At 37.3% G+C, this 72,089-nt stretch overlaps 1 protein-coding gene across 2 annotated transcripts; it reads left to right on the top strand.

The window, feature by feature from the left end:
- The first annotated feature begins 24,386 nt into the window (after positions 1-24,386).
- On the top strand, positions 24,387-64,303 carry PCDH10 (protocadherin 10). Of its 2 annotated transcripts, XM_045831892.1 has the most exons (5): positions 24,387-27,839; positions 29,442-29,500; positions 30,084-30,190; positions 37,937-38,242; positions 63,138-64,303. In XM_045831892.1, exons 1-5 carry the CDS (start codon positions 25,215-25,217, stop codon positions 63,155-63,157), a joined length of 3,117 nt encoding a protein of 1,038 aa, XP_045687848.1. In that variant the 5' UTR covers positions 24,387-25,214; the 3' UTR covers positions 63,158-64,303. The 2 variants fall into 2 exon arrangements, with proteins under 2 accessions (XP_045687848.1, XP_045687846.1); XM_045831890.1 differs by lacking the exon at positions 63,138-64,303 and having other exon boundaries at positions 37,937-38,319.
- Positions 64,304-72,089: the final 7,786 nt, after the last annotated feature.

Raw genomic sequence — 72,089 nt, 5'->3', positions numbered from 1 at the left:
CGAAATGAGAAGAAAACTGTGAAGCAACCATCGGTAAGAGCATGTGCAGAAGATAGCTTACTGCACAGTGGTTAACCCTAGTCCGATAGGTTTAGTCTCATTTTGAATAACTCCATTTTTCATTAAAAGTCAGTATTCTCTGGATCAAATAATGCTTCCTAAGAATTCATTAAACAATAAACTGTTCATAGCCTTATGCTAGAAGGTGAATGGGGATTAGGAAATCTCACTGTTGTGAACCTATGTATCAGATGGTACTATATTAATCTAGACATGGAAATCTTAAGTGTTTTTCTCAAAATTTATCAGTTAATTATTACATGTTTATTCTTTGTGTAAATAGGATCTAAAGATCAACATTGCCACCTTTTTCCCCCTTCCCTTGCCCATCCCCCGACCTCAGAGATGGAGCCTTCATCATTGCTTTGGATTTGGTAGAAGAGTTTGGAATGACTGTGTCTGTTTCTAAAGAATAATTCCTGAGATATAAAGTTGGAAGTTATTCCATTACAAACATATAAATCTGATTTTCAAGGTTTTAAGGCAATAAAATGTAATGTATTCTAAGACTGTATTAGCTGAACTGAAAATAAATATCTTCTTAGGAATGAACTTTCAAAAAGGCAGCCATGGCCTAACCTACTGCAGGCAAATGGCTAGTGAACTTCCTGAACTGGACCTTTTCCTCGCCTCTCTCTTGTTTTACTATTTCACTTACCTAACACACCGGGTTACAAGTTAACAAGGGGGACAGTCCACTTGTCTGAGACAGTTGTCCTCCAAGGATCTCCATGCCCCCCCCCCCGCCAAATTCCTCAAAGGGAAAGAAAATACTTTACACTCAACCAACATGTAAAACAATAGGGATAATATATGTAAATAATTTTATTTGAATATGGATAAGGCAAGAATACTCCTAGGAAGGAACTTGGAAGTAGTTTAAATTGGAGCAGGGTTATTTTACTTATATTTAAATTGGCAATAGTATTTCAAGTAAGTGAATTTGTAACTTTAAAATTTGAAATCGCATTTAAGGAAAGACATCCACAGATTGTGAAAAATTGTGCTTGAGTACATATTTTAACTCTTAACTTCCTAGCTTGTCCTTGCATATGTTATTTAATGTCTTTGAATCTTATAAGCTTTATCATAAAATGATCATAGTTATCTGTATTTAGAGCTTTCATGATGTAATTACAATGTCACATGTAAAATATTTGGTAAAGAGTAAATTTTCCATGTAGCCAGGTATCCAACTAATAGGAAGTATGACCAGCATCAAATAATTGAGGAGATTCTTCATCCAAAGCACTATGGGTAAAACTAATTTCAAAGCTAACCCTCTTTTGTTCATATTTATTGGATACCTAAGGCCCACCATAAATAAATCTTCCAGGAAGATAAAATGAGCAAATTAAGATTGGCCTGCAAGTTAACCTGAAAAATTAGGTATATTTAGGTGAACACTACCATGCAATTTGCCTGCACCTATATGAAATTATCAGATAAATAACTAAAATTTCACCTAACACCATGTGCTATTAAATACGTGAAAGCAGTGTGAACTCATAAACTTCCGATGAGAGGTGCATCACTACAACCGCTCTGAAAAACTGTCGTCATCTAGCAAGCATATATCTCTCATAAAACTGCAGAGTTATACTCGCATAAATACACAAAAATGCTCATAACAACCATGTCTGTAATAGCCAATAAAAAAAAGAACATAACGAACAACATGCCATAAAAGTAAAATTTACAACTAAGTTCTAAAGAAAACAAATGAACTTCAGCCACCCTCCATGAAATATAAGAATCTTGTAAACATAATACTAATTAAAAGAAGCATAACAAAATAAAATATACAATAATGCTTAATTTACATGAAATTCAAAAACGTGTACCAGTTGTATTATTTTGCTATTTGAGTAGCAAAAACTTAAAGAAAAGTAATTTCTGTAAAGTCAGGATGAGTCAGTGAGCAGGGCAAGGGCAGCCTCCTTAAAGATAACCCTGCGTCTTCAGGGTGCCGGGTGGTTCTCTGCCCTGAATGTGGGTGGTGGTTACTCAGATGATCACCTTATAATTATTCACAATATTGCACACTACGTATTATGTCTTCTCTGTACTTTTGTAATATTTCACAATTTAACATGTTTTTAAAAACGTGGCCATGCCTATTGTAGTGGGGTGAGTCCTCCAAAATGATACGTTCACCCAGAATCTCAAACTGGGATCTCATTTGGAATAAGGGCTTTGCCAATGTAATTCAGATGAGGATCTCCAGAACCCATCCTGGGTTAAGGAGGGTCTTAATTCCAATGACAGGTTTCCTAGGAGTGGAAGGAGGTGGTCGTTGGAGTGAGGTTAGCACATGTCAAGGAAAAGCATGGTAGGGAAGGAAGGACTCTTTCCTTGGAGCCTTTGGACAGGCATCTGATTTTGAGCGCCTGGCCTCCACAACTGTGAGAGAACAGGTTTATGTTGTTTAAAACCACCCAGTTGGTGGTAATTTGTTACAATGGCACTAAGAGTCTACTACATGCATTATTTGGATCTAAAGAATGAAATCACTAAAAACGTGGTCACCAACTACACAGAGGTCCATGATATCTTTTCCATATAGACAATATTAACTCTAATTTAAAAATTATCATAGTTCTTATAATTTTACTTTACTTAAGGTTTTAAATGATGAGAGACCAAACAAAACAGAAAAGAATGAAATGTTAAGACCTAGACATTGATTTCCTCTTTTTCAACAATATTTATATTCAGGGAAGATTGCCAATATTAATTTTACTTAACCTATGATAATCAGCTTCTTCCTTGGAAACATAATTAGAATATCTACCTTTGGTCTCTGATTTAGTTTTCTGGTAAATTACCTTGAAATTTTTCATTATTAATTTTTTCCCTTTGAAAGCTTACTCATGCATTGTCCATTCTAACTAAAACCTGTTCATTTCCAATGTGCTCCTTAGCTTCCTAACAAAAACAAAACAGGACAAATTGTTAGTAAGTTGGATTAAGAGTTGAGAACCTTCTTATTTAAGAAGACCAACATATATATGAAAAGATGCTTAACTTCACTAGCTGTTAGAAAAATGCAAATCAAAACCACAAGTACAATGAGATACCATCTCACACCTGTTAGAATGACTAGCAAGCTGAGCAATAAGGAGTGTCAGGGAGGCTGTGGAGAAAAAAGAGGCCTCATTCACTGCTGGTGGGAATGAAACTGGTACAGCCACTGTGGCAAACAGAATGGAGGCTCCTCAAAAAATAAGAATGGAGTTATCAAATGACCCAGCAACCCCTCTTGTGGGTATCTACCCCAAAAGTTTGAAACCATTTCTTCACGGAGATATATGCACCCCTATATTCATTGTAGCATTATTTATGTGGCCAAGACATGGAAATAACTGACCTGTCTTTTAATAGATGATCGGATACAGAAGGTGTGAACCACTCTTCAGCCATAAGAAAATATTAAAAACTGCATCAGCACATCATGGGTTGACCTTGAGGATATCATGCTAAGCAACATAAGTCAAATAGAAAATGTCAAGAACCCTTCGATTTCACTCATGTGGGATACGAAAGAGAGAGCGACAAATGAACAACCAAGAAAAGCAAACAAACAAAAACTCATAGACGCAGACAACAGTATGGTGGTTACCAGAGGGAAGGGGAGTCAGGGAAAGTAGTACAGGGAAAAGGGGGTCACATTCATGGTGATGGAAGAACATTCGACTTTGGTGATGGACACAGAATGCAATATTCAGATGATGCATCATAGAATTGTACTTTTGCAATCTATGTAATATTTTAACAAATGTAACTACAATAAATGTATTTAAAAATATATAGTAAGGTGGAATGCTACTGGGTTAACATAGGGGCTTAGGGTAAAAGTCTCAGCTGCAGCATTTAGAAACTCTGCGTCTCAGTTCAAGGTATTTAATCTTTCAGGACTAAGTCCATTCACTTCTGTAACAAAGATAATACTATCTAGATCAAACGGCTAATGCATACAAAAACATTCAGTACAGTATCAATAGATAGCATCACAATAAATATGAATTGGTCTTCAGCCTTATCATGTCGTCCATTTTGACTCAACTTTTTCTGAAAAATTTTGCTTTACTTTCCCACAAACACTACACTTTCGGACTACTGCCCAACCTCTCTCATCTTTCATCCAAGCTTCTTGAAGGATTTGTCTCCCTTTCTCCTTAATTCCTCATCAGCCATTCATTCTCCGATCCACAAACATCTGAGTTCAATACAAGGAATGTACTACCCATGCTATGATTCAGACACATCTACATTTCACAATGCAATCTGTGTGCCCGTGGCTTAATCTGAACTGTGAGATGCACACTGCGTTGGCCACATTACCACACAGAATAAGGACCACACGCTTCCTGGGAGCTCCGTGAGATAAGACTAAATCTTAGTGAAAGGGATGCGAGCAGAATGGGCTGGACTGTGATGGAATATTTGCACCCACCAGGAATTCTGAAGTTTTATAAACCAGAGAGGAGTGCTGTTCCCTCGAATGGCCGAGTGGAGATCTGGAAGAAGCCTGACCGAGGTTGTCATGCTTTCTTCAGGACGGGTTGCATGCCACCATATGCTTCTCTCACAAGGGTGAAACCAACGTCCTGTTTATGCGCCTGTGAGATGGGAGTACTTCTGTCTTGTGCAGCTAAGCAGACCAGTCATTTCCCTGCATTTGAGCCAGACGGGCATGATGCGCTCCAGTCTTAGAGTAGAGGTTGGTTGCTATTTACGGTCTCAAAAGAGCCTCAAGGTGAATGCACCTGACACCAAACTCATCATCCCCAAACTTCTTCCCTACACTTTATATTTCAATTCACCGTGCCAGCATCTGTCCGCTTGTTCAAAACAGACCTTGTCCTAGACGCTTCCTCTCCTGGTTGTAACATGCAATATGCAACACTACTACCACTGCACAACCCCTGGATTCATATCTATCTCCTCCTTGAGTTTCAATAGTGTATTCCTTTCATCTCTGTTTCAATTACAGAGATATAGTATTACATACCAGTCTGATTACTTTGTTCTGGAACATTAATAGATACACAAAGTTTAAAACTGAGTGATCAAGACATAGAAATATCAATGAACTGTGTAGATGTATAGGTATAAATACTAAAAGAAAAAGCTTACAAAGTTCAAAGCCTATACTTGGCCTCGGTGATTAAGTATTTTTGATGGGGAAGCAAGAACAGATCTCTATATTTTGCACATTGTACTATTTGGTGAAAATGTATGCTAATTTTATTACATTGAAAAAAATAAAAATATTTATTGAAAAAACTGTAATCTAAAACAAACAAATATTTCTTACAAATATACATGTATAAACATAAATGAGTTAAAATTGTCATATCAAAGCCATTGAAAAATGATGCTTTGAACATTTTCAACTGTCTTAAAAACCTTGGAAACTGATTGGCCTCTAAGTCTGTACACTTCTCCAATCAATTTTTCAATATTTAAATGTTTAGCATACTCTTTTTCACTATATCAAAAAAGTTTAATATGGGACTCAAATGTTCAGAAATTCTAAATTAATCAACTGTGAATTAATGTATGATGGACATTACCATACATTTTACTAGACAGCAAAATCCAAAATGCAAGCATGAACTCTGCCTTGAATCAATCTCCACTGATAAGCAGCAAATCTGAAAATAATCTCTATGAAAGCCCGATATTTTACAACATAAAAAATATCACTATTAAAAAAGATAAAAATTTAGTCTTTGATATCTATCTGAGGTTGAGGCAGCAAATACATAAACAAAATGTTTCCCCATTCCACTACTTGAGCATTATCAGGAGGACTCAGATCTTACTTGATACCCCCCATCACGTGTTAATTTTAAGAAAAGGTACTCTGATTTTTTACTAAAGTGAGAGAAAAATGAAAACATTGTGGAGAGTGGCCTGGTATAATGCATGTGTAATGGTGAAAACTTGAAGTGAAATCCAACGGTGCCCAGGAAATCAAATGAGCTTAAGGATTTAACTATAACCAAGGAATAAAAGGTTATTCAATTTTGCAAAATCACAACAGTCTTCTCAGGAATCTAATTAAGGAATAAAATTCTTGTTTCTTTTACAATAGACCTTCAGACTCTTTCTACTCAGCAGTCTCAAAATGATTTCACTAGGAGGTACCGGAGTTATCGAGCCGAAATGGCAGCTGCTGTTTTTCTTACTGCCCTTTATTCCATAAAAGGATGGGTAACGTACATTTGGGTTTAGAGCACTTCTCCACCGGCACCGCCCTTCCGCTTTGTTTCTCCCCAAAAGTTTCATCTAATCTAGAGTATTCAAAGGGGAAACAATCAGGTTCTTTTAAAAAAGTAATTAAAAGCATGATGCCTTTTATTCACCCACTTCTAAATGAGGACTGCCCTTTTGAAGAAATATTAAGCTGAGACAGATAAAGTTCATCTCAGTAAATACTACAATTATCTGGGAAAGGAAGGATCTATACGTAAGTCAAGCTCTCCACTCTCGTGCTTTAACAATGTCCACAGGAAAGGAAGATTAAGCAGCTCTCAAACTGCATTCAGGACTCTTCAATCGATGTCAACATAATAAATCCCTTACTCTTAAAAATCAATGGGATTATTTTCAGATTTGAATACTTTTTTTATCATAAAAATATAGACAGTGCCTTTCTGGTAACAAAATAAGATTGATAGTGACCTTAGATTTGACCGTAGATTTACAGGTTTCAACAAAATATTACCTGGACAAAATTATATTGTCTGGAATTTTTTAGTGAGTCACTTTAGAGTGAACAAAACTAAAGCAAATAAGTGAGTGGCAAGCAAGATAAAAAGGTGAAAAATCTTATTCGATTAACTACGAACAAGCATATCAGATTTTTTACAACGGAAGATTCTCCTGAGGACACAAGTAGGCTAATTAAATAGGACTTTTGTACTTCTTAATTACTCTCATTTCTCCCAGAAAGATATTATATGAAATTAACAATTGGTCTATAGGAGCTAAGGTATAAAACTAAAAAAAAAACAAAAAACAAAAAACTAAACATAGTTCCAACTTTGTATGATGAAATTAAGTTAGAAACAAGACGCTCACAGGTAAGTATGTATAAGATATTTCTATATACATTGTCCTAAAGTAGAGCTCACTGTACATAGGTGGGAGAATGGATTAAATATGATTCTTTAAACATTTGGAAGGATTATAAGTATGTTTATTAATTGCATTGCAAATCTATAAAGTATGGGAAATTCTTTATTAAAAAACAGACTTGCAGCAAATCAGTAAGCTATATACGGAGCAAGTAAAAACACTGTGTCTGATCTGTAATGATGTCATGTATCTATCAAAATCTAAAAATAAAATAAGCCATATAAAATCATTTTTATAAAAGAATTTTTAAAATAACTACTCAAGAGCTTTATAAAATTCTTACATTTATAAATGCAAAGAATTATTATCACTAATGTAATTTATTATTAACTTTATATAAATGTGGACTACTGTGTTGAAATAATTCTGAAATGTATTAGAAATGTCTACCTTATTAGGAAAAATGCAGGCAGTGACGTTTAACATGTTCTCTTTGTCATCCTCATGAATGTCACGTACATAGCACTTAACCTTCCAGATTTCTGTTTCTCTACTTCCAAACCTAGTGATCCCTCTACCTACGTCTTCACTATCATTCTTCTCTCCTTTTCTAATCAATATGCTGCCATAACAAGAAGAACTAGATCGTATCTCTCAAATTGGTTACTGAGACTAACCACATCACCTTACTACCTTTCATATGAAAACTATGTATCTTCCCCGACTGGTGTGGCTCAGTGGATTGAGCGCCGGTCTGTGAACAAAGGGTTGCTGGTTTGATTCCCAGTCAGGGCACATGCTTGGGTTGCGAGCCAGGTCCCCAGGTGGGGGTGTGCGCGAGGCAACCACACATTGACATTTCTCCCTCTCTCTTTCTCCCTCCCTTCCCCTCTCTCTAAAAGTACATAAATAAAATCTTTAAAAAATACTGTCTATCCAGAAAAAGTTTCTGTGTCTCACACAATGTCCCAAAGACATAGGAGTTCATTTCATATATTTATTAACTGAACAAATAACTGTGTGAAGTTAGTAAACACATAAATAAATAAGCTTGACAGAGGGGCATGTTGATAAAACAAAACAATAAAATTTTGGCCAAAGAAAATCTTCCAGAGCACGAGAGTGGGCATTTTGTAATTACAGATTTTACAAGCACAGAGGACATGACTTGTAAGACCACTGCTTGTCTAATTATACAACTAAATGAGCTGAGGAGAAACATATAAAGTCTGTGCAGGCTACACGCCCATACTAGTGGCGAATAGCACATCCAGAAGGCCCACCATATTGGCATTTAGCACGTGTAAGCATCATTGTTCCAACTTGAATGCAAATTAGGTTTTTGCAAAGGCCAATGGAAACAGGCTTTCAGGGCAGTCACATTTGACAACGTTCTTTGTCATCACTTTCCATGTGAAAATTACATTTTCCAACAACAATAGCTACATTTTTGTTGGCTTTTAATTTCTTTATTTTGATTATTATTTAGCTATTATCCATGAAAGTAAGGGTTTTGTTAGGCAACTGAGGGATTCTTCTGAAGTCTGCTCAGGCCTCAGTGTCCTAAACCAAAGTTTCGCCTCCATCGACAGATTCTTAAATACTACCAGGTGTCTTTGCCAAAAAAAAAAAAAAAAGGAAAGAAAGAAAAAGGCAACTGTCAAAAAATGGAAAGCTACTGTATATCCAGACATCTCTTTATTTTTTAAAAAAAACTTGCCTTAGAATGACAGAGTTATTTTAGTGGTTCTCCCACTAATTTAGTGTTTGGGGCAGCTTGCCTAGTGGGAAAACATCCAATTTAGTGGCTAATGAGAAAATCTACTTGAAAGCAATTCCTGAAGGAAAAGTTTAAAAAGAACAGCTAAAGTCGCGTTTGTTTCCTCTTCCCATGGCAAAAACAAGTACAGTCACTGCCAACCTACTCCACTTCCTGTCTGAGCTCCATAACCCTCACCAATTTCAGAAGGGAAAATGTACTTCATTTTCTATTAAACAATCCTCTTAACCCATTCTTCCTTTCCCACTCTCCATAGCCCTTGCAACTTCCCACACGCTGGCTCATTTATTTATCCAAGACATTCACTCATTGCTTTCTGTACCCACACACAATGGAGCTCAAATGAAGGTGAGAATGTTTGTTTCTTTTTTGCATCAGTACATCCCAAGTCCCTTAGCACATACTAGGCATTCGATCTGTATTCATTGAATTAATCAACCAAAATTTTTTTTTGCCACTCTTTATTTCTATTAAAGGTATATAGGGCATTAACAAGATATTAGCTTCTTGAGGCCCTATATTTAAGCATTGTAAGTTCATAAAAGTGAAAGGCCAGAAATCTAAACTGCCACACTCATCCAGACAAGCACAACCTAGATAAATGATTTTTCCCAGGCCCTCGCCAAAAACACAAAATAAGAGAGCTGTTCTTACAGTGCAATATGCACACCTTGAAGGTGTTTATTTATTTATTTTTATTAAACCTAAGCATCAATAGTGGGAAGAAATAAGCTTTCAACCAATGCTTTTTAAAAATTTATTTTAGAGAGACATATCTCGCAGGATTACGGAAGCTCTAAGCATAATAACTGTTTCAGGTAAAAGGACACTCATTTTAACTTGCCATTTGACTTAGAAGCTACCCAGGGAAGTAAATTATTCAAAACCAGGCAGGATGGTCCATTGCATTAGTTCAGCCTGGACAGATTTTGTGTTACTGTCTTATTTTTTTACAAACTTTTCATGGCTTCATTTTCTTTTCCTTTTTTTTTAAAGGAACTTAGTTCAATCCACTTAGCCAATGTCTTCTTGGGTTTCTACAAGTATATGCCTCTTTTAAATTCCTAGTGCTTAAGTGTTCAGACCTCTGTTTGCTGGAGAACTACATTATATCAAACAAAAAAAAACAATCAAAAGATTGGAAAATACTTAAGAAACATTCAAGTTTAGAGAACTCATTGACCTTGAAAAAGAGCAGAAAAAATTATCCAAAGAAGTAGTTTCTATTTGAATTTAAGTCTGCTTATTTCCTATTATAATTAATAATGCTTATCTATCAGCTTGCATGAAATCAAATGATCCTAAAACAATTGTTCAGCATTAATGTGAGCATTTGCAAGCAATCATATCTATTTGAAAATTATAAGTGACATATGGGCCCAAGATTTGCAAAGTAACTAAGTGCATTAAAATGAATAAACAAATTATGCTGGCAACAGGACAAGCAAAGCAAAGAAACAAATAAAAAAATCTGCACCAAAGGAAACACATACAAACTTGCCTATCATTTACCTATCAGTGGTAGCATTCTGTAACATCAGCCCCAGCCAGACAGTCATTAGCTTGACCCTAGAAGAGTGTTGGAGTCTACTCAGGCTTTAATGTCTGCTCTGTACAAGAGGAATTTGGGTTAGATGCAAGCATTTTAGTTTGAAAGTTCAACGTATAAAGCAAAGCAATAGGAATACCTTGCAGGCGATCAGAATTGGACCTGCCCACCTCTTTGCTCTTACCTCCGCTCTCCTTGCCCCCCTGACCCCCTGCTCCCCCACACGTCCCTGCGTAATTGTCAGGAGACCTTCGGATGCGCGTTGGGAAAGTCTCCGGCCTGAATGGTGTCACTGGCCAACCCCGATGCCTAAGGAACATTCGTATGCTCCCAGAGGTGTCATACCACGGCTATCGATCACCGCCTTAAGGCTTATTCAGTTCTCTACATCGTTTATAATTTTATTATCATGCTTTCACAGGACATATCAGGCATAAAAAATAGCAATTTGGTACTTAACTTTCTTTAAGATAGATATCACACCTCGGGAGAATAAATCAAGAAAGTATTGCATTTTTACCACCTGGCAAACAAAGCACATTTGCTTGTAACTTTTAAAACAGAAAATCTAAAGAGACAATAAAACATTCTCTGACACTGGCTTGAGATGTAGTTCTAAGAATTTGTCAGCTTTAAAATTCTGATTTTAATATTAAATCAGCTGTTTAGTCAATATCATACTATTTGTAATGCATCTTGATTTAATAACATTAAAAAACTCTTCAGAATAAACCTGAGATTCAAAATACTTCCTGAGAGCGCTCTCTTACCTGAGGGAATTTATTTGATGTTTTTATATTAAAAACAAAAAGGAGAGGGTCGTTTAGGATGGAGGCTATAATGACATAAAGCTTAAATATAAAACTGTTAACCAATTGAACTACCTCCTTTATACTTAAAATAAAACATGAAAATTCAGCTGTGTATACTGCCACCTATAATTCACTGAAATATAACATTCTTCTCAGATAGGAGGGAAAAATGCACACATATTCCCAAACATAATAAAAATGCAGCAGAAACTGTGTAACCATCAGCAATTTAAGACAACAGCACCGTATTCAAAAAAGATGTCCTTAAACACCCACAGCCTTAGTTTTTTCTTTATCCATTTTATTCACAATTACTAAAGTTAAAATTCTAACATCAGTCACTTTTATTCCAGCAATATCTAACGTTCTTCTTCAGGAGTAGGTAAAATGTAAGAGCATAGGAATAGAGGAGTTCTCGTGAGTGTCTCTGGGCTATGAATCATATCTCACATTCCCATGCGTGTCTTTATTTTAAACGTTAAAATGTTACACACATTTTGAGAAGACTAGATAAGCCCAAACTCTAACTTTAAGGGGGGAGGAAAAGGAGCATTTTTAAGGGGGTGTTCATTTTTAAATTGTAAGCCAATTTTTGCATCTCAGCATAGCTGAGTTCTGATGGACTCTTAAAAAGAATCCTAACAAAGATCAATACATTTTTAAATAAATAAATGGTGTGCCCTAGGTTGATCTAATCATGGCCTTTCAGAGGTAAACATAATCTTTCATAGTTTAATTCTAGGAAAAATGTAGTTAATTAGATAAGAACTGTATAGAAAAACATAAATAAATAAAGAAACAAAAAACTTTAAAAAATTCTATAGTGAATTTTAGGAAGAAATAAATAACTACAAAACAGCCAGTAAACTGGGTTTTCCAGTCAGAAGAGACTGTGACAATTACGTATGTGTGTTAGAAATAAATCTCACTGTTCTGAAACAACTCTCCAATGGGAATCTGGAAAACAGGTTACTGTTTACGGAGTCTTGAGCTAACACACGCCACTTCCTCGAGTTCTGGGATCTCAACACTAGAAACTGGGTTTTAAAAGTCCTGTTAATGAGAAATATATGTTGAAAGGCTAACAATCTTAACTGCAAACCCGTGTCTAAAGGGACTCGCATTCCAGCCTGGATTTTCCTTTCCAGACTCTTCACCTGTTGCCCCTCCAGAGGTTTCCGTGGACAGGGGCGACCCAAGGAGGAGTCCCAGGAGTGGGTACCTGAGTCCTGAGAAACGCTTCCCTTGTCTGCTGTCCCTCAAATATTTGTTTGGGAGTTGTTATTGGTTTTCTTCTCCTGCTCTGGGAGTTGTGGTTGTCATCGTTGTTTTTTCCTGCCTTTGGGAGGCAACCTGAACGGCATGATGTTAAGCTTGGTTTAGCCCTGGCTGGTGCAGCTCAGTGGATTGAGCATGGGCCTGAGAACCAAAAGGTCACTGGTTTGATTCCCAGTCAGGTCACATACCTGGGTTGTGGGCCAGGTCCCCAGTAGGGGACATGTGAGAGTCAGCCACCCATTGATGTTTTTCTCCCTCTCTTTCTCCTTCCCTTCCCCTCTCTCTAAAGATAAATAAGTAAAATCTAAAACAATAAAAAGCAGTGTACCTGGAGTGACAAAATAAACACTCCATACAGGAAAGGATCTCCATATAAAATGGAACTGGAGGACAGGAAATGGAGGATGTTACATGTTGTCCCCCAGAAAACAACAGACAAGCAGATTTCCCTCAAATGCCTGATTTAGGAAAAAAAGGAAGTTTTCTCTTGACCAAGGCAAGTCGGCCAAGAATCTCTCCCCATCCTCAAGATAATGGATTTACTGCGAGGACTCTGGCCAGAGGCCCCCTCTCTGCACTCCCATGCACGCAGCCCGCCCCGAGCCCTCAGACTCGCCCGTAGCTTGCTACCCTTTGCATTTCTGAATTCCAGCTCCTGTGCTTTTGCCGAATAAACTTGATTTGTGGTCTTTTGAGCTTGCTTCGTTTTAGCTCTTTATTTGGGTTGACAGATACTAGTATATATCTAATTATCCCATAGTTTATTTTTTAAGCAATGCTCAAATCCATGTGGAATTCGTTTTTGTATATTGAATAAAACGAAAAAATAACCCTTTCCTTCCATAACAGACAGACATGGAACTTCTCCACTGTAAACCAAGCAGATGGCTGCATATAGTGTCATCTGATTGTGTGGTCTATCCTGTGTCACTGATACACACACACACACACACACACACACACACACATGCACACACACATATATGTATACACACATTTTCTTATGTCACAGTTTTAACTACCATGCCTTTTTTCTCACATGTATGTGCATGTATGTAGTTTCCATTTACACTTAAACCCTTTTATTTTGGCTAATTTATCCCAATTTCACTAGCCTGTGTAAGTCTCACGGGATTACTCTTAACACTGCCTGTATAAAATAATTACTATCCTAATTACAGAAACTCCAAACTCCTTAATATCTGAAGCACAAATAATATGGGCCTGTCCGTTGTGGAATCAGAAGGCTGGAGAATGTGAACAGGAAAAAGGAAACATGCTCTGGTGACCAATAACCCTTTTTTGAACAGACATACCTCCACGCCAGGAGATTGAAGAACAGAGAACAAGAAGCCAGACAGTGTCCCCTGTGGCTTGGAATTTAGGGCATTGCTTTGAATCAACCAAATCAACCTTTCTTTTTAACTTAACCCTCAAACATGTTTCTAAATCATATTTCCTGAATTCTACCTGAGGCAGCAAACAGCCTACCATCCGAGCCATATTTGCTCATACCTAATTTTCTAATCACAGAGGACTCCTTTTTCCCTTGTCACCCTGACCTTATAAATGGAATAACACAATTCAGAATACTGGTCAGGGTACAGTTCACCTTTAACATACGGGTCTGAATTGTGAAGGTCCAGCTATATTTTTAAATTAATACACAGTCTCCTTTTTGCATCCCTGGGTCTGCACCCACAGATTAAACCAACCTGGGATTTGGAAATCCTTGAATGTGAAGGGACTGCTTCTTTGCATTGCTCTACAATCTTTCATATAAGGGACTTGAGTATCTGTGAACTTTGTCATCTGCAGGGGTCCTGGAATAGGTTTGCCATGGGTACTGAGGGATGACTGTACTTACTTCATTTATTTTTAGCCAATTAACAGTGTATATGACATAAAGTAAACATTAGAAAACAAAAAAAAACATGAGATGATGGATCACTTTTGAGCACTTGGAGAGAGCAGGAGTGCATTTCATCGGCTGTAAGAGATAAAGTGCTTGTAACATACTTGTACAGTGGAATTGCCATTTAGGTAAGGTTTCTTTGAAACAACCAACTTCAAAAGACCTCTCTCAGATGCGGATTACTAAAAACAAAGCTGGTGAAATTCAGTACAATAGAAATATATTTTAAGATTAATAGAAACTTGAAAAGGTGAAGGGTTCATTCGTTTAGTCAATGTATCTTTATTAAGTACTGGTTACACAGCAGCCAACCAATCCATCAAAAATGTACCCATTCAGTACAATGTTGGTTATAGTCCTTGGGCCTAAGCAATCCTTCTCTCTCCCATCCTGTCCAGCAGAATAAAGATATGTTCTTGCTAAATGAGGTACTTGTTTAGGTGTCTGACTAAACCAAGTTAAGAAAAATGTTTTGAGAAAATCAGCAATCTGAATTTCAGCGTTAAATTAGCAGCAGCAGCCAAGGCTGTCAAATAGGCACGCTAATGAACAAGCAATAATATTAGGTTTGATCATAGTTTGAAGGCTGAACATTAGCTATTAGCCCAAGCCACAGCAAAAGCATCGCTCAGGTGTGAATGCTGAGTGAGGATCTCACTCATCTCTGCTGAGCTTGGATTTGGTCAAGTTCATATAGGTGGGCATGGGGACATGGAAATCCAATGAAACAAAATTGGGTCCACCTGGCATCATAGATTTAAGAAAATGGGTCCAAAGTCAGGATATTGACCCATAATTGAAAAGATTAACTTGCTGTTTTTATGATCCCTACAAAGGAGTCTTGCTATCATTGCCTTAAGTCCTTCACTGAGCAAATCCCTCTCACCTGCTTCACTTATTTCCTTCTACTAACCTAGGTCAATAGTGCCTTTAAAATGATAACAAAGTTAGAAAAAAAATAAGGTTATACCTATAGAAAAAAATAAGATTGTGTCTCTAACTCACTCTATACACAAAAATCAACTCTAAATGAGTCAATAATAAGACTTTAAATCATTAGAAATACAGGTGAATATCTTACAGATCTTGGAGTAGAAAAATATTTTATTTTTTTTCTTTTTAATTATATTTGATTGTTTATGATATTACGGAAAATGTTCCCAGATTTGCCCCCTCTGTCCCTCTCTACCCAGCCCCCACCCACCGCTCAGAGCATCCCCACACTGTCCTTTCCCTGCCAAATTGACATGAGCCCAAGTTCCATGCATGTGTGGGCCTGCTTTTGTTTTGCTGTTCTATTCCACTGGTCACTTTTTGTTTTTTATCGATTCTACACTTTCTGAATTCTTTAGCAAATCTTAACTGCTGGGAGGGCAAATATACACTACTTTTTTTCTTTTGCAGAGCGGAAATTCTTGACCTTTTTCTCTTCCAGAAACATCTTAAGAGTCGGCTAATCTGATACTTGTTTGCATTTGCACTGGATCCACGGATCAATTAGAGGAGAATTGACATTTTTATGATGTGCAGTTTTTGTAAGTATGAATATAGCATATCTCTGCATATTTAAGTCCTCTTCAATATCTCTTAATAAAGCTTTACAGTTTTTCTAAAACATCATAACAAAAACTGAACTTCTCTAGAAATCTTGGCTTAATTAATTAATTTTATTCTAGGCTCTCCTCCCCTGCACTCAGCATTCATAGTTACTATCTGTTTTATCATTTTCTCCCACTGCTTAATGAAGTTATTTAAACCTTTCTATGCATATTCTTTATCAATGTGACTAGGAATCCTTGAGAAACATAACTATGACTTACATTTATTTTCCATTCTCTCAGTATATCTATGGAACTGCCCCATCACACCAGCACCAATGCCTGTTTTTGCCTCTAAAATTGTAAGTTACTGAAGAGACTAGTAATAACAATAATACTAGGCAGAAAAAAAACGACAAGGAGAAAAATGCTGGAGAGAAAAGTCAAATAGAGTTGAGATCTGTAGCTCAGACGTGGTCATTCTAACAAATGCATTCTATTTTAAGTGACTGATGTCCACCAATTTGTTTTTAATTTTGAAAATGTTAGTACTCATTACCATGAATAGAGTAGTAGGTATTAAGGCTTCACATCAAGAAATTGAAACAAAATAAATGAGATAAGTGAATCTATAAAATAAAAATCATTTAATCCTAAAACTTTGAGATGGATAGAGAAAAAAAAGTATTTTACAATGAAAGAGGCACATTCTTATCAAAACAATTTTTAAAAAATCTATCTACATCAGTGTTTCCATATAAATTTAATCTTATAGAAAATTTAAACTTATCTGAATAAAAGCAAATAAAACTGTAAAAATAAAACAACATGAAAGCTTAATTTAAACTTAATTAGTTTAGTTGTCTTCATTTATTATTTGCATCTTTTCTTCAAAATTATCATTTCCCCCAAAATAGGGACAATTTAAAATTGTTCCTGCACCTCAAAGTAAATATCTGAGTCTGTGTTTCATAAAGAGAATACAGAAACAGGTAAATCAATGTCAATGAGTCTCAATAAATGCCTAATTAAAAACTACCTCCCTCAAAACATCTTGCTATGATAATAGTCAACATTTACTAAGAGTCTTCCATGGGCTGAGAATTTCACATGCAACATTTCAGTTGAAGTTCCTTCCGCAGTGACTCCACAAGGTCAATGTATTGTTACACTTATCAGATGTTTGGAATGTTTGACTCATTTTGACAGAGTTTCAAAGGAGTTGCATGCATGATTTGGCCAAGTTCAAACATTTGGAGAAGCAGGGCTTTGAGTCTAATTTGGTATTCTTTATAATTTACTGTATCACTCCCTGAGACAGTTGGTTGCCTTTGGAAATGAATGAGAAATAGAACCTCCCCTACAGGGCCCTCGTTACACATACTCTGAATGGAGGGGTCGACTGTTCTGCTAAAAGAGCTGTGATGTTTTCCTTCTGCCAGTACTTATTACCAAAATAATAATGCATATGATACTTACAAAGGTAAATAAGATTTCATAACCGTCTTCTTTTTATGATTTCCTTGGATATTGAAACTTATTTCTGAGTTGTTTCCATTTTCTCTTGATATGAGATTGTCAAATACACTTAATCTAATTTCCACAGAAATTACAAATCAAAGCAATTTTTCCAGGGCGACATGGAAGAAATTAGTAAAAATCGATAGTTGAAATTTTGTCTAACAAAACACTGCTTCCTTGTTAAATTAAAGACCAGTTCAGAAATACATACAAAATAAACACTATTATTTGCCCCGTATACAAAGGGTACACTTCTTGTTTTTTTCCAAGCTTCTTACATCCGACAACCTAAGTGAACAAGGCAATGCTTCCGGACCGCTGATCAACAGGGTGTTTTTTGTGAATGGACAAAACCCAGCTGCCTTCCTCGAGGACAAGTTTATTTTATCAATTTCCATTTCCGGTCGTTTAAGTCGAGATCACCACGTCAGGCACTTCTGCTGGAGAAGGAGACGGCTGCTGATGGTCTCTGATTCCCTTGTACGGAAACGTGTTCAAACTTTGGTCTCCTGACGAAACCTCAAAAATCATAAATGCAAATGGAGAAAATACAATAAAGATGAAACATAATCATTAAAAAAAACCCCTCACATATATTCATGACTTCCTCCGTGGTTCCACGCAGTGGTGTTTCAGCCAGGGTGGCCATTCGAACTAGAATAAAATCAGAGCTCTTGTCACTTACACAAGAACCATATCTCTAAATTCATTCTCTTTCTTTTATCTCCTAAGTAAATCCAATTCAGATAGACTAGATAAACAGAGTGGAATAAATGAGCCTTGACGTGAACCTAAAAAGGCCTGGATTTGAGTTCTGTATTAATTTGGTGACTCACTTAAATTCTGAACAACCTTAGTACCCTTCTCTATGATGCTGGAATGCTAATACCTGTAGACACAAGAGAAGACATGATTATTGATGTAAAAATGCTCGGTGCACGCTGGACCATGAGTCACTCTCACCTGCAAAAGTAAACCAGACATTTCAATAAAACAAAGCATTTTACAGTATAACACTGTCAAGCTCATTTAAGTAAGGCATCCTGAAAACTGTTTCTTAAACAGAGTTATGCTAACCAGGCAGTCAAACTGAGAGGAAAAAAAACTTTTTGTAGATGTGTCTATGTAACTATTCTGTTTACTATTGCAAGTCTAATACAATCTCAAGTAATGTTTGATATTACCTCCATGGTCTGGTAACATTTCCAAACTCTTCAGAAAATAACACTGTGATGTGTAGCCCTGATGGCAATTTGGGTAATCTCGTTCTGCATTCATAAAGTCAAAGTCTTCTCCTTAAGAATACAGTTAATCCTTGCCAACCACGAGTAGAATACTGACTGTATCCCTAGCAAAGAAAAACCCCTGTGGGAAGCTCTAGACACCTTTACTCTTACTCATACAAACTCAATCGGGGCTTACAATTAGTTTTTGAAATTGTTCTGCATCAACTTTAATGTTTAAAAGTTCATTTCCACCTCATCAGTAAATCCCACACATAATCCCTGCCAGTAATACAACTGGCTTTTTAAGTGTGATGTCTTGTGGTGGTTACCTGTGAGCCCAAATACATCATTGATTTCAACAGTCTTTCAGCATGAGAGATTATTAATGCTGTCAAAAGCAGACTCTAAGATCCAATATTTTATCTTTCTCTTTTTCTTTACAAACCTGGATAATTAAGGTTGAGTCTAATAATGTGACCATAGAGGCCTCTGGGCAATCAGGAGTTTTCTGTAGTTGAGTGTTAATACAGCAAAGACATCATCATCACTTAAAATTCTATATACGCTCCAAAATACTTACTTATGCAAGCCACAAATGGTTAAAAAAAATGCTAGGAGCATTCACTCATCATAACACAGAGGTAAATACATATTTTTTAAAAAATTTCAGACCCCAGAAACAGCCATATAAAATTTTATGTAATGAATTTTTCTTCTGTAATTTAATAGCCATAAGATACATCTTGTCTACTAAGGCCAAAATAAATAAATAAATAAATAAATAAATAAATAAATAAATAAATAAAACTTAGGCAATGACCGTTTTACTAATTCAGGTGTGTCTTTAACACAGTAAGGTATTGAACAATGTTATTTTAAAAAAAAGACAGGATGAAACAAACATGAAAAGGATAGAGACATTCTGGAGAAATCATACCTTTCAATATCCAAAGCAACACAAGAAAAAGGGTAAGATGAGGTAATGCATTTTGATCTACAGAAAAGGAGGCCCTGATGCAATGAGGACCGACAGTCCTAATCAGATCTGCTCATTTGATTCGGAAGGAAGGTGTGGGACAAAACGTCAATCCATTATCACTAAAAGACACAATATGTGAGGGAGCTAACAGGAGTGTTATGCTAGTACGTACAATGTTCATCACCACCACCCGCCCATACTCAGGAAAAATACATACATTTGGAAGCAGTATCAAAATGCCATTTGCCTAATTTAAAAAAAATTCCTGGACCTCTTCTTGATCAATAGCTCATAGAAAGGATGAGAGTATAGCATCTGAACTGCAACAGTACTATTAGAAAATGATACCATGAGCATTAGGATGTATAATTCATGTTGCTCTCATTTGCTCAGACCATTGCAAAAATCCATAAATCATTTTCTTGTTCATGCATTGCTTTAAGTGCAATTTGTCATTTTGCATTAGAGGGCTGCTTCAGCTCATCAGTGCTTTTAATTCACTGTTTAGAGTTTAACAAAATGCTGGCCCTGTCTGATCATTTGAAAAGACACTGAAATGTGAAGCTATACCGATGTTAACCAGGTTAAACAAAATAGAGAGCGTTCCTACCTTAAATATCAAGTACAGCCTAATGGAATATCTAGTATTCTCAGTCCCCATAGACATGGAGCGGTTCTCTGGTGGGGCCAACGCATTAGAAGAAGACACAGTAACTAAAGAGTTACCTAAATGCTTCCAGTAGCATAGGCTATATATATATATATATATACACATATATTCCCTCCCCAAGAATCTCTAGTCAACATTCACTCTTTATTGCAGATGAACAAAAGCTAACACAGTACCGTCCTCCCTCTTAAGTTAGGTAAACCCATTGTATGTTACTCTTCAGAGAGGCAATGCAGTCCAGGTCCTGTAGCGTCTCCTCTCTGCCCTCTCCTTGCTGGAAAGGATCAGTGCCCAGAACCATCTAGCTCAATTCTGGCGAGTCTGACCCTTGAAAGATGCCTAATTGACAATTTTAATTTTTTGTCTTCCATTTCTTTAAAAAAAAAAGTCTTCTCTCAAAGCTCTGGGTACACTGCAATAATAAGAGGATTTAGAGACAAATTGCTTTCAAGTCAAGTTAAACCACTGCAAACAGTCATTTATCCAAGGGCTGGTTAACAAACGTGTTTCCCCTTCCACCTCTCTTAGAAAAGGGTAGGGAAGAAAGCAACCGGGTTACCTAGCTTCAAAATGTGTAACTACGAGCATAAATTTAACACACGTGTGGGATCCTTAGCGTGTCCCTGTTTCTGCTGAACTCAGAGCCCCTGAAAGAGACGCCGGTGCATTATCACTCTCATCCACCAACCCGGGCTTTTACGAACACTGATTTTGATAACCTCCCTCCAAATAACAACCGCTTTCCCCTTCTGTTTCAGGATGCAATTTGTTTGGGCCCAGATGGTTGGTGTTCCTGGAGGGGACACGGAGGTAGGGGTAGGGTTAAGTTCGCTAGGAATTGCTTCTCCCTTCTCCTTTCAGTGATGGAGTGCTCAGGGACACAGTATTATATGATATCCTGAATTTCAAAGAGGTTGCAACCCACCACCCAGGCTATTTTTATACACGCATGGGCTCACTACATTCTGGGTGCACCAAAGGGAGAGCGAGAAAGAAATGGGGAAGGGGAAAAAATCTGCTTGATTGACACAGCGAGGGAGAAAATAAACCGGTTACACTCTACAGGCATTTTTAAAAGGCACATTTAAAGTGGTGTTTTGTTTCGTGGGTGACAGGGCGGGGCTGTTTAGGGGTTTCCGGTTAAGGAGGCAGAAAGGGCTGTCAATACCACTATCTGGACCTTGGTTCCCAGCAAAATGCTCTTGCAATTGCCCTTGGCTGGAGTTGCCTAGGGGTAGGCGGGTGGCCCCGGCAGAAGACCCCGTCGTCACCCCGCCGGTTCCGTGGCACATCAGAGACTACATGTCAGAGAGGCGAGACCTCTAGAGGACCCCGACCGTTGTCGCTGGCGCAGGCTCAGGCCTCTGCGACCCAAGAAATCCTTCAGAGCCCCCAACAGGCCAGACCTGCCAAACCAGGGCTCCTAGCAAAATTCTCTGGCTTGCCCTATGCTGCTTTTGCCGCTAGGAGGCGCTTGTAACCCACGTTTGCGGAGAGAGTCCCCGTTCAAACTGGACTGCTACGAAAAAGAAAAAAAAGGGAGGGGGGCGCTCAAGCGTTACAGTGGATGTAGTGATTATTTACAGGCAAATCTGGCCATCTCTCCACGTCCTCATCTCCACCTCTGGAAGCTCTCTGGCTCTCAGCGAACGCCCCAAGTCTGCTCGAACTTCATCTGCATTTTGAGAGCTCAAACCTGTTCCCCAGTTTCTGGATTTGCATCGTCATTCAGCCGCATGGCTCTCACACGCAAACACGCGCGCACACGAGCGCACACACACAGTGTGTCCATACGTACAAATGAAAACATTAGAAAAATTACCGTCATTTTTTAAAAAAATGCTCCAGTATTCTGATGCGTCAGCTTGAAGAGCTCAAAAACCTGTCATTTCAATCCTGCGGGTCTAAAGAAAACGAAGGGGGGGAGGAGTAAAAGTGCAGATGCGATGCCGTATTAATATTCAGATAAACTATAATCTCCTTTCCATTGATCCACAGGTCCTTTTATAAAGTGCCGCTCCGTTCTCGGTCGCAAGACGTGACGCTACAATCATTCTAGCTGCAGCGGTTTTCACTTGGCTTTGGCCAGTCATCAATTTACTGCAGCTGGGAAAGGATTAGCCATTTTTGCTGGCATCCTTTCCTTCCCACCGCTCAAAGGCAGGGCCCGTCTCCATGAAAGAGCCGGGGGCGGGGGCAGGGCGTAGGCACGCACTCGCCGCGCGCGGGCAGGGGCCAGGCACAGTCTGCGATCGCTCCCAGGGACTCGCGCCCTCCTCGATTCCCCGTCAGGGAGGAATAGCAAATTATGGGGTCGGGGAAACAAATCTTCTTTTCCCCGCAGGTTGTGGCGGTGTCACTCTGTGGCCATTTAATACCAGGAAGCCACAGGGGACCTTCGTCTTTTGTGGCTCAAGAAGGAGACGGATTGAGTGAACAGGAGCTGATTTAGTGAATCAACAACCCCCCTACCGCCCATTAATTAATAGAAAACCGTTAAAAAAATCTTTTCTTGTGGAATTGACATGCAGTCTTCTCTCTTAGCATGAACGAGTTCGCGCTGTATCTGAACTTCACAGGAGCTGGGTGCGTGGACGCGGCGCTTTGCCCCCGAGCCTGGCGAGTGGACACTCAGAGCTCTCCGAGCGCATCCTTCAGGACCCGGGGACCGGGGTGCAGGCGCCCGTAGGGACTCGCGCTCAGCTGAGCGCCTGGGCCAGGGAGGATGGATGCAAGCATCAGAAATGTGCCAGCGCGTTGGCAGATACCCGCAGCGCGCGCGCGCACACACACACACACACACACGCACGCACACACGGGCCCCGCGTGTTCACGGCCTCGATCCACTCCCCGCCCCCATTCACGCCCGAGTTCGCTGCCGCCTCGCCGTACTCAGCCAGCGAGAGTGCAATAATCTCTAGGCAAGAATCGGTGCCCGGGTCTAGCACGGAGGCGGGCTGGGCGGGGGGCGGGGAATCTCCAATTGTCAGAAATAAAGCAGAAAATAGCCTGCGCGCGCTGCCGCCGCGTACCACTTGGTGTGGAGAGGCGCAGGGCTAGCCGGGGCGTGTTGCAGCTCCCGGCGGTGCTCGGTACCGGGTGCCCAGCGCTACGAGTCCAGCTTTCGGCGGGCTGGAGGCAGAGCTCAAATGAAACAAGCTCTTCAGTCATTGCTCAAAGCGATCACAGACCAAACTAGGTCCCCAGGAGAATTAATCTAGTGGGTAGCAATATAGTTGGTATGCAATGAGGACGGGAAGAGGTAAGTCTACGGAGTTCGCAAGTCTGTGGGAGAGGCCAGCCCTGACCCCTGGGCGTGAATCCCACCTCCAGCCCACACTCAACTGCTTCTCTCCTGTTCCACGCGGCCCTCGCACTCCCGTACGCTCAGTTTGACACAGGCCATATTATACCCGTTTTGTAAATGCCCTGCCAGTCTTCTCCAGAGGTCCTTCATTAGGTAACCCCTGCCAAGTCGTGGTCACACTGCAACTTTTTCCCGTTCTCGGTGATTTTTTTTTTCCGTGATCAGTAGCAAGGAAAATACCTTAAAGGAAAAAGAATGTTAGCGTCATTGGAAACCCCGCTCCTGAGAGAGGATACCGCAGCTGCTGTTGCTATTGTGGTTTTGCATTTGCTGATGCAAACGGGGGAACCTCTCTATTCCCTCTCCATTACCTGCGGCTGGGGACTGGGAACTTTCCGCGGCAGCGTCCCCAGCAAGCGCCTCGGGACCTGCGGGGCGGTTCTCTCTGTCTCTCTCGCACTCACACTCACCGCGACCGCCGGGCTGCGGGTTCTATCCCGCCCCGCCCGGTGCCAGGTGACGTGTCTACTTGACGGCCAGTTCAGCCAGTTAACAGTGGCTCGGTGGGCGGTGCTCCTCAGGGATTGGTTGGCAGAATGAGGGCGCTGCGCAAAAACAGAGAAGCGTTGCGCTCGGAGCTCAGAAACAGCCCAGCGTAGATCACAGGCTCTGAGGCTGAAGCAGGAGGAGGGAAGGACTAGAAGGAAGAGAGACAGGTTAGAGGGAAAGGCTGGGGAAGGAAACGGCAGAAAAGAAACATCTCAGCACAGGGACTGAGAGTCAAAGGACGGTGGAGATGAGGACGGAGAGAGACAAGACATGAAAGCCAAAACACTCAAATAGAGCGACACAGGGAGTGGGGGGGAAATGCCAAGAAGAACATCCATCCGGAGAAATGAAGAGAATGAAAGTTTTATGCTGCAGAGCCAGTCTATGCTTTTCCGGCACAACATTTCCTCGCTGCTTTTAAGCCCTTTTGCGTTAGCCCGCCGTTGACAGTAAGAGGCATGTTCAGCGGTGCCGGCAGCATCTCTTCTTCCTTCTCCTCTTCCTCTTCATCTTCCTCCTCCTTCTTTCCCTCCTCCTCCTTCTCCTCCCATCAGCAAGAAGACACACCGAGGACAGTCTTGAAATATCGGAATTTCCTCCTTGGGATTTGCCAGCGCCGCGCTGCGCCAAGACTGTGGGAATAAAGGACGCTGTCGGACGCTGACTATTGTATTATTATTTTATTAATTGGTCGGTGGGAAGATTACAGATGAGGAAAGGGGACGCCCGTCACCCTTTCTGCGCTAAGATTGAAAAATGAGGCTGAATTGGGGGAAGTCCTAAAATGAAGCAAAAGGAATAAGATTTTTGAGGACAGAAAAGCCACAGGAGCCCCCGACATAGCGCACTTTTATTTGTATTTATTTTTTTTCCTCGTAGTGGTGGGGGAGGTGATTGGGTGGCTGACTGGCTGCGGGAAGCTGCTTCCTTTCCCTTTGGAGATGATTGTGCTATTATTTGCCTTGCTCTGGATGGTGGAAGGAGTCTTTTCCCAGCTTCACTACACGGTGCAGGAGGAGCAGGAACATGGCACTTTCGTGGGGAATATCGCTGAAGACCTGGGCTTGGACATTACAAAACTTTCAGCTCGCAGGTTTCAGACGGTGCCCAATTCCCGGACCCCATACCTGGACCTCAACCTGGAGACCGGGGTGTTGTACGTGAACGAGAAGATAGACCGCGAGCAAATCTGCAAGCAGAGCCCGTCCTGCGTCCTGCACCTGGAGGTGTTCCTGGAGAACCCCTTGGAGCTGTTCCGGGTGGAGATCGAAGTGCTGGACATCAACGACAACCCCCCCTCCTTCCCGGAGCCGGACCTGACCGTGGAGATCTCCGAGAGCGCCACGCCAGGCACCCGCTTCCCTCTGGAGAGCGCATTCGACCCAGACGTGGGCACCAACTCCTTGCGCGACTACGAGATCACCCCCAACAGCTACTTCTCCCTGGACGTGCAGACCCAGGGGGATGGCAACCGATTCGCCGAGCTGGTGCTGGAGAAGCCGCTGGACCGAGAGCAGCAAGCGGTGCACCGCTACGTGCTGACCGCGGTGGACGGGGGAGGAGGGGGAGGAGGAGGTGAAGGAGGGGGAGGCGGCGGGGGAGGGGGCCTGCCCCCCCAGCAGCAGCGCACCGGCACGGCCCTACTCACCATCCGAGTGCTAGACTCCAATGACAACGTGCCCGCCTTCGACCAACCCGTCTACACTGTGTCCCTACCGGAGAACTCGCCGCCCGGCACGCTGGTGATCCAGCTCAATGCCACGGACCCAGACGAGGGCCAGAACGGCGAGGTCGTGTACTCCTTCAGCAGCCACATTTCGCCCCGGGCGCGGGAGCTCTTCGGACTCTCCCCGCGCACAGGCCGGCTGGAGGTGAGCGGCGAGCTGGACTACGAAGAGAGCCCGGTGTACCAGGTGTACGTACAAGCCAAGGACCTGGGCCCCAACGCCGTGCCCGCACACTGCAAGGTGCTTGTGCGAGTGCTGGATGCTAACGACAACGCGCCGGAGATCAGCTTCAGCACCGTGAAGGAGGCGGTGAGCGAGGGCGCGGCGCCCGGCACAGTGGTGGCCCTGTTCAGCGTGACCGACCGCGACTCAGAGGAGAACGGGCAGGTGCAGTGCGAGCTGCTAGGGGACGTGCCGTTCCGCCTCAAGTCTTCCTTCAAGAACTACTACACCATCGTGACCGAGGCGCCCCTGGACCGCGAGGCGGGGGACTCCTACACCCTGACGGTGGTGGCACGGGACCGGGGTGAGCCGGCGCTCTCCACCAGTAAGTCCATCCAGGTGCAAGTGTCAGACGTGAACGACAACGCACCGCGGTTCAACCAGCCGGTCTACGACGTGTATGTGACCGAGAACAACGTGCCGGGCGCCTACATCTACGCGGTGAGCGCCACGGACCGCGACGAGGGCGCCAACGCCCAACTAGCCTACTCGATCCTCGAGTGCCAGATCCAGGGCATGAGCGTCTTCACTTACGTGTCCATCAACTCCGAGAACGGCTACTTGTACGCCCTGCGCTCCTTCGACTACGAGCAGCTCAAGGACTTCAGCTTCCAGGTGGAAGCCCGGGATGCCGGCAGTCCCCAGGCACTGGCTGGCAACGCCACCGTCAACATCCTCATCGTGGATCAGAACGACAACGCCCCTGCCATCGTGGCGCCCCTGCCGGGGCGCAATGGGACGCCGGCGCGCGAGGTGCTGCCCCGCTCGGCGGAGCCCGGGTACCTGCTGACTCGTGTGGCCGCAGTGGACGCGGACGATGGCGAGAACGCCCGGCTCACCTACAGCATTGTGCGGGGCAACGAAATGAACCTCTTCCGCATGGACTGGCGCACCGGGGAGCTCCGCACAGCGCGCCGGGTGCCGGCCAAGCGCGACCCCCAGCGGCCTTACGAGCTGGTGATCGAGGTGCGGGACCACGGGCAACCGCCTCTGTCCTCCACCGCCACCCTGATGGTGCAGCTGGTGGATGGCGCAGTCGAGCCCCAAGGCGGGGGCGGGGGCAGTGGCGGGGGGACAGGGGAGCACCCGCGCCCCAGCCGCTCTGGCAGCGGGGAGACCTCGCTGGACCTGACCCTCATCCTCATCATCGCTCTGGGTTCGGTGTCCTTCATCTTCCTGCTGGCCATGATCGTGCTGGCGGTGCGTTGCCAGAAAGAGAAGAAGCTCAACATCTACACGTGTCTGGCCAGCGACTGCTGCCTCTGCTGCTGCTGCGGCGGCGGGGGCGCGACCTGCTGCGGCCGGCAAGCCCGGGCGCGCAAGAAGAAACTCAGCAAGTCTGACATCATGCTGGTGCAGAGTTCCAACGTACCCAGCAACCCGGCCCAAGTGCCGGTGGAGGAGTCCGGGGGCTTCGGCTCCCACCACCACAACCAGAATTACTGCTACCAGGTCTGCCTGACCCCTGAGTCCGCCAAGACCGACCTGATGTTCCTTAAGCCCTGCAGCCCTTCTCGTAGCACGGACACTGAGCACAACCCCTGCGGGGCCATCGTCACCGGCTACACAGACCAGCAGCCCGACATCATCTCCAACGGAAGCATTTTGTCCAACGAGGTAAGGCTGAAGCGAAAAGACCACCATCTCTCATCTCCTCCATCCGAGAGCCTCCTCTAGCCCGGCCCTGGTTCTCCCTGGTGCGCTGTGTATTGATTTTTAGAATACTAGCTTATTTGTATCTTTGTAGGGGTATGAAGGAGGGGGGTCCCCCTTTTCCACCCCTTTGTGTGTAACCTAAACTACGTGTTGTCCCTAATTCTCTGCGCTCCACCCCTCCACGTTGATTTTCATTTCCTCTCCTTGGTGCTTGCCACCTTGGACCCTTTCTTCCTTCCCTCTGGCATCTTTGCTTTAAAATTCTAGCCCCCTCTCACTCTGCAGCCGTTTCCCACTTCAGAAACCTGGGAGTGAGGGGGCAAATGGGAGGGGGCAGAGGGGAATGCGGTGGGGGAACTCGCTGGCACTGGCAAAGATCTTTTTTCTCTTTGCGTTTGTCACAGGCGTTAATAAAGTTAAAATTGTTTTGCCCTGTTTCTCAATGCTTTCAGTCGCGTGTAAAAGTAAGCTATAGATTGTTTAACTTTGCACAGTTGTCTAAACTCGAATGCATGTTGTAGTGAATGAGTTATCAGATTCCTGTCCTCTGAACTCGGGTTGAAGAGAAGCCTTCAGTTGTGTTCTGGACAGCATTTACAGATGCTCTTGAAACCGAAGGCCCACACAGTGTGAATTTGAATGAAGTTGCTTTGGCACAAACCCCTGTAAGCGTAAACTAAATGGAAGGCTCAAACAACTATTGTCTTAAATATATCTTTTTAACTAACAGTCACCTTCTTGCCACTGTTTTTGATATATCACTGTTGTTGGCTTTCTTCATCAAAGAACTTGGCTTGTCAATTCTGATTTCTTAAAAGATGGAGAGGTGGCAAAGTTGGAAGGAGGGAGGGAGAGGGAGAAGAGAGTTGGCTTTTGTAAAGAAGAAGAAGAAAAGAAAAAAGAAAAGAAAAAAAGTTTGGACCAGAAATGGTGTGTGGGCGGTGGAGGCGGGAGGAGCATGCAGAGGGACTTTGGAGGGGGAAAGATTTTGGCTGGAGGGAGGGTTATTCACTCCTCCTTTAGCAGGTTATTTTATTTATTTGAGTCTTAGATATTATTAATTGACTTTCATGAATATTTGTACAGCTCATTTGTATCTTAAGCACATTTTGAAAATAAACAACAAAATAATTCCACAAAACATCCAAACTTTTTGCTTATTGAGCGTGCTGTTTTTCTTGTGTCAACCAGGGTGCACCTGAACACTGTTCTAGGCCATGGAAAGACAGACTGCAGGAAATAACTAGGTTGACTCTGCCAGAGACAAGAGTTTATGAGCCCCAGCTATGAGGTCATTTGCATTCTCAAAAACACCCACACATTCAAAAATGGCCTTTTATTGCTGCATTTTTGCAGAAAAATGCACTGAAAATCTAAACTAAATGTGTCTTTGCCTGTCTCCCTGCCCTCGCCCAGCAGGAGGGCAGAGATCTGAGAGCAGCCTGGAAATTCATACAAATATACACAATTACTGAAGCTAGAATTAGTCCCTAACCTCAATAGCAGACTATTAGTTAAACCCTTAGCATTCAAATGCTCTTGATTTATTTATTTTTTTCCTAGACTAAACACCAGAGAGCAGAGCTCAGCTACCTAGTTGACAGACCTCGCCGAGTTAACAGGTATGGACTTCTTCTTCTTCGTTTTTATTATTTTTTTCCCTAGCTTGGTGTATAGACAAGCTACTACCTACTATAAGTAGGAATTAGGTATATTATTCAATATTAAAATATAAAACATAAAGTGCTTTCAATGAAGGCAGGCCATAAATATGAATTATGCTGTGTTTCCTAGATAACACATTCAAATCTGGGTATATTTTGTTTATATAGAAGTTGCTAAACATACGTGAATATTTTGCCAGTTTCCACTCCTACACTGCTTCGGGTGGGCTTCCTAACTGTCCCAGGTGCACATGCACGCCTCCTGTTTAAAAATGATACACATACAAACTGAGCTCCAATCATGCAATGCTACCTAGACTTTACATGCCTGGAGGGGCTCAAGCTGACTGCTAATGCTCGATTTTGAAGAGTTAGGCTTCAGCTGGTGAAAACAGGCTTTCTACAGAAATAAAACCAGCCGAGTGTCTATGTGTCTGCAGCACCACCAGTGACCATGTGGTGGCAGAAGAATGTTTTCTGTGTTACTTCACCTTTTTCTTTTTTTTTTTAAATTCTAATATTCACGTTTTTGTACTTCTAGTTCTGCATTCCAGGAAGCCGACATAGTAAGCTCTAAGGACAGTGGTCATGGAGACAGTGAACAGGGAGATAGTGATCACGATGCCACCAACCGTGGCCAGTCAGCTGGTAAGTGTGATCCAAGGGCGACCTGAATGCTGACTTTTATAATTTAAAAAAAAAAATCTAGAAAGGATGATGTCCTAGGTAATTCCTTTGCGAATTTAATGTTGGTATGTGTACAGAAATGCATGGTGTCAGCCTATGTTGATAAATGTATACTCGAAGAGGGTTATAAAAATACGATGTTCCTTTTGGACAATGAGAAATTCATTGTGGAATACGTGAGAATACGAACTATTTCTTCCTGATGTAATGTGCTGTAATGGAAGTATAGTGCATGCTAAAAGCCATAGATCTCTCACCTGGGCCAGTCCCCAGTATTCAGTCAATTAAGGTTTCACTAGACTTGTTTGTGGGTGAGGTCACTGAAGATTAATAAAATTGATTGACCTGCACAAGGTCACAAGAGGACAAGTGGATGGCTGGGGACTAGTACCCAGGTGTCTTGCGTGCCCCCGAGGCGTGAAGGAGAGAATGCATGCTGATGAAAAGTCCCAAGAGGGTTGGAAGCAGGGTTTCCAACCCTGGGTCCTTGGGCCTCAGGACACGAGGAAACGTTTGACAGCATGTCAAATGACTTGTGTGTTTTCTGAAGCAGGCTAAGTTTCCTCATCTCTTCAGCAGAGCCTGTGACCTGTCAGAAAGGGAGATTCTGTGCAGTTATGTGTGCAGTTATGTAGTTCTGTGTAGTTATGTGTGGACTTCATGGTTGTCATTGACAGGCCTGTGATGGGATACATATTTTTAAAATTTATTTTATTTTATATATTTTGCTTTATTTTTTTCTGTATAAATTTAATCTTCACATTTTGTAGGACCCTGATAACTCCACTTACTAATCCATAAAGGAAACACTTAAGGGAAATAAAATACATACCTTAAAATAATGAAAATAATTTCATAAAGTTTGGGCTTTCTTGTTGTTTCATTTGCACTTCAGCTAAAAGGGTGTTTGTTGTGTTTTTTTTCTTTTTATTTTTCCCGAATAAGTTTTGTGTTTATCTGACCCATCAGAAAATGGAAAGCGAAATAAACTTTTGCAACTTCTAAGAGTGCCCATCTTTGGATCCTCCCAGGGTTCAACTCCTTTCGCTTATGATTTGAGCTTTGTTTTGCTTAATGACATAAGCATAGAGTGGTAGGGTCCTGATTTTCAAGGTGACGTTGGTCCTCGAGAACACCCATCTGACATACTTGGTGGACGTCCGGATGGCACCGAGGTGGTGTGTGGAAGGGCAGGCCACACCCCATGGTCGCCAGGCAGCAGGGGCGGCTCAAGCCTGAGACTGGGCTAATGTGCGCTGTGTCTGAGGCTGCCGGAGGCTTGGGAAACACAGGCAGGAGGAGGGGGGGAAAGGCTGTTCAAGGGTCTCTTTATATTGCTGCAAGTCATTAATATGCAGACCTAATGAGACTTGAGAACTGCCAAGAAACCCCGGAGGTCCCTGCCCCTTGCGGGCCTTCACGCTAAGTGAACAGAGCATCTATTTAGTGTCTGGGAACCTGACAACAAACCAGCTCTTGCCAGAAGTTTATATTCGAGTACAAAGTCCCTTTTATTTTTGGCCTATATGTGGCATATGATTTGTTATCTTTAAGAAGTTGTACGTTTAGAGTGGTGCATTCTCTTCTTTTCTCAGACTTTCCAACTTAGCAGCCTTCCAAAACTTTTAAAACAAAATCTGGAATACATTTTTTAAAACAGGGTATCCGCCGCGTGCTTCTTGGGATGCAGTGTACTCCTTCCCCACCCCCACCCCACTCCTCCCCCTCCTCACGGCACTCCAGTGTCACTGAACATTTCAATTAGTTTTTTCCCTCCGACATAATGAACTATCCTAATCTAACTGAAGGAAGAGAGATGAGTAAACATCTGAAAAAAAAAGGAACTAAATTTGGAAGATGGATGGGGAGATAGTGCTGCTCAGGTGCTCTCGTGATTCGCGGGCACTCAGGTCGCCCTTTGGGAATGCTTCTTTGGGGTTGTTGGAGATGTCACGGCGTCCAAAGGACAGGTAGACTGCCAAGTTGGGTTCTGAGAACATTTTTAAAAAGTAAGGCGGTTTTCCTTTTTCTTTATCCAAATGGCAGTTTTTCTCCCCCCCCCCCCACCCCCATCTTTAAGTTTGGAAGCCTGTAAAAGTATCGCAGCGTTTACAATCTCTGCATTCCATTAGCGGTTGCAGGGCGGCCACTAGGTACCAGGCACAGAACTGGAATCACACGTTTTTATCGAGAAGTCATCGCACCTCCCTGTGCTGAATTGCAGGCGGTTTTAATATGTCTAATCTTATTTTAAGAATGATGTTGACCATCTTCTTTCAAGTACAAAAACCTCCTGTGCAGAGAATTGAAAATGCTTTTACTTCATGCTTTTTTTTTTTTTTTACTGATGTTGTGTACTATAAATCCCACACCAAATAGCAAGAATATTTTCTGAAAGTTAAGCCCGTTTCAGGTAAATAAGTACATCTGTTTTATTTCCTTGAAAAGCCAGGTATTAATACTCTTCCAGTGTTGCAATATTTAGGAAATTTCCATAGCACATCTATTTTCAGGTTTAGGATATGAAAACATTTCATACTATTAGGCAAATCTTACTCAGCTGGGTTTTAAGGGAGGAAGGTTAGATTATCAAGGAAAAATAACTCTGGCAAGATACAGATGCTGAATTCTCTCCTTTAGTGTGAACCTCATTCCATTACTGCATCTCCTCTACCCTTCAGCTCAGTGAGAGCTTCACCTGTCTAATTCCCACTATGTTCACATTACCGTGTATGAGCTTATTAAGATACGCCTTCCATTTATTCTTCTATGAATAGTTTTCTTTTTTGTTCTTCCCCCTCCCCTCCTCCACTTGTCCTCATTCTCAGCCCTTTGCAGCCACCAATTTTGTTCATAGAAGGGCTTTAAATACAGAGGCAGCTGCACAGAGAACCACATAAGCTTTTTCAGTTTCCCACTGCACCTGGCTCCATGTGTGAGATTCTTCAGCTTGACCAGTGCTCTGGGGCACTTTTTCTCTCCGGCCTTGTCAAGGTGCTTTCCGTTTTTTTCAGGGCACTATTGATGTATTGGTTAGATGTGGCTGAACTCCAGGGAGATGTGGTAAATGCATGCATAAATCATCGCCAGAAGAAAAATGATTAATCACAGCTTAAACAGCCAAAGACAGTCGAAGTGGATTTCCAAAGAAATGTATTTTCAAATGTGTTTTTATTACCATTAGATTAAAAGATAAGCTTTTTTTCTTATTTGTAATACTGATGCAACATTTTCCTTTGTATTTTCTTAAATATTTTAATATTATTGGAGGTACATCTAAGGAGATCTATTAAGTGGTAAGAAGTTATTTTTTTTCATTTAAATACTTACAATGCGAATGATACTAGGATAAATTATGAATTTATTTTTAATAATTGTGGTTCTTAAACATATATGAAGAGGAGAACCCCCATAAGTGATTTTGTTAATGTTACTTGTTATAGTTTACCTCAAAATGTCAAATTGCTCCTGTTATTTTTTTTTCAGTTATAAGGAAACTTAATTTCTAAATGTATTTGTTTCTTAACTAATTAGTATGAGATTGATACATGATATATATTAAAAATGTGTCTATACATGTAAATATAAAATGATTTAAATTGTTAATATATTCAAACTAGTAGATAAATGATATCACAAAATATATTAACACATCGCACAGCTACAACAATATCAAGAATCCTTGACTTACCATAAATATAAATTCTCTTTTCAAACTCCAGCCAGAATTTAGACACTGGCAAAGTTTTTGGCTTTATAAATAAAATCAATGTGCACCGTTGTTTGCAAAAGCTTGTTAAGGGATTTGGTAAAAATCTGAGACACAACATGATGTGGAGAGATTTATGATTAAAACAATATATAAGACACAGTATTGATAGAAAAGGAAGAAAATATAAACATTAGGGAAAAATCACAATAGACATGTTCAAATTTTCATGCTTGAATTCTGTTGATAAATATCTGCCTCCAAACTACAGTTTCCTAAAAATTATAGCATTTTTTATGATTTTATTTAATACTTCTCAGTTTTCCAGTGTCATATGGTGAAAGAAAGACTGGAAACGTAATTGAAAATTAAGTGTTGATTTTCTTTAAAATTAACTTACCATGTTTTGAAAAGTATTAAAGATTTTTAATGAAAGTTTGGTACATGAGAAAGAAAGGTAACATAGTTCTGTATTATTACATTCATCAGGAAATAGTACAAGTTGAATACAAATATATTTTTGAAATTACAATTCATTCTCAGAGGTAATATCACTGTCTTTGACCCTAAGGGACATGTTACTTGTGAGTTACAAAAGATGTATTTTAAAATTTGTCTAAATGTATCTTTGCATAACAGGCAGTCTATGACATCAGCTGTCATGCCTGGTAAAATAGATTATTTCTGAGAAGTGGAGAAAATAAATAAGCAGAAGAATTGGAAGTTAAATATATATATTAAGATATTTCTTAGAAACTACCATACTTTCAAACTGAGGTTTGTTTTGTGTTTTTCTGCTATACAAATCCTATAGGTACTATAATAAGGGTATTTGAATGAGGACAAAAGAATCAAGTTAAATTTATTTTATCTTGGGACTTCAATTTGAGCCATTCTACTATTCCAAGAGCAATATGAATTTTAATGTTATTTTGATATGTCACATGCTACATACCTAGCATTCCTGGGTATTGTATAATTATCATTTATCACAGCAAAACTTAAACACACATTTGCTTATTTGGTCATTAAAATAATATATTTAATAGAGCTAGTAACAAATGAAAAAAAGATAAAGTAATGTTAAACTTTCAATGGCTCCTTAGGGTGCAGATGGGTAACAGGAAAAAATTTATTTGCTTCTCAAACTATACAGCTAAAAATTCCAATGAAACAACCATTTCCAATCAATGTTTTCATTACTTATTTTAAATGTACTAATGTACTATTTATGTTGTTTAAAATTGTTCCTGTGATATTTTCCTCACTAAAAATGTGTACACTTCCTTTATCAGTAAAACTGGTAAAACATATTCATGCATAATTTGCACCACCTTATCTTTCCTCCTAGCTGTGTATTGACTAAGGACATCGTTTGCAATTGTTTTGCTTCTTCTGTCAAATAACATTCTTCCAACAGAAAACTTTATCTTATGTCTCCACTCTTCTTAGGCACATACTATATTTTCTGTGCAGGTTCTTAACCCACGAGAACTTCATTACATTATCTAAGAGAATTTTAACTAGTCTCTGATAATGAAAAGAGGCAGAGCACCATATTGCTTTAAGAGGAGAAAATGGGCACCACTGACTGTAAATTACTCAGAAAAACAAATCATACTAAAAGTACCCCCTAACATAATTAAACACCAACTGCACAAGGACGCTGGGGGACTAGTTTATTCAAGTTTTTCTGCATGAGATTATCATGCTCACGATGATGGGAGCCCTTGCCTGCAGGTCCTCCAAGTGATATGACAGATTATTAATGACCTTGTGGCATAGTTAAAATTATATTTCTCAGCCATGCGAGAAAGACATTTTATTCTAAATTTCGCATTAGGTACCTGTCTTTTTCATCAGGGTCCAATAATACAATTCTATCTTAATACTTGAACAATTCCATCAACTTCAAATTTCATACAACTTGATTGTATTTTTTAAATAAAGTGCCGATTCTAATTTTACTCTTCACAGTCATTCCGTCTAGTAAGAAAAGGCCTTCCCCCCACATTATAAATCAGGAGCATCGCAATACAAATCTCTATGGTCCTCCAGCTTCTACCCACCTGGTATGTCAGTGTGTACCAGGGACTCTCTTTTCCCTGTGCTCTTTTTCTCTCTACATAGCTCCTTGCGGCACTAGGAGAAAGCACTGACCTCTGATGTCTAGGGAAGCACTGACATGTTTTACGTGCAGTTCTTAGTCTGGACCTCATCCTGGCTGCAGCTCACGTTGCTGGCCCTCAACAGTTCACTGATCAGTAATTTATTTGCAGACTTATGCATGACAACTGTCAATGGAATATTATCATCAAAGTTAGACTTTGCATTATACATAGTTTAATTTAAATGTTAAAAAGTCATTATAAAGTGAGATTAATATACGATAAGAAGCCTGGTGTTATTTCTTTAAACATAATTTACATAATCAATGGTTCTTAATTCATGGATAACCCAGAGCCTTAGTGATTTTGAAAAATTATTCTCTTTATTTTATAGCTACAGATGTTAACATACACAGGCACACAAGTGAATCAGTGGGGTGACAGAATACCTTCAGGAATTTAGAACGGAAACTTGCTCAAGAGCTCAAATCACTTAGGATGCGTATGGAAGAAACAATCAAGTGTGTTCATTACATAAATATTGCTGTTAGTTAACCAAACAAGAACAAGCCCATGAAGGCTAGGCATACGATCCAGTTCCTCATGCACAGACCAATCTTACTTCAGTTATTCAAATTGACCATGCTTAAAAACATATTCGATAAATGCATTCTTATATTTAGAAAAAAAACCTCTAAATGCACTCTTGGTTTATGACTTGTTCTTCTGCATTAGTACTAATTATCAAAATGAATATGAAATGGTATTCTGTAGAGCTCAAAATCGTGATGGCTTGCTTAAGAAACTGAATGGAATTTCTTGAGCCGCAGTCAGATAATATCTGATTAGTCTTGTAATAGTCTTGTTAATCTAGGGGAGGCAATGAAACTGAAAGTTGACATTTGAAATCTTGATGTAGAAAGTCCTTACTTAACATCATTCGTAAGTTCTGTGAAACGAGGTACAATAAACCAGTTATACCTAAGTTGATTAATGAAAAAAAAAAGGTTACCTTCCTCTGCCTTCTCATCAACACTGTAACAAAATGATGAAACCTTATTTGAGGACCTGCTGTGTTTTGGGATGAGTAAGCAAACAGTCTGTAGTGGCTAGGACCAGTGGTTTCCAATATAGAACAAGTAATAAGGTGTCTGTCAATAGTATCTGCAGTTGACTCACATTGCACTTGGTTACCTTGGTTTCACTAATTACAGTCATTTGTTCTGCATTTGGCTAAGGTGGTGAACAAGAAGTGGGGTGTAGTAATATTGGCTACCAGAGTGTCATTGAGAACTATCTTTCAGGAAGTAATTTCCTAGGAACTTAGGGAAGCATGCTCTTGGCCACTCATAAAATCTTATTTCATTCTTGTTACTTACTGGTTTATCAATATATATGCCAGTTTTCTGTAGACTCTCACTTCGGGATACATGCTCAGATTTCATAATCTAAATAGCATCTTCAGTGCTTTGCATATTTCTTGCAATTTCACTTCTAAGAACAAAAGTCCACATGCGTTATCATCATCAGAGATTATGGATTATGACAAGTTGGCACTTCGTTGTTTTTTTTTCTGTTACGAACATCACCAGAGAATTTTTAAAAGTGTTCATTCTTTTTCTACTCACCATTTCTAAATTATTTTACAAAATTTAGGGCCACTCCATTTTCCCCAATACCTGGAGTAGTTTAGAAACATCTATCTCGGAGGCTTCTTTGCCTTGACAAAATAATTCAAGGAGATTTTCGGCCCCTGTCAGGGTGAGACAGAAAGAACCCTCGCGAAGACTCCCGACACCCCTCTTTGCGCTGCCTGCAACCCTTCGCTGCCGTGCAGCCGGCCACGTTGGGGAAGCCTGCCTCTGCAGCCTCTCTCTTTCCCGCTCACAGGTATGGATCTCTTCTCCAACTGCACCGAGGAGTGTAAAGCCTTGGGCCACTCGGACCGGTGCTGGATGCCTTCTTTTGTCCCTTCTGATGGACGCCAGGCTGCTGATTACCGCAGCAATCTGCACGTGCCCGGCATGGACTCCGTTCCAGACACCGAGGTGTTTGAAACTCCGGAAGCCCAGCCCGGGGCGGAGCGATCCTTCTCCACCTTCGGCAAAGAGAAGGCCCTTCACAGCACCCTGGAGAGGAAGGAGCTGGACGGACTGCTGTCTAATACACGAGCGCCTTACAAACCACCCTATTTGAGTAAGTATTGCATAAAAGGCTGTACCAAAGTGTTCCCCTCGAGGGAATCCAGTTCAGCACGCCATTCTTCGTCATAAAAATAGAGTTCAAGCTGTTTCCAGGAGCAAGGATGATAGTGACTCTTGCTTGGATGCAGGCAGCGCTTTGCTCTGGAAACATGAATGTACTTAACAGGAAGACAGGTTTCTGTGTTAGGGCAGGATTGTCAACAACAATCAAAAACAATACTTTTGATGTTGTTGAAAACATTTTTCAAGTGCTCTTCATATTTCCTTTGAATATTGCTCTCTTGCACGTTTTTTGAAGGGCTTAATCAAGGAAGAAAAACATAACACTTGAGTCGCTGAGAGATCGCATCTTCTTATTGATGCCAGTGTTATCGCCTAATCCCTCTTTTACCACAGTGACATCACACGCAGTGTGCTAAATTCAGACCTCGGCGCAGCCTTCACTTTGGCCACGTGACATGGGTTACTGATACGTTAGCATGGGTTCCAGTGTGGCTCAAAGCAGAGGAAATGTGCGATGAAAGCAATATTCTTCATTTATTTCAAATAATAGAGTCTCCTAACACGGAGCCTTTGATAATTTCACTCATCTCTTTCAATCTTGGGACCGTGTTCTCCTGGTGGATTGTTTTATACAACCACTGTGAAAAATAAAAATGCTTTGCCATTCCCTGTAGAATATTTCCTTTGAGGATCTTAGTCATGAAATTAAGCCATTTATTGTCTGCTATATAGGAATCTTTTCTGTTTAGTTAGTGGATAAATGCTCCCGACAATTCAATATTTTGGTCAAAGCACATGAGCAAATATTCGATAAGGATGAAACTCATAACAACTCATTCAAAAGATGAGTTTTATCTTGAATAGCAAATCCATCACACGTGTTTACTTACTTTCATTGCCTAGTGGCAAAAAAAATATCCTTGAACCATAAGGTAGAAACAAAAGATAAGATAGACTGGTTATATATCATTTCTTTTATGACTTTTATGAAATGGGATGAAAAAAGAGAGCATATACGTTAGCTCTTGCGAGTATAAATGTGAAAGGGTTGGATCAAATGCATCGAAGGTGTGACTACTACTCTGACCATTGATAGAAAGAATGGAGTGTTGTGTGACTAGAGTGTACCCGCCATCGGACACGTACATTGTGATGGTGACAATGATCAAATGTTATTATATGAAGCAGTATGTTCATCTTTTGAAATTACTTAGAAGTGTCATTACCTTAGCATGATGGAGTGTTTTAGCATTTCAGAACCAAAGACTTGTGCTGCCCTCTAAATAGTTAATGTTTGTTTTGATTTACTTTCAAAGTTATAAAATATAAGGAAAACAAACACTTAAGGGGGAAAAGTATTGAAGTATCTAATATAATAATAAATGTGTAATATCAATGCTGAAGTCCTGAAGTTTAACTGAAACATCCACACACTAGTGACTTAAAGTAGCTTAAAGTCAAATTTTAATAGATGAGAACTGGGATGCAGCCTTTTGTCCTCAAACTGAATCCTTGATTTTAAATATTATTTGTTATCTAAAACCAAGCTTTGCCAAATTTTAAACAACATTCTCACTTTTAGAATACACATTATAGAGATACATTATCAATGATTTCAACACAAAAAGTCAAAACACATCATTCAAAGTAACTCAAATTTGTATTTCTAAATAAATACAAATATTTCTCTCAGTACATATTAATTTGTAAGTCTTCACCAAATACAGCGAAAAAAATCCATTCAACCTCTTGCTCTAGTGAGTTTGAATTTTTATGAAGTTTTGCTTACATACAGAAGCGAAAATTTAAACATTTACAAATATTTATTTTCCATTGACTAGTTTTTTCTCTTTAATTTTAAGTATCACAGTAACAGTTTATTAATACAAATGTTAATGCTGCATATATTTTAATGAAAAGTTCTCTAATTCCTAAGAACCCAATGTTTCCATTTAGAAACCTGACGTCAGAAATTATATGTTGGCAGTTATGTGTATTGCTAGAAATCAAAGAATGCATCTATTATTTTGTCAAGAAAATTGGATTTGTTTACATGTTATCCAGATATGTATTAGCATAAATTAGTTTTAATAACAATTTATTTTTTTTCTGTTTTGGCCAGTCGCATTGTTCAAAATACTGGGTTTAGGATGAATTGTGATCTGCATGAAAAATCAGTAGAACAATGGCTATTTTGTTTTTACTTATATTGTCTTTAGTTCTTCCTATAATTTCAATTACATCTGAATATTTTTTAGCTTCTAGTGTTTAATGTCATCTTAGGCTCACACAGTATCTTCAAATTACATCACAGCTCTGATTTAATAGCCCTAGTCAATTCTATGGTTAATCTAATAGTACAATCTGTAATCCAGAACCGCCTCTGACCATTTTGCCCTCCAAATTCACATGGTGATACTTGTTAATAGTTGTTTCATTTATCACTGGCGATGGAAATACCCTCATCTCCTAAACACATCCCTTATGTAATTAAAGAAGCTAAAAATTGACACTAATTGCTTGTTTTTAATCAGAATGTTTAAATAATTATTGAGGTGGCAGTTTTTCTTTTACTAACCATGCATTTCATTTTATAATGAACATTATGTGCATTTTGGTGTTCAGAAAAGTTGCTGTAATTTTAGTTATTTTGTAAAGCTCTAGAAAAGGTCCAATAAGGTTACCATTGCCATTTATACAACGATGACAGGGAAATAGTGATGTGCTTAATGATATAAATGAAATCATTGTCTATACCCAAGAACTTTCTATTTCTATACCTCTGATTGCTAAGGTTCAAATTAAAAATTGTAGGAAACTGACTTTAACACAAGAATAAGTGTATACACATGTTAAAAAGTATACTTTGAGTTTTTAATAGCTAAATACAGTCATGCTTCCTTTTATTAAAAGGAAATGCCCCTGAAGAGCATACATGATGCATTTAATGAATATGGAACTTATTTTTTCAATTAGGAGTAATTCTGAAAACACATATATTAATACTTGCCTCATTTGTCATGAGTATTTTCTTTTATTTTTGGGACAATGTTGTCACTTGTTAACACTCTCAAAAAGACCAAAGGGACACACTGGAAAATCGAGGAAAGAAAAAAAGATGTTAAAGCATTCTTTTTTTTTTAAGATTTTATGTATTTATTTTTAGAGAGGGGAAGGGGAGAGACGGAAACATCAATGCGTGGTTGCCTCGAGCGCCTCCTACTGGGGATACGGGACCTGGCGCATAACCCAGGCACATGCCCTAGATTGAAAATCGAACCAGCGACCCTTTGGTTCTCAGGCTGGCACTCAGTCCACTGAGCCACATTAGCCAGGGCAAGGAAAGAAATTTAAATATGTAAAATACGTTTATCATAATTTGAAATCAACATAGCATTTTGATTTATTTTAAAATGTTAATAAATTTTAGCTTAATGTCATCTTTCATTATTAGAGTAATAAAATACTAAAATATTACTGTAACTTTAAGTTTAAGTTAAAAACAGTGCATTTCTATCATGATGAATTAAAGAATTTTGAATTGTAGACATCTTATTTAAAATAAGTCTTTCGAATGACACAATAAGTTATACATAAAACAATCTGAATTATTTCAGCAAATAAGAAACAAAAATAATTTAACTTCAAGAATATAATTGGTAAAAGTTATATAATTTAGAAAAGCCAAATAGTTAAAACAATGTCTTTATCATTATTTTTGCAATCATTCTTTTTCACGATTTTGGCTTTACATTTTGGACATCATCTCATAATTTTTTTTTATCAATAAACAACCATGTCTTTCAGTAACTAATCAGCCTGAACAATTCAGAACCAAAAGTATAAGTATTTGGAAATGGTTGATTTCTTGTCAATAAACATAGTCATTGAGATTGAAGATAATCATAAAATAAAGAAATTTAAAAGTGTATTTGTAGAACTCTTTTGTTTGATGAAGTCATACAATAATAAATTATATTAAATAAAGTGAAAAAAACTACATTGACATAATGACTTTTAAGCTCTAAATCTATGACATTTTCTAGAACCACGGGGCTGTAGGGAACCACCTATTCAAAATTGCCATGGTTCATCCTGCCTTCCTATCATGGTACATTTAGGGGAGTCCACCTGTGTGCCAAAAGACCACACCAGCTGTCTCCCGACCTAACTTTATTTCTGCCTCCTTTTGAGCCTTTTGAAATTTCAGTGCTGCTCATCCATGTCAGAACTTCAAAACATTGCATTTAAAATACTGCTGATACGCAGTATTTAAGGTAGTATTTAAAATACTACCTAAACTTTGTTTTGAGTAAACCTCATTTCGGAAAATTTCTTATGGGCATTTATATTAATTCTATTGAGGACTTAAAGTTGTTTTTTTTTTAATTGAAATTGTAGAGCATGTTTTGTTTAGTCACATCTCTTCTAATCCCTTCCTGACCCCAGTCTGCCTTCTATACATTTTTGTCATTTGTTGAACTCAGTTGGGTGGTAAGAGTACACATAGAATTCAAAATCACACTTTCATATTCATGCACACTACCCTCATATTTGCATGCCCCTGAGTAGTGTTTTCCCTTAGCTTTATATCTTCCTGTCATCTCATAGAGATACCATCACTTTGTCAAACATTCGAGTCCACAAATAAGCATTTTTATAACATGGCATTTTTAACATTTCTGTCTCATCAGATATATCCATCACTAAATGCATACACATCTTCCCCCATTTTTTTTCTTTTCCAGTAGATGCTTATCTCTGTTCACCTTTTAGCCTAGTTGTGCTACTTTTTAGGTATTACCTATTTCTGAGATTTTTGTTCTCTCACTCTTCTTTGTAAGAATATATCTAGAATTGTAAACTTAACTAATATTCTCACGTTGTTAGTGTATCTCTTTATGACAAATCTCTGGTCTTTGAATCACGCCAGTCTTTCTATTTTTCCACTAAATCCCTTTTCTTGGGAATTAATGCCTAATTTCTCACAATCAAAATAGTTTATTCTTCTCAATTCTGTGAGCAGGAACAAATTATAACTCAAGGTCAGGAAAATTTCCAACCCCAGTTCATATTTTCCATGTGTCTCCTAAAGAACTTAGTATTTATTGAATTTTATGATATTTTACTTCTTGGAAATAGGTGATCTATCCAGAATTCATATAATTGCCTTAGTTCACTGATGCAGCAGTTGACTGGAACCTCCCTATAACTCTAAATACATGAGATATAATAATGTCAATTATTCTTTCTTTGTTGGTTAATGGTTTATCTCAACTAATATGGTTTAAAGTGAAAGGTATAAAGAGCTTCTGAGGTACAGATAGAAAACAGAGAAGTTTGCACATCTCGCGACTTCTGGGGGCAACTGTTTTTGTTTGTTGTTGTTGTTTTTTTACTTATTCGATCATCAGTGCTTTTGTGATGTTGCATGTTACTTAAAATGTGGGTCTTTGGGTACTTTGGAACTAGCAGTATGCGATAGCCTCTTTAGACTGATTACCCAACTATGTAGCTTCTAAATGCTAAATAACAATGTGATGAAAAATGAATGAATGGATGAATGAGTGAGCCTTTTAAAGTACGTGGATTGCCTTCAATGGTGTCATGACACTTTCCTTGACAGACATGCCTGCACACACACTTTTTGATGTGTCTAGGCAAACTTTCTTTTTTCCCTTCCAATTTAAGAAATATGTTTTAAATTAGTTGTATTTCTCTCTTGCTATTACCTACAATTTTTTTCACGAGGGGAAGTAGATTTGAACTCATTCAAAATATTAAATGCACTTAAGTGAGGCATTTTATAAAATATGATAAAGTTTTTTAATACTTTGATATTTTCAATTTCTTTTGATTTGTTCTAAGAATGTATTTCATATTCTGAGGAGAAGTTCAATTTGTTTCGTCTCTCTTGACTCTCTTAGAGTTTAACTGCTGCCCACCTTCTTACCTGGTCTGGGAGACAATCTTTCTTTTACATGTTTTATTTACAAAGAGCTTTCATACTTTAGCTCCCATTTTTTACCACTCTATAAAGCTTATGAGTCTATACTTTCCCCTGGTTAATCATTTATTATTCTTATTTGATTTCCATGTGGGATTTAGTTCTTTGCATGTTATTAATGACATTATTGGGTTCACAGAGATATGGCTGCATATATTATAGTACATTACGAAGGGCCTATAGGGGGGACACTTGATAAAGGTAATTTATATTTTTATTCAATAGCTTATACTCCTTAGTATGTGAGTCTTCATCTGTTACTTAAAGCAGTTTATTTCATACCTACTTTGTAAATTATTGTGTTAACATTTCACTTATTAATATTATTTATATACCTCATTTTATGTTACAGATCACTCCCATCCTCTTTCTTATTTTGTACATTGGAAGTAAATTCATGTAAGCATTTGTCCATCATGTGAGCCTAACAAAGGAAGATTACCAATTAAAATAGAAATAGAATTTTTCACTGAAAAGGAGTATCTACCCGGGAGTTTTTCCTGCCTCATCAAACTGAAGATTTATGGGTCAAAATTTAAATGCACTAAGTTATCAAGATATTGTAAATAGTCTGGAATATACAAAGTCAATTGCTGATAAATATCATTAAACATTATTTAATACTCCATGTGCCAGACTTTTTTTGGGTGAGTCTGTGTCTTATGAAATCCTTTTAATAGGAATTAGATAGTTGCATTTAGACAAGATAGCTTGGGAACTGTTTTGGTCTGTGAGGTTCAAGATTAAATAATACTTCTGAATCAAGACTAAAATCAGCATAATGAGTCCATTTAATGTTTCCCAAAGTATAATAAAAACCAGGGCAGTTTTATATGGAGGTCCAGTAACAGTCTGTAATTACAGCATTAGTGATCCCTAATTACCTCCATCAGTTTAGGTGGAGAGAATAGAGGAGCTTTTAAAATAATTGAACCCCAAAATGTAATTACGTACAAACAGATAAGGATAAAAACAAATTGTAAGCTAGAAATTTTCCAAATAAAAATCAGGGCTTTATTTTTGATTCTTTAATCGGTACATTACATTTGACATGATATCAAATTATACACTATACCTAGACATACTACCATATGCTTTCATGTAGGGATACATTTTCCTTAACTGTGAGAATTGAAAAGATCCTATGTGAACTTCATTTCAGCAAAATTTCTATAATCTGTACGATAGACTCATCTAAATGATCAATGATAGCTTTTGAGTGACTTAAGTTCAACACGTGATTATACATGTTTTCTGTGTTCTATTTTTATGATTCCATTGTATTGATGCATTTGCATATATATATATATATATATATATATATATATATATACAGGATGTATAGAAGCATCTTATTTTTAATTTAATTTTAATTGTATCTATTCATTACAAGAGAAAGGACAATGGTTATGGTTAACACGAGTGTAAGTTTATTTAACCAATAGCTGCTTCATTATCAGAAGCTGTTGACATGACAATGTGGCAACTAGCTCAAAAAAAGATGAGTGACACAGTCACTTTTAGTCTGTTCCCTTCATTTTTAAGGTACTGGCTGTACTTTCTGAGGAGCAGTTCACAATGCATTGGTAGCAAAATTCACCGTGACACTTTAGAGGAGACAGATGTCTGGTTCCAGTGTGTGTGCATTATGAGGGAGACATTATTTTTACTGCTTGTAAAAACATTGCCATCACCAGAGCTGCTCTCCCGTTTAAATGTTGGCATTAGCCAGAGAACTCCACACAGAACCCTGCCAATCTCACAGGTGATGTTGCAGGCAATGAAGGGTATTTTCCCACACACTAGCAATTTGTCTTCAGTTTTGTATCAGGTGTCTCAAGGCTAATGGATCTAGGGATTGCTATATCGCAGCTGAAAATTAGATAATTGCTACATTATTCTATAGAAAGCATATTTGCAAATGTTTTCTCAAAATTGCTAAGTATATGTCTTAAAAAAGATTAAAAAAGACCTGAATATAGAAATAGTATATAAATAAAATCAATGTCAAACATATACTTTCTGGATTAAATTTTGAATTACCTCGATGAAAGACATACCAGGGCAGAGGGGTTCTCATATCTGACTATGCACATTATTGCACAGCATGCAGTGGGAGGAAGTTATTGAGCCCACGGCAGCAAGAGTAGACGAGAGCACTGCCAGGTGGTTCTGACGACGTGCACGTGATGGTGTAGGTGAGATGATGGTGGGAGGAGTCAGTGTGGGAGTTCATGTTTCTGCAGTTGGTATCCTATTCTCAGACAACATATAGAAAACCTGGACTCTGACCTTTAAAATTAGTATAAAATTCTTGTACCTATTTTTTCACCGTTAATGAATCTGGTGCCCAAACTAATCTCCTTGCTGGTCACAAACAGCGTGGCTTTAAGATTCATTTGCCATAGAATTGATTGCTCATCAGATGATTACACTGAGGTAATAAAGTCTAGATGCGTTTTGCTAGAAAAATCTTGACTCTTGACTCATCTCAGTCTTTTTGATAAGAACACTGGCAATAGAACCATATTATGAAGGACATTTAGATCTACTAAAGTATATTTTAAACATTTTTTAAATAATGGAAAATTTTAAATATATACAAAGATAGAGAAACTAGTATACTGAACTCTCCATTTTCTCCAGTTAAACAAGGATCAGGTCTTGGCCAAATTTGTTTCATCCAAATACTAAATCAACTGCCCTTCACTGAGACTTTAAAGTAAATCCAGAGATCCTACAGTTTAATATTTCAGTGTATATTTATTAAAGATAAAGTTTATTTTTATCATAACCATAATGATATTTTTCCTAATGTTTTGTTGTTAGTTATTATTCACATTACCATACTTTTCTCTTACGTATTATTTATATTTACAGTTAATTTGTTGACTCATGATTAAAATAAAGTTCATAGGTAGCAAGTAACTTTCATTCTTAAACCTTTTATTAAGATATAATATGTATGTAGAAAAGACTCCAAATCACAAATGCATAATTGAAGAAATTTTCAGAAGATGAGAGCAATGGAATAATCAATCAGTGACTAAAACATTAACAAGTATTAACAAGGCACTGTGCTCAGTAGCCAGAACATTAGTAGTATCTCATTAAGTCCAAAATTCTTTCCCTTTCCAGTTACTACCACTGAAAGAATTACCACTACCCTGGTCTTTAATCAAAATAGTTTTCCTGAGTTTTAACATTTATATAACTGGAGTAAATGAAATAGTGTATTTGAGTTTCACTAAAATCCATGAGTTGTCCTCTCTGATAATACAAGCAATCGGCAGAGCTCATATATACAGGATATAAACTAAAAAAATGTAGTTTAGATGTGTGCTCCATGGATATGATTTTTCGTACTGTCTTTGGGAGTTCTCATGTATAGTCTTCTAGAAATGTTTGATATTTGTCTTTATATGAACATGCGAAACATAATCTGATACTTAGTGGTGTTTTATAGGAACAAATATGTTAACTTGAATACCAGATTACAACAAGAGTAGGGAAGTCAAATGTCTGTATTTCACATTCCTTCAAGCCGAGATGAGAGGATTGTGCAAGTTGGAGACTGTGGTGCTTGAAAGAGACACAGATGAAAGTAAAAAAAATACATATACATATATATATATATATATATATATATATATATATATATATATATTTATATAATTATATAATTATATATATATATATATATATATATATATATATATATAAATTTTTAGAAAATAGCTTCTAAATAGCTAAATAGAGAGCTGAAGAGAGCTGAAGAGAGTTTAAGTGGGTTGAGGGACTGTGAGTTGAAAATGAAAAGGGGGGGGGGTAAATAAATGTTAAGTGTTTAAACAAAATACTACACAGATAAATGGTGATCAGTTAACCTGTCTTTACTGAGAGAACAGAGAGGGAGGGAGGGAGAGAGAATGAATCTATATTGCATCCTGCAAGATTTAAATTACATGTTACAGAACAGATCCTGCCCTTGGCATTGATGTTTCCTCCTGTGAGACATGGAAACACTTCACGTAGACGTGCAGCTTCACCAGCTACAGACAGACGCACATGCCCTGTGATGTGCAGGGCACTTTCCAGCCTTGTGGTGCGTTTCCCACAGAATGCCCTTCCCCAGATGGGGGCTGACAAAGGGGTGAAGAAGATGAGGCTTAGTTTTACTGGAGGATGAAGGAAAGGCAATTGAAAAAGATTTGCTTTTTTTATTTAAAATTTTTTTTTACAGTTTGCATTAAAAACTTTTTGTATTAGTTTCAGGTGTACAGAATAGTGGATAGACATGTATATAGGTTACCAAGTGTTCCCATCGGTGATTCAAGTGTCTGCCTGGCATCATACATAGTTATTACAGTATTGTTTGGTTATTACAGTATTGTTTAGTTATCACATTATTGTTAACTATGTTCCCTATGCTGTACTTGGCATTCCACAAGCCTCTTTTATAACTAACAATTAGTGCTTTCTTAACCCCATCTTTCACAGAACCTTGGTTTTTATATATTTCTTTCCTCTCCTGTTGTTACGTTAGATGAGTTATCTTTCTTACTTTGTAATTTTGAAAAGAAAAAAAATGGTTTCCTAAGCCCTTACCCCCACCCCCAATGCCACACACACACTGAATTGCAGTGGATGATAAAATGCCCAGGAATGAAAATTAAGAACTTGCAGTTTTAGAAGACAATTTGGGGAAATGTGTAGAATGCAAAAGCTGAATATGAAATTGCCTATTTTATATATGGGTATATCATATATATACACACATATATATATAAAACAAATTTTTTCTGTTAAAAGTATGGTTACATTTTCTGTTAAAGATATGGATTGCATACTATTAAAAGTATGGATTACAACGTGAAGGTTTAAGACTTCATATATATGACCATATTTACAAAAGGAAGACAGATGATAATAGATTTAAAGAGTTTAATTTTGTTTGCCAAATATTGAAACTTCCCTTTATGAAGTGGGCTTATTTCTCCTATGATAAAAATTTTCTTCTTTTGTTATCATATTGTCTTCTATGGAATTTTGAGATAAATTTTTGGTTTTACTCAGATTCCGTGAAATGGCTCACAAGTGAAAATGAAATAGCCATTATTAATGATTCAAGGTCAGTTTATCTATTCTCCTTCAACCTAATAATAACCCATGCTTTCTTACTCGGTTCGAAGGACATAACAAGCAGGCTATGTATGATTATTAAGTTTTGGTTGAAATTTTGGAGAGTCAGTTAAAATGCAGTTAGTATTAGCTTGGTAATGTGGAAGTGTGAATTAATCCACATTAATCCACACAGATAAAATATAATAAAAAGAAAAATAATCATTAACTAAACAATAATGCTAAATTTAATAATAGTATTATACTACTGAGTGACCATTTGATAGGCATGAGCTTAAATAAGACATAGCAAAGGGACAAATTTCCTGAATCCACAACCGGTGTTACAAAGTGATAGTTATTCTCATCAATCAAGGATCATGAAATAAGTCTTACAAACTCAGGATATAATAAGTTTTTTAGCAGATATATTAATGTTTTATGATTCTATAAATATGCTTAATTTTGTATAGGAAGAGGACTTGTTTGGTGTTAGAAATCACAGAAATGCCTTTTGTTGATAGGTTGAAGGCAAACTTTTGTACTTCAGTTAAACTAAGGATTTGAAAAATCTATATTTTTAAATTATGTTTAATTTATATTATGAAATTGTGTGGAGATAATTACTTTTCAAATCATAAAATCAAAATATTCTTATTTTAGAATTTTCAGTTCTGATTTGCAATCAGAAATGAGGTAGTATGTTTTAATTCTATAAAAATCCATCACTATGAAGCACCACTTATACGGTTAATCTAGAGTTCTATTTTTAAAAATGTTTAAGTATAACTCTCTTGTTTAGCTGACTCAAAAATATTGTCTCATTGAAGTAACTGAGAGAGGTAATTGTTTTTAATGCAGGCTTACATTAGAAATGTTTTAAGGGACTACCTGAGAGTGAAAAATGTAATTTTTATCTCTCACACTTAAACTTCAGCTCGAGTTCTAGAACATAATCCTTGAGAACTGAAATTGCTTGCTTTGTAAAAATACTTCACAGATTTTATGTTTCCATAATACCTATAAAACATGTGCTGAGGTCTCTAATATGAAAGAACATTACCTTGCCTTTAAATAAAAATATTTAAGGTAGTTTACAAAAGTATATTACATTGCTTTTATGTGAATTTGAAATTTACATCCTTTTTTAGACTTTAAAGTTTTACACATTTCAGCAACTTTCTAATTTTAGAGGGATATCATATCAAAAGACCCTATTATTTCTAGTGCTATCATTTACCGCCAAGCCATGACATGGAAACTTAGGACTGTGAACAAGTTTTTAACCCATTGCTTTGGGCAGGTCCTCCCTAGCCACTGACGAAAGCAGTGTGGTCGCCGTTCAAGAACACTGACTGTAAAGCAAGGACAGTGGTCCTCTTCAGTGTCATGTGCCCTAGAACTTGGTTATGCAAATGTTCTCAAGGTGAACTATATAAGGAAATAATTATGGCTGATGAACTCATCACAGAGTGATATGAAAATAAGATCAATATCTTAATTTACAGTACAAATGCAATAACTGAATCAACCGAAACACTCTTGAGAGATATCCACAAGAAAATGAGAAATGCTGTGAGAACGCTGGTTGAGCATGTATAAAGGGCATGAGATCAGCTTCGTTATTAGTGATCACACGTATCCTCATACATCTTCACGTAACGTAGGGATTTTGTATCTCCTGCACAGATCAAAACACTCCGATCAAGTCACCTCAGTGTCACTTGCTCTGGGCTGTCAGAGAAATGTGCAAAAGCATTTTTAATTACTTTTAATTCCTCCTGCCGCAAACCACCAGCCCTCCTTTGAGGTTATTTTGAAAAAAAAAAAAAAAAAGTAAGCCCTATTACAGGCATATTACAGAACTAGTAAAAATTATTATAGAACTAGTGAAAATTATCAGGTCCTTTAGGATATGCATGAAGCACAATTTTCCTACTTAGTTGGATTGTGGTGTCCTCAGTAAATACTTGAAAAATACTCTGGTCATTATTTTCAGGATAGGTTTTTCTAAGCATCGCTAGTTTATCCACTTAGACTTTATGATAGCTTGCGGTTTGTCATTTCAGAGGAGATTACCACGTGCTTCCTTTCAGACTTATAACCGACTACAGAATTGCAGGAGTGGGTTTTATCGCTGTCCTCATGCTGGAGAAAGGATGTGGTGTAGTTAAGACCTCTAGCAATGGGGACAGTCTGCCAGGGTTCGAGTACTGGTCCATTCATTTATATGTGCACCTAGGTCATCTCTTTAACTTTCCTGCAACTCATTTTCCTAATCTGTGACACATATCTTCAAAAGCTCATTGTGGAGGTTAAATTATTTAACATATCTAAATCCATGAATGTCTGTCCCAAAGGAAGCACTCGGTAAGTGTTCAAGGCAACCATATATTCAGTTAAAATTGGAACAATGACATCAGCCTGATATGGAGAAAATTAAAATTCCGGGCTTAAATAGAACTAATCATGCTCTCTTTTTCTCATAGAAAAAAAAATCAGACTCCAAATGTTCTTTTCACAATATATCACTAGTTCACATCTTATGTATATATCTATTCACATAATGCATATGTTTTAAAAATACAGTATCCTTATTTCCCTTTTTGATCCGGGAAACCAATGGAATGGATAGAATACAATCATTGGTATAAAGCCCAGAAAGACTGCTTTATTTTTGTATGATGATGTTAGTCACAAAGTGTAGTATTAAATTTTTAAATGTTATATTCTCATTATGTTACTTCTGCACTTACAATGAATGAAGATACTTGATTATGTATAATAAGCAGCAAAAGTAGGTAATCAGATAAAAATACTTTTCTTAAAGAACAGATTTTTATTTCAATATAGGAAGATGATTGCAGAAAAATTAAAAAACATAGTATTTCTTCAGATCAAACTTTTAAAAAGTGATCCAATTTAACTTAACCTATATTTGGACAATTGCACTAGCCCATTAATATAAATTTTGGCCTTCGAGGGGGTGTTGTTACTCCAGAGCATTCTGATACCTCTGAGATACAGGTGTCCTAAATCATCACACAAAGTAAATGAAAATACTCTGTGAGTGTAGAAAATTAGGTTATTCTTTAAGATGTATCAGTCATCTGTCTTCCATACATTGGCATTTGAACACAAGGATGCTCAGAGATTTTCTTTCCTCCTTTTTATTCAATTAAAACCTATTATCTGATACTTGTTTCAGTCAGCCTTAAATTTATATTTTTGTTTCTTTGTCTTTCAAAGTCAGATTAAACTAGCAAATGATGCCATAAGTCCATTTAAGAAATGCCAAAAAAAAAACTGCCCAAACTTTCCTTTCTGTTAATGTTTATTTACTAGGCTCTCTGAAATTCTGATGGTTTTTTGATTCTGTGTGTTTTCCTTGTTCTGCCTTCCATATTAGTTTTGCATATATATCACTATTTTGCCTAAAAAAAAAGAGAGAACCGACAACTAAGTTCTGGTGCCTAAATGCATTTAAGCAGTATGCACTCTTATTTCTGTTTATGATTATGTCTCTTATGGAAAACAAAAACTTCACATTTTTGTAAAATGATGAAATTTCCTGTCATTAATAGTGTTGTTTGCAAACTGTAAAAGAAATTAAATTTTAAGAGATTTGTTTTTTTTTTCATTTAACATATATGTGAATGAAATTACAATGTATTTTTGGGGGCTTTTTAAAAATATTTTTATTGAGTGCCTACTATGTCCTAGGTATATTCTTTATATTTTCCCATATAACATTCACAACAATTTTTCCTGGCAGTTATTGGTATCTGCATTATATAGATGAGAAACTTAAGTTTAGAAAATGTAGGATGCATAGCTAGTAAGTGGTAGAATTGAGGTATAAACCTACTTCTTGTTCTGTTGCAACATAGCTATTAAAACGGTGACTGTATTATTTTATATTCTGCTATCTTAAATTATAATATTATGTGATAGAATTATCACTTTTACTTTTTGTTATTATTGCATTTATTGGGGTGATATTGGTTAGTAAGATTAAATACGTTTGAAGGGCACATTTCTATGATACATGATCCACATATTGCATTGTGTGCCCACCACCAAAGTTATGGTCCATCACCATAGGTCAACTGTGTGAAGTATTTTTCTCTCAAAATATGCAGGTTTTCAATGATTCCATGATGTTTTAAGTCTCTTATTCTGTGAACAAGATACTTACTTTATTAGAATAAACTGTCTTTGGTATCTTTGAGAAAGACCCTGTAGAGGGCAACTGAGGTAGGACTTGTAGAATTCTACTTTGGAGCCAATGTTGGAGAACCACTGGGTGGTTTTAACCGACAGACACCCAGGGCGCCCTAGGAGGACAACCTTGCATAAGCAAAAGTGCGGGGTTAGAGAGCAAGTTAACACGGAGAAAAGCAAAAGCTAGGTTGTCAAAATTATAACATAAATTCAAGGGAAATAGTGGAACTTAAGGGTTGAAATTTATGTTTTAGATACGTTAGGACATATTTTAAATAATACCAACAACAATAACAATACCAACAGTAATAGTAGTTAATACCTATTAAAATTTATTATGGATCTGGCACTATTTTAAGAACTTTTGTGATACTGATCCATTTAAACCTTACAATAACCAAATGAAATAGATGTCTTACTATCTGCATTTTACAGATTATAGAATTAAGAAAGGAAGCTGTCCAGTAACTTGCCCATCATCTCACGGTTAGTGCCGGGAGAGCCAGGCATTTTACTTGAGGCCGTCAGATTCTAGACTGGGCATTTTTAACCCATTCCCTACTTGAATCTCAGGCTTAGGAATTGGACACTATTCAGAAGGATGTCAATAAGGATTAGCTGTGTGGGGTCATATTTTCATATTTGTTCTACTAGCAGAGTATTATTGCAGTTGTTAAGCTTTGTGGTCATAAAGGCCTGGTAGAGAATGAAAATGAAAGGATTCCTATTGGAGAAATTTTGAAAAACAATTCCATAGTGTTAGAATTCCGAGTGTAGCAATGAAAGGCAGAGAAAGCAGTTGTCAAGACTGGTGCTCAGATCTTGAGACTGGATGGCTGAAGGAAGATCACATCCCCAGTCCCTCTGCAACTGCCGCTACTGATGCTGAAGTTGGTGTGCGGGAGGGACTCGATTTTGAAAGAAAAAAGTGTGTTTTCTTCTTTAAACTAAGAATTTGGGACGTGAAAAGACCTGAGGAAAGATAACTGAAAATGCTAGCAGATTAGATAGATAGATAGTAGATTAGATGGATAGATAGATAGATAGATAGATAGATAGATAGATAGACAGATAGATAGATAGATAGATAGATAGATAGATAGCAGGGATGATTTATTTTGGGGTAGGGAAGGCTTGCTCACAGGTACTTGGCCCTTAACCATTCCAATTACGTTACTGTCCCAGGGCCTTGGCATTTTCTTTGAGTTGCAGATCAGATGTTTCTAGGGTGAGACTGACTTGTGAGCATCTCTCTGTCTCTGAAAGAATTAACAGGAAAGCAGTATTTTATTTTTTTTAAAAAGATTCAGTTTCCCAGTTGTCAAATGAATTTAATATTAGCCTATGATCATTATCTGCCTTATTTTTTCTTCATTAAAAGTATGTGGAACATATCCTGTGTTTTTCTGTAGGTTCTTAACGTTTATTGCTGCTGACACCACCTGAGGCTTGAGATATTGGGATAGAATTACTTCCCTGAGCGGTTCATTTCACCACGTTTATTTTTTTTCTTTCACAATTATCCACAGAATTGAGTTACCAGCCCCGAACACCCAGGCAGTCATTTTGACTACAGAACGTTCTGTTGCATTTGGAAGACTTAGGGTGATGAAATGCACGCTATTTCCAGATATGTAAAGTGTAAACCTTGCCATTGCTACTTGGCTCCATGAAAAGACTTGGCTCCATTTTCATTTGTGTTCCCATAACCCAGTCCTTTCTGCCTAACTCACCAAGACTAGTGAAGACCCCTCTCCTTTTGCTTCGGGCTTTTTTTTTTGGTCAAATAATTAAAGCATTTATTTATATTTATAGACACTTGACTTCAGTATTCTCCTTAAAATTTTTGAGAGTTCTGTTGCAGTCACCATAATGTTCACATTGTTACTAGCTTCAAATTTTTTTTTAATATTTAAAATATGCCTACATTTTTTCTTTGTGTCATTCAGTGATTGTTGGCTTCTTGATACACCATTTTTCCCAGGTCCTCGTACTTTGACACAGTCTGAATTTCCCTCTAGAATGCTCTCTCCTTTAAAAACCACTCCCTACCACAGCTGCTTGACAGCCTCTTACTCATCAATCAAGATTTCAGGTCCTTTTACTTTTAATGAGAATGCTTCCCAAAGAGATATATTCATTCTTCTGATAATTTCTCATAGATTTTATACATAATTGCTATTTTAAAATATCTTGTAAAACAATTGTTTGTCCATTGGATTGTTAAGGCTTTTAGAGCAGAATCCATGTATATTCATTTTAGAGTCTCCAACCCCGGAGCTTTGTCTGGAGCAAAGTAAACACCCATAAATGCTTACAGACTGTATCAATAACTCAGCAAATGAAACCTCCAGAAACCAAGGAGGCAAATGCATTGTTTTTTCTCTTTGGTAATCTAGGCATCTTCCCAATTTATATAAATTAATATTCTCTGAATGACACAGCAAAATAACCCCCTGAACCTAACCATTTTTTCTCCTAACACACTCTGTCCTTATTTCACTACCTTCCAACCTGAGGGGATTCTCGCGTCACTTGTACTCTGGCCACGGCTATGCTGGTTCTTTTGTTCTCTTCTTCTGATTGATCGCTTTCTTTTGAACAACTCCTTAAGCCTCATGTTTCACTCTCATCAACTGCTAATTTCACTAAACTGTGTCTTTAGAATTATCTGTCACATATACTCTATAAACATCTGTAGTTATTAAGTAAATACAAGGTTTTCTTAGCCATGAACTCGAAAGAGAATCCACTGCAGTTACTGATTGTGGTCAGGAGGCTGTGATTAGGGTACCTAACCAGGGCTAGAGGCGGTTTATCTGCCTCTTCTTTAGGTTTCTGGGGTTTTCATATAACAGTTTTTGTGTTGTGTATTTTCACTCATGATTATTCAGTAAGTCATTTTCAATATTTTTTAGACACTGTGTTTTGTGTGTGTGTGTGTGTGTGTTCTTAGGGCATCTGTTGAGTGTCTCAACTGCTTTTTTAAAAAATAGTGATGCAAAATTTTGATTTTCTTGGTGAGAACTTTATTATGAGATATGTAGATGGTTTTGTGTTTTGTCATATTTTAATAATGATTTAGATGTTTTGTATATAAAAGCACATTGCCAATGTTATTTTATCCGAATCTCCTACTGGCTCCGAAAAGTTGATTGATTACTTAAAATTTGAACATTTTCCTAGATTTATTGTGATATTTTTCATAGCTGTTATACATCATAAGGTATAACATGACTAATACTTTTACCTCATTATGTGGTTAAAGATTTACAGTGATTAAGACAAACCCCAATCAAACACAAAGTGTAAAGTTCTGGAACATACTATAACTGTTTAAGGATTTAATTCTTCCAATTAATTAGAACATAACTAAAATGATTTTAAACCTTAACAAGCATGACATAATCTTATTTCAATAATTAAGCATTTTTGTGATGGTTTTTAGGGCTGAATTTGATTCACTGTTCATCAGTTTTTAAATCTCTAATTATCTACTGAAAGATTAAGTTGAAAGGGTAAGAGGGTTCTAGGAAATACCTAAAAATGTATGTGTAGCATTAGATTTCAGAATAAATCATTTAAAGTTATTTATGTTATTCGAAGAAGAAGGAATACTTTATCTAATTAGTTACATTTATTTCACAAGAGCAAAGATTTTACTCCAAACAAGGATACACTTGTAAATAATTTAAATAACAAGCATGTATCCATTTAATGATAATTAAATAATTAGTCATTGAATACAAATATATATTTCAGATAATTATATTTATCTCCTTTTAAATTCTGGCACTTTACTTTTAAATATTTTTGTTGGAAATACATATAAAATTTATTACATGAAAATTTATTACAAGTGTTAAAATAATTAGAACGTACAATGCCGCATTTTTCTAGAGAACTCAGTGAAACATTTGCCTCAGTGGTAACGAATGTGTCTCCTGCAGTATCGTGAAGCAGTGCCTTGAGCACAGACACTCCAGTCTTAACAAACATAGAACATGACACCTAAATAGTGCATGGGGCATATGTAGACTAACGAATTAGTCATCGTTTGTCTGCAATTCAAATGGAACTGAGCATCCTGTGTGTCACCTGACAGCCCTGTCCAGGTGCTCCTGAAGCAGAGCAGTCTCAGGGTTCCTCACCTGCGTGAGTGCGGTGGTGGTGTTCTCCACACACAGAACCAGCAGTCAGCTGTTACTCCTCAGCATGCCAGCATATCGACCCCACTCCGATCCTGCAATCCCTGTTTTTAATCTGCCGTTCGTGCTGACGGAGACGGGAGTGAATTGTGTTAGGGGAAATTGGACCATCAAGTATAGTACATAAATAGCCGTGCTTTTACACACAGCGTCTAAGTTGTGTGTGTGTCTTTTTGGACAATAAACTTGTATAAATTGTGTTACAAGTATTTTACTTACCCACCAAGAAGACTTTTCATTTGTCTTCATGGCTTTATTATTTAAGATTTTAGTCAACTTATTTTAAAATGCTATCTCTGTTTAAGTAGGCTATTAGTAGTTAATAGGTACATGGCTATGCATTTTTTAACTGAAGGTCTTACCTATTTATTTTTTTGTTTTTGCATCTTTTGTTGCCAGAATTTATGCTTGGCTTTCATATAAAAGATGAAGTCATGCACACCACTAGTAGTTGCCCTAATATTGTGATACAATGATGTCATTTCTTGCAAGTAGATCTGTACAGGTGCAGCATTTCTATATTTATAGGAATAACCAATCCTATTCAGGCATCTTCCATGCCTTCTGCTTTGAAAATTAATGTTAATTTCAACCTTATAGGAAGTAAATAATTTGATCTCCTTAAATGTTATTTTGAAGTGAACTACTTAAAATACAAGTATCTAAATGTCAGTAAATATTAGCTTCATAATTCTCAATGAAAAAAAGAAGCAATTTATTCTTTAAAGGCGCATATCTTGTTAGAATATAAAAAAAACTTAAATGAAAGTATTCTTTGTCATTATTAAAGTAATATGTAATTGAGTGAATTGTTTTCAAAGGAAATTTCAAGGGTACTTCTTTGCCAATATAAAGGATATGACTTTCAGGTAGTTCTGGAACAAACCAGAGTTTCCATGTTTTAGTGGATTATGATACAGAATTTCAGAACAATTTTCAATGATATAAACATGGAGAGCAATATATGTTAAAGTTCCATTTCCTAAATATATGGCAATGTAAGAGCAAAGCATTTAAATGTGAATCCAGTCCCCAGACTTGACTTTAAAATACCCACAAGGCAAGGGGGTTTTGTTTAGCACAGAGAGCCTGCTCACCTCGGTAGTTCTCGGTGTTCTCCGTAGAGTCATGAATAATTTTTTTCATGCCAGGAAAAGTTAAGCTTCCGTGGCATAATTTTAACATTTCTAGAAAGGTTTGAAATAGCTCCCTTCAATATATACAATTCTATGTAAACACTATGTCATAGTATGATTTTTTTTCTAAAACAAATAATTTAAGAGTTTAATGCCTCCTCCACCAAGAGTAATGGGGACAACTATAATTGAACAACAATAAACAAATTTTAAAAAGAGTTTTATGTTTGTAGTTTTTAAGAAAGATATTTAGGATATTGGCAATTCTTGTGTCTAGATAGAAAAGTTATATGTGATAACTATATGTTTTGGGTATTTTGCTCATATCATTTCTGATTCTGATAATAAAGTGCATTGTCTCATTAAAAGAGTTGATACACTATCACTGGTTTTTGTTCTGGAGTTCAAAACACTTTTAATTAATATAATTATTCAGATGTGAAGATTTTTAAGCTGAACAAAACTGAGTGACTGTAATTACACTCCCCTGTTCATAATACGAGTGGTAACCAACACAGTCACAGTAACTCAGAGTAGACCTCTCCTTTGGAACCGGTTGTAAATGTGCTCTTGCTTTTGTGAGAAGGCAGCTTTACATTGCACATGCGCACACACACACAAACACACCCAAGTGTATAGAGATTTACAAAAGCCTGTAGATCGTCTATTTAGAAGGAGCCCTGTGCTGTTTCTGTCTTGCAGTTTATGATCTGCTTTACACTGGGAACAGAGAGCAGGTGTTTCTGACTTCTCCAAAGGGTAATGGGCTTAAACTCTCGTATGCCAGATTCACCTTAGATATAAAGCAGTGTCCTGATGTGAGGCTCATTAAACACTGGGACGAGCTCTGGAGTAGGTTACTGATCTCAGCCCCTGAAGTGTTTCACTGTAGTGGAGAGTCTCAATCGCCTGGGATGTCTGAAGGCTGTTCTGTTTTTCAGTTGCAGAAATAGACGAGATTACTTCACAAGCTTTATTCATTGCTTTAGCTTCTGTGGTTTGTACGGTCATAAGTATAAAGGGCATTTTGCCTCCTTTTATGAAAGTATAGGAATATGAATACTGAAATTATTAAATTGTCATAGTAATATATTACACATTATTTTAGTGCCTATTATTATATTATTATACATGATATAAATAGGATATCAGCGCTGATACTTTTACAAGTGTTTTTGAAACATACATGCTTATAGTCATTCTTCTTAAATCATTAATTAGAATTTCTTAAAGTTCTATAGTTTAATAATATACATTACAAATTATCAAAGGCAATAACAAGATTGCACTATATAAAAATAGGTATCATTAAACTTTCATTAAAATTATATATATACTAGATATATACATACAAATATATGCCAAATATACACATACATATATATGCTGAATTATAAAAAGGTAGATATTTGAATATCACTTTTCCATTGAGTGATTTTTTACCTGCAGTTCAGTGAGATAAATGCTAAATGTAACATTTCTATGACTGACTATGAAGAATAAATGCGGTGAATGAATAAATAGAGGTGAGAAGAAATACTAATAGTCTCTTTCCTATTACTTTGGATTTGACTAAAAAGAAAATCATTCACATCAAGTGACCAGTTCCCCACATATGGTGATTAATAGCTAGGGGAAAAAGCATTTGTGAAATTCTCCAAGTATGCTATGATAGTTCTAAAACATATAGAATATATAAGAAAACAGAGAGATTCAATGTATCTGACCCATTCTCTCCAGCCTGAAATGCTTCAGCAAACGCATAGTCATAATAGTTAACACTGAGGAGTAACTGCTGTTGGCACCGACTTGAAAAGGTAATAACATTGATTTAAAAAAAAATAATACTTGTGTGCTACTTACCCACTATTAACTCATACAGTCCCCAAACAATAATGATTACTCAGTATTCACATTTACCCCTTAAGGCCCTAGAACAAAATGTGCGTGACTATGACTTTAGTAATAATATCGTATTTCATTTTCCCTAGTTTGTCTGACGGTACTTCACACTTGGCAAATTAGCTTCTGTGCTGGAGGAAGTCGTCCCTCCCCATTCTAATTTGTACTGACCTTCAATCTCTGTCCTTACACGTGTCCGATTTAGATTTGCATTACTGAACTGACAAAAAGGTGATTATATTATTCAGACAATACTGGAATAGTGCAAAATAAAAGCAGATCACAGTAACTCTAAGCAGTGATTACTATCTGCCTTTTAAGCCTATGTTTATGTGAAAGATATTGAGTATAAAGTGCTATACTTCTGGGTTCTTGTATCTCTGAACCACTTTAATAACATAATTTCTCTTTGTATGCAAATGAACATACAATATTGATGCTAGTAGCTTGTCTCAAAGTAATTTTTTTACCTAATCTGAAATATTTTATAGACTTAAAGCTGTGCTAGGTTGACTAATTTCTGCATTTATATTAAAAGGTAGCTTTTCAATATATCCATTTCTTTCAAGATAATACTTTGTGCAATTGTCAATAGTGTCCTCCTTCTCTCACGCAATTCTTCAGTTTGGAATATAAGTTACTTGGTCACTGTAGTTACTTATTTCAATTTATTTTATAAACCTGAATTTCTATGGTAATTAACTATTCTAGTTTACTGTAGAGTTTTAAATTCTTATTGGTATTATCAGAGTATATTTGAATCATTTATACTCCAGTTTATCATAAAACAGGGAACTGAATTCAAGGGCATAGAAAAATGGGGTTTGATTCTTTTAAAAGATCTTTTTTTTTAAAGAAATTTCTATTTGCTAACAGAATATTCTCGGTAGCAGTTGACTAGGTAAAGTATAACAGTTACCATGTGGTCCTGTGTTGTTGCTGACTCATTTATTAATTCATGATACTGTGTGATATAAGACAGAATATGTTTTGATCATTTTCAATGCTGGTTACTATAAAGTGCATGCCTCTGTTCATTTGTACTTTAATTCCTGGAAAATGTAGTGACTGCTTCTACAATGTTAATTGCTGCATCTCTGCTGAAAGATGAACTAGTAAGGACATGTGTGATGGTCTGGTCGGAAACTGAGTTTGGGAGTAAAAGTAACTGACAAATAAGGGAAAATAAATTAGGAGAAATGTATACATAAATAATCTAATTGAAATGAATGGAAATACCTTGGGAGAAGAATTGCACTGATCAGCATATTCTTACATTTTTGGGGAAATGCCAACTATTCACCGGATTAAAATCATTTATTCATGCATTGCAGTTTAGTTCTTAATTTTCAATGAGATGTTCCTGTAGGTGATTTTTATCACAACCGAACAATCTTGAGTTTCAGTTCATCTTCAATAGAGATCTAATATTGCCAGATTCTGATCTAAGAGATGCAAGTTTCTATTCTCATCGAGCTCATGGTCAAATATTACAGAGATTATGGGGAGATTGTGGGAAGAAATAGGCTTTATCACTATAAATGTATACAACACTTAAAAGCATAAAATTGGAATGATTGAATCTGGATGTATTTCAATACATTTTATAAGATTGGACCAAATTCAATATCTTTTCATTTTCTTCACCTCTACCCTCTTTATGAGAAAACTGATTCATTTCAGCGAATACATTTCTGCATTTAAAAAATCATAGACCATAAAAAGGTTTGGTTTTCATATAATTTGAAAAAATGAGAAAATAAATCTAGAACGTGAATCATCCTTTATTTCTTTAAATACATAAATACTTTTAGGTACAGTTCTCTCTGTTATGTGTTAATTTAATACATATACTTTAGAGTTTATTAACTCAAATATAACAAGTCATTCATAGATATTCTAAAGACTTGCTCTAAAAATGTGAGAGCCATGCATTTTTGCAATACTCTGATCCTGTGTGAATAATAAAGTAGGGGTTGGTTTATAGATAATTTTAAAAAGTTAATCTCACATAATTGGTGGTTCATACATGAAGTATATATTTCCCATGCAAACCCTATTTGTAAAACTATCAAAATTGTCATCTTTAGAAAGCCCAGCAACGGAGTAACTGTGACAAACAGAAACCAAGGTAATGCTGAAATATTCTGATACTCTGGGGGACTCTCCTCTGGGCATACAACTCGTTGCTACTGTATATTTGTGTCTGTTACAATAATGTTCGATTCTAAACACCAAACGTTGAGCTCATTTTCTTAGAGTGTTTTTTTCTTTTCTTTTTCACAGCACGGAAAAGGATATGCTAGTCAATTCTACAGGACTTCCCTGAAGCAGCATGATTTGCACAAAGTCGACCAACAAAAGCATCAACTTTTCAACTTCATTATCTTGGCCATCCAGTTAGTTGTATGTAACTGAGTAGTCGATTGCCCCCCGCAGTCACCGTGGCCAATTAGAGGACCTCCTTGCTCTCAGCAGGCCTGAGAAATGAGTTGAAATGTGCAGAACTGTAGAAACTTTAGGCAACGGATTTTGCCTCTCCGATCAGTGTGTGCCTGTTTACAGCACTATCTATCTTACTCTCTCCAAATGTCACTGAGCCCTTTCCATGTTTATATTCACCACGAGAAGCCAGTCATAAGGATAAAGGAAATTTGTGCATTACAAATGCAATATCACTGTTTTCGACTTGACTGTTTTATATTATTTTTGTGTGATCAAGTGTTCCCCAAACTATTCCAACTTTACCAGAGAGATTGTGATTATGTTCTTTTCACCTGTGGGTCATAGAAAATGTTGTATTCTGAAGACCCACAAAATATCAAAGACATTCTGTAGTTTATACACCGTGTTGCAAAGTGTTTACTGTACTATTTCAAAGCTTCTAAATAAATATAAATATATATTATATTATATAATTTTCCTAAAATGTGGTACAACTCAGTTGGTTTTTAAATGGATTCATGCAGTCCACATCATACAATAAAGTAAAAGGTAATTCAGGGTCCCAAAGATAAACTTACATAGACAAAAAATAAGCATTAATAGTTTCCTCCCAGCTTTCATGCCTTCTCCCACCCTGTTTTTCCTTGTTTAAAAGAAAATGAAGCTCTAAGCTACAAAGTGTTGCCAAGAACTTGTACTGAATTTCCAATGCCAAAGATATAGCTGCCAATGTTATCAGAGGGGCACTGAATACGTACCATCTAAATACCAACAATCTATATCATTTCAATTCTATTTCTATGGCTTTGAATTTAGAGTCGTTTAAAGCTTTTATAAAAAATCAATACATCCTCCTGTATTTGTTGTTAGGACAAAAAACAAACACTGGGTGTCTGTACATTTTGTGGTGTAAAATATGTAATTGAAGATTGCTATTTTAAGAAGTCCTCAATCATATAACTTACACAGAATTTTATTTTACATAGTTATGTGACTTCTAATAACACATGGATATTTATAACTCTATATGACTATACAGAGGTATATAAATACCTGAACTGATAATGAATAACTATAACATATAAACAATCTCTAAATTTAAAGCAAATTTAATAAATTTGGAGATAGAAACATGGTATGTTATTGTTTCAGTATTACCTTATGTGTGAAAATTTTGTAGCTTAAATGTAGTCAGTGTTGTATTAATGAGAAAATTCTTCATAAGTCAGCCTTGAAAAGGGAAGCCTGCCTTTTACTTTATGTCAACAAGGTTAATCACTAAATTCAGTAGGGTGCATTTTTTTCTTTTATGTCTATTCTTTTATTTCTACTGTTATTTATTGCTTACTGAAACAAAACTAAAAGAGGAAAAATCAGAGAATGTGAGATAAACTTCTAAACAAACAAACAAAAACCCCCAGAATTGTCACAGCTTCCCATTAAAAATAAAAACCTTCAACATTACATCTAAAGGTTTGCCCAATCCAAATTACAGACCTACTTGGAAATATCTCCCTTAATGTTCACCCAATCTTATTTTACAATGATAGTTTGAGCTATGCTACGTTGTTAAAGAATAGACTAAAAACGAACACATAACAAATGTTTTCCACCTACTTTTATCATATTTATATGGGAATAGTTTCCTTAGATTTAACATTAAAACACATGCATATACTCATAGGTCCTTGATGGTGTATACCTGAGTGACATCACAGTGTCACTGACTTGACAGTCATCAAATGAGATATTAATGTCATAATCACAATCAGTTTATAGAACACAATAATGTGTGTACTGTTCCAGTCTTTTGGGGACCCTTTACAAATATTCGAAGTTAGTTCATCGTCTCTGACACGAAAGCACACATAGTCACTAAGTGCAGCAGTCAAAATTGCTCAGACTTTTGGCATTGCTACATTCATATTTTGAATGATGGACTATTTTAGTAAGAAAATGTTTCTATATAATTTAACTAGAAAAAGTGTGTTTGTTGTAATTGCTTTTCAAACAAGAAAATGATTTTCTTGTTGAATCACCTTGCTTTAATTAAAACCTGTTATTTATCATTTTATAATTATGGGGAAAATCCACATCCATCTGCCTTATGTGCATGGGAAATAAGGTTATACTCACTTTATATATAATAGCTCTACCAATTCTTTTGACTTAATTTTTTAAATTATTTAGCCCTTTATATCACTGTATATAATCTCTCTTGAACCGGCTTCTTATATATTTGTGTATTAGTTTTTTTTTAATACAGCCTAGTAACCAGTTTTACTCATTTTCATTTTAGCTCCTAAATTTTATTATCCATGTACAGAAACAAAAACAACAAAATGTTTACCTAATTTATAGGACAAGTAGAATTATTTAAACATAAGATACTAAACAATTTGGTTATTAATCAACTGCTACATCCAGAATAAATCAGCAGTTGCAACAGAATAAGGGTATGATTTTAGTACATTGGCTAAATTGTTATATATTATTATAGCGACTATGAATAGAAAATGCAACCAACCAACAATTTAAGGTTTCCAAATAAACATTTATTAGATTCACATGCAAAGAATTGTAAAACAGGGTTTCTATTTACTATAGTCATCCCAATATCAAATTTTCATAATTTTATATATATCACAGAAATAATATCCACACTATAAGACAGCATTTCATCAATAAATTATTTCAGAAAAGCATAATTATGGTATTTACTTCTTGTTAACATAGTTTTAGAATAGTTAAAAGTCAAAATATTTTCCTGTGGAAACAGTGTCTTAATGTTTCAAAGGTATGTCAAATGACAATTTTTAGAAATATTTCAGCCACGTGTAAAATTCTAATTTTTAACTGTGAATATAATTTTGTGGAATCATTTTAAGTTAAATATTTAAATATCACAAAGGAATTACTGTACATATATAATAATGTCTGTTTCAATATGTGAATCATCTTTTGGGGGAAGTATTAAGGAGTATGTAAATTTTATTTCATGACGATATTAAATGCAATGCCTTTATCAAACATTGCAAATTAAGTAATATAGAAGGTTTAAATACTTTAGTTACTCATTCTCTTGTTTCATTTCTTAATAGTGTGATAATTTGCTGTGAGACGTTTTCTAATGGAGACGCCCCCCTTCTTCTCCAATAAAAGGATGGAAAAAAATCCTTGCAGTTTTTAACATAAACTTTAATAACTGTGCATTATATTGAGTCATTTTACCTTCCAAAAGTTACTTACTAGAGTAAAGTTCATCTTTAATATAATTACTCAGTCAAAATGTTGCAAATCTTAAATGATTTAAGGAAAATTATCCACATTACTGGCTGATAAGAGCACTGCTCTTTGTCATTGCATGTGGTTTTTCCCTCCTCCTCACATTTCTGTGTGTACTTTTAATACCCGAGGATCTAAAAAAAATACCTAAAACATTGGTATACTTGATAATTTTTCTGGAAATTGTATTTTTCACATTGCAATTTCCTGGGTTCTTTCCCTTCAACTTTAATTTTGTAGTGGTAAAGGCTTTGCATTTAACATCCTTTCTATGTTCCTTTTTAACAAGAAAAGAAAACCAGAAAATGACAGAATTCCATATTTTTTATGCCATGGAGTAGTAAAATTATTTTATATATTGTTTGCACTTCCAGGAATAGCCCTCTGCTAGGTCAGACGAAGTCCTTATACAGTACTTTGTGAAACTCCTGTTCGGTAGAGTATCTTTTCCCGTCGAAACCTCTGCATAGGTTTTAGAGGACAGCATTCTGTGTGAATGCAGGTAGATGGCTGCCGCCAGAGTATTGCAGGCAATAATAAGACGAAAATCCTATTGCCTTCCATGTGCATGCATGTATTTCTAATCACTGTTATTTTTCAGTATTTGTAAAGTTAGAAAAATGGCTTTTAGTTTGTGAAAACTTGTCACATGCATAGTTTGACGTTTTGCACTCCAGATGTTTTTGAGTTGCGTGAAAATATGGCATTAACGATGCAAAAAAAAAAATTAAGTTTTCACATGAGACTCCAAAACTTCTGAACGATAGAACTCAGACTTCCAATTCATCCATACATCCTTGAGCTGAAAGTAAGCAGGGAATTTCTGCTCTAAACACATTTTTGAGACAGTTATCTGTGAGTGAAAACAGGGTATTATAACAAAAGATGAGTTTAAATCTTAACTATAGTGTTTGTTACTGTGAATGCTATAATACTACATAAGTCAAATGAGTGTATATGTACTATATGATTTTATACTGCTGTATACATATGAAATAAATAAAACTAGGATACATATTATGCCATTTTTCCACGCCTGGATCTTCCACTGGCGCCGGTGGGATCTTGGAATAAAATTCGGTGGCAAAATATGGCCCTAAGTTTAAAAACAACTAATTCTGATTTAGTACTTTTAGTTTTAATAAAACAGGTTCAAGGGGACATCTGTTCAAAACTGAGTCTCGTTTGAAGCAACATATGCTAGGTTTAAAGGATTTCACTGTATTTATAGTTTTGAAAGTAGGCATTTAGTCCCATATGGTTCCCATGATACCCACAATGAGTATTTTAAACGTATATTTTCCACTTGATGTTATATTTTCTTTTTTAGCTTTTTGGATTTGTAGTAACACAAAGAGCCTATGAGTATTAATACAGAGGTTGTTTATAGAATGTGCGTGCCTTCAAGTAATAAAAGAAAAACGTGTGTCTAAAATTTTAGGAGAAAATATTTCATATTTGGTTTCTGGAAGTATAAGAAAAAAATAAAATATACCTGGGTGTCATTTTCCAAGAAGAAAATATAAATGAAGGTATAATTCAAAAATAACTGGAACCAATTTATAGAAATGTACATTCTGCAATGGCTGAAAGGCAACATACGAAGTGTGTTTCTTAATCTCATGCGTAGTTTGTAAAACTGGTTTCTTAAGTTCAAACTACACATGTCTGGGTAGAGGTGAGTTTTATGAAGCAACAAAAGAGAGGGCTTGGCATTTCTCTTGCTTTGAACATCTATTAAAGCCAACGGTGTGGATGCAAAGAACTACAGAAAACGTACACGGGTGCTCGTTCTCAATGAATCATTAACAGTTACAATTACAGGTTGTTCTGGTTCTCCTGCCCCTTGAGTTTACCCTTCTGTGGATCACATCATGAACTCTCCTCATTAACCACTTTTATGAATTTTCAGAAGTAAAATTGCATTTTACTAGGTTACACATGTATGCAAGTCTGACAGGGAGGGGATGCAATAACACGCGGTAGTATCTGCCTTCATAGAAATTCTAGTTTGCTTTGGGAACCCAAAGAATTTATAGTAAAATATTAAAGAATCAAAATAGTTGAATAATTAAATAATCAGATTTTATGGTCAAAATCCAACAGTGAGGCCATGAGAGCAAATTAATATATTAAGAAAATAACAAAAACAACAGGATGCAAATAAAGTAAAAAAAATAGTAGAATAGAGAAATATTAAAACATAATTTATGGCAAAAGCAGATAGATCCTTGTGAAATACTTTTTTCAGATATATGTGTGAAATAGGTCACAATGTGAAATGTATTTCTTACTGCGAATCACTTCCCCAAATGTTTGAAAAGCACAGCACCATATGATCTCTATTTCAAATTTAAACTTAATTTAATGCTGTGGAAAGTCAGGGACGATCTTTTTCGAAAAGTCACTTCTCATCTTAATCTTAATGTTGCATTTGTAACATATGGAGAAGTACAATTAGCTGTAGAAATTTTGTGAGAATTAGGTGAACAGATGCATGCGAAATACATAACACAATGCTAACACACCAGTGGTATATTTTATTATTAATATTATTTGCCGTGACTTTACCCTACTCTTGGTTACCAGAAGTTTAGAAAATAGTCTACAAAGAGAAAAAAAATCCTCCTCCAGAGTGCAGGCTACTTTCGAGGTGTATTTAAGCAGCGACGGTTTGAAAACAATGGACTTAACTTGGGTATTTGCTGATCAGCTCAGCTCTCCTTTGCCTCACGATGTGTTGGCGAGGTGGAGTCCAGAAAATACAACCGACAGCCCCTGAGTTCCAGCCACCTCCTTCCACTCCCCTCTTTCCCTTCTATTGAAAAATATAAATGTGTGGTTACTCAAACGTATTTACCTGCTCTTTTTTCTTGGCCCCCAATGTGCTTTCTGAATATCTTCCCAGCCCCATGCAAATAGATAGTTGTTGGAATTCATGCATATTTGACAGAATCACGTTTCTTTTACATATGAATTATATTATAAAAATGCATCTGGGCAGAATTCCATATCGGCTCAATAGAATTGGAGTTTTTAAAATGGTTCTAATTATAGACTTCTTAAAGTTGTCATTTCTTAGCTGGGCAGATCAGACCATTCTCTAGAGCTGTCCCCTCAGCTGCTCAAAAATTTTAAGAAATATTTCTCTTTTCTCTTTAATCAGTTGAAAGTTCTGTTTCTTTGTCAGGAGAACTATAAATTCATCAGCTAAAACCAAGCAGTTCATATTCATCTGTGACTAATATTTCTAAAAAACATTTACATTTTAAAAGACATTTATTAATTCATGTAAAAACTTCTGTTGAGAATATTGTGTGCATGAAGATATTTATTGTTTTATTTCTCCTTCTGTCCTTTTTCTTTGAGAACAGTTGATGATCATTAGGTGCCTGCTCAACCAATCTGCCCAGGAGTAAGGCCACTGAGTTGACACTGCCACCCCCTGGACCGGCACGCAGTCCCCAAAGCCCCCTCCCCTTATCAATGTGCTCCTCACTTAAAAACGGCAAAGGGAAAAAAAAAACAATTGAGGTTTTGAACTGCACAAACCTGAATTTTCTGTAAAAGAGTGACAGTTCTCTTCTTCTTGTGTTCTCTGATTACAAATGAAGTGAATCATCAATTGCAGTTTTGTGGCAATATATTTCTCTCGAAACCGATGTGTGTGTGTGAGAGAGAGGAAGGGAGAGGTGGGGAGAGGAGGCACGTGGTGATTTGGCGACAGATGTTAATTGACACAAGAGAGACTTGTGTGGAGAAGTACAGGAAAGGAAAGACTCGTTTTGTAGGTAAACACACTCTGTGACGTTCTATTAATTAGTCTGTAGAAGATCAAAATGCCTGGATGGAAGGTAATAATATCTGCATCCATAAGCTGGCTTGGGGTTTTCTACGCTTGGGCAATCAATGATCAATTTCTTTTGACATTGTGTGAAAACTACCCTAATTTATTACTGGGCTTCATAGACTACGAAGAATCAACATAATGGCTATAATTAAATATTCCAAGTAAAGTCAAATTAGAGGGAGTAAACAAAAAATAAGAGAGAGAAAAGGGAGATAATATAATCATTATCTTCATTCTTCAGTAAGTTTTAAGAGACTGAAAAGCAGTTTTGATTTTTGAAGTCCACATAGTCATATCCACATGTAAATTAAAATAAGAAGAAAAGTAATACACATAAAAGATTTGAGGTAATTCTGGTTAGGTTATGAAAAGAATAATAAAGTCATATAGAATGCCTTAAGAAGGAATAAAAAGGAAGATGTATATACACATTTCATTAAAAAATATAGTAATACCACCCTGGCTGGTGTAGGTCAGCAGACTGAGCACTGGTCTGCAAACAAAAGGGTCACTAGTTTGATTCCTAGTCAGGGCACGTGCCTGGGTTGCAGACCAGGTCCCCAGTAGGGGGCACGTGAGAGGCAACCACACATTGATGTTTTTCTCTCTTTCCCACACCCTTCCCCTCTGCCTAAAAATAAATAAATAAAATCTTTAAAAAATAAATAAAAATGTAGTGATACCAATCTCACTCATTGGGGTGCCTTCAAGTTATCTAGATTCACATGCCAGTGTTTGCAAATATGACTCAATTTGAATGTGTCTCAGTGATTTTAAGATAATGTACTTGTAATTACAGTGTCCAGAAGAGGGGAGGAATTGACGATACCATTAACAGATCATGCAGAATCATGTGACATGGGCATAACCCCATCAAGCTTTATGACAAGGTCGTGATGCTGCGATTAGTGGTGAAGGGTATTCCTGCTGAGCTGGGAAGCAAGTTTCTGATTGCACATCAGTTACCTGGAGTGAAGAAGGTGTATTAGGGATTTTTAAAAAATTTTAGATATTAGCACAGTGAGTTTAAACACAATATTTGTTTTAACATTCCTTTTAGAAGTTTTCCCCCCAGTATTACATACAATAACTAAGTGATAAAAATAAATGTTGCAAATATCTAATGACTACCTAATTTAACTTTAGTAAGGTAACTCATAACCTTGAAAAAAGATAAAACAAGAGAAATTGGGATATTCTCCCAACTGGGAAAAAAGATAAAACAAGGGAAATTGGGATAAGGAAAGACCCCATGTTGTCACAAATCTCTAGCGAGGCCCAGGGAACTCTCAGAATGGACCAATGAAAACAAAGGGAGAGGGACAAGGTTGAGAGACACTGCAGAAGACAAATAGTTGTATGCTTTCTCCCCAATTAGGCAGGCAGCTGACCCATGAGAAAGAGAGCAGTTACCAGGAGTGGGATTTTTAGTTTGTCTGAGTAGATACTATTGTCTTTAATAAGATAACATAAAAGAAAGAAAAAGGTGTGTGAGGAAGATAACGTTATTTGCAGAAGGACTTGCTAATTTTCTCTGTATCACTCAAGTGTTACTATGCTTGCTATGCAGTGGGAACTGAACTGCATTATTCATCTTTTAACATTTCCATAGGATTTTAGATTTTTTGTCTTGTAACAACTGATAGACTTTCTACTGT

Source organism: Phyllostomus hastatus, unplaced genomic scaffold (assembly GCF_019186645.2).
Source record: "Phyllostomus hastatus isolate PE091 unplaced genomic scaffold, TTU_PhHast_1.1 phas_contig_159, whole genome shotgun sequence".
Lineage (NCBI taxonomy): Eukaryota > Metazoa > Chordata > Mammalia > Chiroptera > Phyllostomidae > Phyllostomus > Phyllostomus hastatus.
Note: the sequence above shows the minus strand (reverse complement) of the source record. Positions and strands in the feature narration are given on the sequence as shown.

Coding starts and splice junctions, on each gene's coding strand:
- PCDH10 (XM_045831890.1), top strand. CDS start 25,215: ATGATTGTGCTATTATTTGCCTTGCTCTGGATGGTGGAAGGAGTCTTT. Junction 29,501..30,083: donor AGACCTCGCCGAGTTAACAG/GTATGGACTTCT, acceptor TTGTACTTCTAG/TTCTGCATTCCAGGAAGCCG. Junction 30,191..37,936: donor CAACCGTGGCCAGTCAGCTG/GTAAGTGTGATC, acceptor TCCCGCTCACAG/GTATGGATCTCTTCTCCAAC.